General features: G+C 31.8%; 5 protein-coding genes and 1 non-coding gene across 7 annotated transcripts; 2 read left to right on the top strand and 4 right to left on the bottom strand.

Annotated features, from left to right (window-relative positions):
* Window positions 1-1,827: 1,827 nt before the first annotated feature.
* LOC100260842 (uncharacterized) lies at window positions 1,828-5,178 on the bottom strand. Its single transcript, XR_009467899.1, has 3 exons — window positions 4,293-5,178; window positions 3,115-3,414; window positions 1,828-2,270 (listed from the first exon to the last, which is right to left on the bottom strand). It is a non-coding gene; the product is annotated as an uncharacterized LOC100260842 (transcript).
* Window positions 5,179-21,611: 16,433 nt separating this feature from the next.
* LOC100253897 (vesicle-associated protein 1-3) lies at window positions 21,612-32,124 on the top strand. Of its 2 annotated transcripts, none has more exons than XM_002280229.4 (8): window positions 21,612-21,807; window positions 22,404-22,474; window positions 22,608-22,689; window positions 23,117-23,232; window positions 23,326-23,487; window positions 23,613-23,654; window positions 29,890-29,967; window positions 31,666-32,124. In XM_002280229.4, the coding sequence occupies exons 1-8, from the start codon at window positions 21,756-21,758 to the stop codon at window positions 31,780-31,782; spliced, it is 720 nt and encodes a 239-aa protein (XP_002280265.1). In that variant the 5' UTR covers window positions 21,612-21,755; the 3' UTR covers window positions 31,783-32,124. The 2 variants fall into 2 exon arrangements, with proteins under 2 accessions (XP_002280265.1, XP_019081251.1); XM_019225706.2 differs by having other exon boundaries at window positions 21,613-21,807; window positions 31,411-31,705.
* Window positions 32,125-41,927: 9,803 nt separating this feature from the next.
* Window positions 41,928-42,495, top strand: LOC100259034 (putative lipid-binding protein At4g00165). The gene has a single exon (XM_003633873.4). It carries the CDS (start codon window positions 41,939-41,941, stop codon window positions 42,401-42,403), a length of 465 nt encoding a protein of 154 aa, XP_003633921.2. The 5' UTR covers window positions 41,928-41,938; the 3' UTR covers window positions 42,404-42,495.
* Window positions 42,496-43,305: 810 nt separating this feature from the next.
* LOC100248878 (L-lactate dehydrogenase B) lies at window positions 43,306-44,832 on the bottom strand. The gene is made up of 2 exons (XM_002274126.5): window positions 44,209-44,832; window positions 43,306-43,980 (listed from the first exon to the last, which is right to left on the bottom strand). Exons 1-2 carry the CDS (start codon window positions 44,824-44,826, stop codon window positions 43,519-43,521), a joined length of 1,080 nt encoding a protein of 359 aa, XP_002274162.3. The 5' UTR covers window positions 44,827-44,832; the 3' UTR covers window positions 43,306-43,518.
* A 1,651-nt stretch (window positions 44,833-46,483) lies between these two features.
* LOC100253972 (spindle and kinetochore-associated protein 1 homolog) lies at window positions 46,484-51,207 on the bottom strand. Its single transcript, XM_010663353.2, has 9 exons — window positions 51,014-51,207; window positions 50,794-50,918; window positions 50,423-50,535; window positions 50,257-50,335; window positions 49,052-49,119; window positions 47,964-48,069; window positions 47,850-47,879; window positions 47,357-47,470; window positions 46,484-46,742 (listed from the first exon to the last, which is right to left on the bottom strand). The coding sequence occupies exons 1-9, from the start codon at window positions 51,108-51,110 to the stop codon at window positions 46,665-46,667; spliced, it is 810 nt and encodes a 269-aa protein (XP_010661655.1). The 5' UTR covers window positions 51,111-51,207; the 3' UTR covers window positions 46,484-46,664.
* Window positions 51,208-54,732: 3,525 nt separating this feature from the next.
* LOC104881873 (root meristem growth factor 10) lies at window positions 54,733-55,774 on the bottom strand. The gene is made up of 2 exons (XM_010663352.3): window positions 55,382-55,774; window positions 54,733-55,268 (listed from the first exon to the last, which is right to left on the bottom strand). The coding sequence occupies exons 1-2, from the start codon at window positions 55,496-55,498 to the stop codon at window positions 54,966-54,968; spliced, it is 420 nt and encodes a 139-aa protein (XP_010661654.1). The 5' UTR covers window positions 55,499-55,774; the 3' UTR covers window positions 54,733-54,965.
* Window positions 55,775-56,384: the final 610 nt, after the last annotated feature.

Genomic DNA, 56,384 nt, shown 5'->3' on the forward strand with positions numbered 1-56,384 from the left:
TATTTATTTATTTCCTTTTATTTTTGAAAATAAAGAAAAAAGAATAAAAAATTTATTTAACCATAAAAAATATGAATATAAGATCAGTTGGAAAATTCTAAAATTATTTATTTATTTCATTTTATTTTTGGAATTAAAGAAATAAGAAATAAAAAATTTATTTAATCATAAAAAATATTGACATAAGATATATTAAAAAATAGAAATAACCCCAAATTTATTTACTTATTTCATTTTATTTATTAAATTAGAAATTAATTTATTTTAATAGATTAAAATGTGCACAATTGATTTATTACTTTGTTAATTATGGATATATTAAAATTTTCTATAAAAAATAAATAAAGAAAATAAAATTAAAAAGAGTAATAAATATATATAATTTAGTTATTTAATTATTTTTTATGTAAAAGATAGTCCCACAAAAAACACATAATTGATTAATTTCTTTGTTTAATCGTAAACATACTATATTTTTTTTTATTATTAAAATAACTAATGAATGAAATTTAGTTCTTTTTATTATTTTCATATAAAAAATAGTACTAAACAAGGTTTTCAATTTTTATTTTTTAAAATAGTTTTCATTTTTTAATTAAATGTTTTTTCAAAAAGAAAATATAAAAAATATAAATCATATTACTATTTTTTAGAAAGTATTTTTTAAAATAGCTTTCGAACATAATTTTTCTTTATTTATAATTTAAAATAGAAAATAATGTTGATTTTCAATTATTTATAAATTTTTTTTAAAAATAATGAAAAATCCAAATTATTAAAATAGAATTATTATGGTTGCATGAATAATGGTGCAATAAAGACAAAAGAAAAGTTTATATGAAAGGTCATTGGGTATTTTAGTCCATCACTATTTTATCTCCTTAAAAGGTAATGTATAGAAATTTGAAGGATATATTGGTGTTTTAATATCTCATATCCTTTCCATCAATTATGAAAGTTATATGAACCAAATGTTTATTTTTGTGCCCAGTTGGACCGAAAACACAATTCTCCCAACTAAATTAGTTTTCCACTCTCCCTCTCCCCCTTCCCCTCCCCCTCCCCCTCCCTCACCCTCTTGTTGCAATCACACACTTTACTCACCTGAAACAAGGACAGGTGTTTCCCATTTTTTGATTTCTCTGCCATGGATCGATCTGATCGGCTTCGTGCCGCATAGCCATTGGTCCGTTGTCCTGTCTCTATATGATAAAGTTTTGCACCACATGACAGTGTTCTCAGCACAGTCTGCATTACAAGCATACAAGAGGTGTTATGAAGAAACAACATTTCCATATTCCTAAGCATAGACTACAGAGCTTTACATTAATGTCAAACAAACACAATGGGACCACTGCACTGCATGCATGCTAACCTTCAAAATCTCCAACAACAACTTAATCTAGCTGCAGATTCAGACAGTAACATAATCCCAACGTCATATTGTTTTTCCTTTTTTCAACTTTTTCCACGTTTTAAACTAGATTTGGGGTGTTTGTCTGAAAGACTGTAAGTTTATCTCATGCAGTAGGTTGAGGCTTCTGTGCAAAAACATCAGAATGCTGTGAAGGGCCCTCTAGGTAAATAACTCAATCCAATGCAGCAGGCTTATATACAACTATCTGGGGATCTCTTGCACAAATTATTTCACCAGTAGGTTATATCCAGGCCAACATGATTAAAATCCATCATGTAGTTTACGCCTCGATATACGGGTTTGGCCTTTGCTTTGCCCCTATGGGAGCTTCAACCTGAACTATCTGTCCTTTCTTGATCAGTTTCTTGTACAGAAGTAGACGTAAGATTGGGAAAGTTGAAAACTGTGGAAAACATAAAGGCATGCTTCATTGAAATGAAGATACAGATTCACACATTAGGGGACTACCGAAAACTTATAAGGAACAAGAAGTAAATGATGTAAATAATCAGGATATCTATTTCAAGCTTAGCTCCAATGCATGCATGACGTTAGAAGACCTAAGAATGTCGGTAATAAAGCAGATTCTATGATGACAAAAGAGAAAAGATCCTCACAGACAGGTTTCGAAGTTGTCACTCCCATACTTATCTTCTTGATCGAGCATCTGGACAACCTCTGCCACGCCCGCAGCAGTCTCCTTTTGAATGCTTTCCTCAGCTGGCAGATCAAACTTCCTCCTCCTCCTCACCGAACCCATTTTCCTAGGAAGCTGAGGATCGGTCACATCAAGCATTGCCTCTAGATCATTTACCATGGACCCCCTTGCAGCTCGAACCATAAGGTCAATTCCCTATATATATATATATGTGTGTGTATACACATTACAAGCATCAGCAATCAGAATAAACTGTAAATCCAATGTTCAGGAGTCAATATGGCTATCATGCAAACTTCTAGCAGACGCCTAGTAAAGCAAGAAAACCATGCATGGTATTGCACGATTCTATCAATACAAAATAATCCAAATGAAATGCTACATTATAATACTAGTAGCAGCTAGATCAGATCATGAGGCAGTCCAGGAAAACCCACAACTTTTGCAAGAGGGGATTTTCACTTCTTCAATACTGAGTTGGGGGAATTCAGTACTTAACCTTCTCTGCAACCCTATTTTGATCAGATATTCACATGGTATAAAACATTTGAGAATGCTGTAGGAAAGTGTTTGGCAAACCAAGTAGTTGAAACTCATTATCACCCATGAAAAGGTGGATCCCAATCCCTTCATTTGTGCTGACACTGAGGAAAAGTGGTGGGTAGGAACCAGTACTTACTGGGCGGTTCCACTGGAATCGAGCCAACTTAGGAAAAGAATAGCTGTCACTGGTTGATATGATTCACCACTTCAGAAGCATAATCATTAGTGGAGTCTTTATACGCCTGACTCAAAAAACATAGTCCTTTGAATGAATAATAACGGTTATTAATGGACAATTTCTACTCCTAAAACCCTAAATTTTGAAGCATGGAAGCCATGCAGTGTACATAAAATAAAGCACCCATCAAAATGAAACAGCAAAAAAGATCACCAAAAGTTGAATTAATTCTAGAATGAGCAGATCAGCTGTAATAATTCATGGAAAGTATAGAAAGAACTGCAGTATTATCCGGGCCTAATGAAAGAGACTATACACCTCTATGGCATCAACAGTGAGAAGGAGGACAATGATCCTCTCGGAGAACATCTGACGCTGCTCTGCATCATGGGCAATGCATCGGCGGTATATATAAGAAGTTGTTAAACAATGCCCTGAGCTCCTTCAACTTGTTCTTTGCCAATGCCAGCTCCCGCATGGCTTGAAGAGATTGTGATCGAGGTACCCAATAAATTTTGAAGTTCATCTGTACCATCAGTGCTGCATCTTGAGGTGACAACACTTTTCTCTTTGCCTTTACACCTTGGCAATGGCTCCACCTTTCTTGCCAGAAGAAGCCTTTTCCCCAATACACATGATAGCAACATAAAAAATTTAAAAATAAAAAAATAAAAAATAAAACAAATAAACAAACAAAGATTCAGCTCATGAGAAGGGATTTTTATATTTATACCATTTTTTAAAAGACAATATTTGTAAAAAAAAAAAAAAAAATGGGTATGAAAATAATTTAGGATTTATAGTAGTTGAAAAAAAAATTTAAAATTAATTAATTTAAAGTTTTCTCTTTAAAAGATAATTTCAAAATTTAATATTTAAACTAATGTTCAACTTTCTTTTTAATTCCTCATGAAGTATTGCAAATTAGGAAATGCCTTTTTTAATCGCCATATTTTAAAAATTATTTTTTTCATAAAATCCTTATGGGAATTCTATTTGGACCAAAGTTTTCTCTAAATAAATCTTATAATTTTTTTTTCTTTAAAATAATATACATTTTTATATCCTACAACATCGGATCCCATTTAATAAAAGATATATATTTTATGATACTAATTATAATGGGATATGATATCGTTTTATATGACATCTCGTGCAAAAAGATATCATAAAATATTATATTCTATGGTATATATATTATATTACGTTTATGTTTGTGTGGTAAAAATAAAAATGAAAATTATATCTTCATATGGCATCTTACTATTTATTATTAAAAAGATATAAAATCACTCTCATATTTAACATTATTTGAAACTTATTCTATACTTTATAATTTAGTATTTCATTAATATACACTTCATGTGTTCTATTTTTAAACTAATTCTTATTTCTATGCTATAATTTGTGGAGTTTGGGAAGTAAAAGTGAAGAATCAAGGTTAAAACGACGTCGTCTGGCCTTATAATCATACCAAGTAATATAAGATTGCCAACCTGTCTAACAGACGTAGCTGCACGATGATCGCCCGCGTGTTTAATCTCTGCCGTACACCTGGCAGATGCACATACACTCTTCTTAGAACCTTTCCCTGCACTGCGGCAGCTGATTTTGGACCTTTAATCTCAACCGTCCATATATCGTCACTGTGCTTCCCTTTAATCTCAGGCGTCAACTTACCACACTTTGCTCCGTTAATTTCCGCCGTCCATTTATACTTGCGGTCAACAGCATCCTTCCTCGTACTCCTGATCTCCGCCGTCCACCTGTGCTTCCTGTCTCCCTCCTCGAAACTCGCCTTCACGACCCCGGTCAAAACCCTAGCTCGAAATCCGAAACCTTATCGCACAGGGTCCGAACACACAATCCCGAACCGGTCCTGTGCTTGATCCTCCTGTAACACGACGAAGATGGGTTTTTTTGGATTGGAATCAGGTCTGTAACTGTATGGAACACAGCAAAAGGCAAAGCACGAAGATCAAAGAGGCCATGTTTAGGGTTGAAGAAAGGGAGAGGAAGAGAGAGAAGGGATTCTTCTGGGAAGACGGAGAAATCAAGGGTTTCAATGGAGCAGGTGAAGGGAGATAGTGGTTGTGGTTCGAAAATGTCCATTCTTCTTCTGAACATGGTCGTGGTGGTGGAGGGTGGCAAGGTTAAATTCGGAATTTGGTTCAGGTAACAAGGATGGGATGCCAGGGATGGGCGTGGATCTCCATTCGCCGCGTACTGGGATGATTCTTTGAAAAGACGGCTCGGAGATTGCTGTAATTACAATAACACCAGGTTCAGCCCAATTGGAAATGTAATTCTTTTTGTTCGATTTATTGGGAAAAAAATACCAGAAATTAGATCAATTAAATCTTTTCCTTTCTTGTTTGGCGGTTACGACTCTTAGCATTCTAAAAGGGAAAGTAATTGACAAATCATAAGAATTCAATCCAAATTTTCAAAATGGAAGAATGGTTATTTTTCTCATTAAACCAAGTAATATTAAGAGTGAATCTTAAGAAAGAATCATATATTAAGAGGGAATTTTGTTTAGTAGAAGTTACTATTTCATGATATAAAGTAGTTTCATATGTTAATATATGGTATTATCATCATGGTCTTCCACATTCTCAACATACAATATGCATATAAATTTTTCTTAAATAAAAAAAATTGTGAACAAAATAGTAAATTTGATTGATTTATGAATTTGGGGGACAATCCCTAATTTGATGCCTAATTTTTCTTTGAAAACATAAAAATACCCTCTAAGCATTTTTAATTCTTGATTTTGGATTAAAAACATTTTCTTAATAAACACTATATTTCTTCAATTAAAGTCTTGAAATCTTTTTACGAAGTCTTTAAGAAATTTTCAAGTTTTCAAATCTTCGAATTCTCTCAAGAATAGGAAGGGGAAGGGGAAGTGGAAGAGGAGGAACTTGTTGGTTTAATTGGCCACAAACTGTGCCAAGAATAAAAATATCGGTTTTAATGGATATTTCGATAGCCTGATTTTATAAATATATCAATAAATATTTTAACACAAAATATTGATCAAATGAAAATTGATAAAAACTAACTTATGAAAATATTGAAAAAATTCTAAAAAATAATATAAGTAATAATAGACATTTTAAAGATATATATTATTACGGGCTTTTATATCAATAAAGCACATGTGGTTTAGTGTTAGAGGTGAAACATATTTTGCCCAAGGTTTGTGGTTCAAACCTCTTTAACTTATATCTTTAAATTATTTTTATCCTTAGCCTTAAAAATGCAATCCCAATCCCACGTTGGAAATGGGAGAGAGATCATGTTTTTGTAGATGAATAAGCAACAAATGATAAGATGCTAATGAAGTGGAAAGTTAAGTGTTTATTTTCTGTTAGAAAGTATAAAATAATCGTTAGCTCCCAACATTAGGCTCATTATTCAACTCATTTATAGTTTTTATATTCAAAAGGGAATGAGATAAGGATGAAGGAGAGTTGGTAGGGATTTCACACGAGTTTGGTGCAGATTGAGGTGCCCAAGCTAGGAAGGGTACCCAAATCGATGTGTGAACTAAAGATTAATTAATTAAGAAAAAACATCTAATAATGGGTGAATTGAGTTTTTAAAAATATTTTCAAAAATTGTTTTTAATTAATATCTAAAGAACAATTGATATAAAAAGATGAGAATAAGAGAGATTGCAAACATTGATTTTATGGTGGTTCGACCAATTCCACCTATGTCCACTCTTTTTAAGCTTCTTTCGAGTGAGGGTTTCACTAGTATGACACTTCAACCAAACTCCCAAGTCTTTATAATTGGATTTTTCGACTTCAATAAGCACTACAATCAACCCTTCAGGTTTATTTTGCAACTTGAAGACTAAACACTCAACTTTATTTAAAGAATGAAGATTTAAAATACTCAACCTAACACAATTAATGAACAAATACAAAGAAAGTTAGGATGGATATAAGGGTGCACTAGAAATGAATTGCACATGAGAGTTTAATGCACCAAAGAAATAATGAGAGCTCTGAAAATGAGAAAGAGGTAGGTATGAAGTTTAATGCAAGTGTTTTCCTTATCAACAAATGAATAAGAGCTTCTTATTTATATGTTGTCAACCTCAGGTATTAAAAAATGCACCTATAGGCCCTTCTTGATCAATGTCTGATTGATTGGTTGACTAGTAATTAGACATTTAATGCTTGGTTGGTGACATTAAAGGTTCGATTGGACCCCGACCAGGAAGGAAGAGGTATTCCTCAACCAAAAAAGGTTTTCATCTATAGAAAGAACAACCCTTTTAGATGAGAGAGAAAATCTTTGCACCTCTTTGAATGGTTCTTAATAGGGAAAAGGCAATTGGTTCACCGACTCATCCTCTCTCTCTTTCTTTCTCTCTCTTACTCTATCATTTCCTATTTCTTTGACACCCATTTTCTTTTCTTCCCATTCTTCTCTCATCCCTTACCTATACCACATGCTCTCATGGCTTTCATCGCACGACACCACCATTTTCATGTCCACTACCACCGATTTTCTTCATATGAGTTTCAAAATGAGTAAGTTTGATTTATTTATTTTTATTTGTTTATTATTATTATTATTATTATTGTTTCTTGATCTCCATAGAGCATTTTTTTTTTTATTTGGATTGTTGATGAGTTTGGGCCTAATTGCATTCATTTGATTTGTATTTATTCGAGCTTACTTATACATATTTGTTATTAGTTTTTTATTATTGATTTTGAGGTTGAGTTGCATGATTTGAACCTATCAAATTGGAGATATAATTTTGCTGGACTTGGGCTATTTAATTTTAATTTCATCTTTGGGCTTATTGGATTTAGGTTGTATATTGTTACTTGGGCTTATATTTCTACTTCGGGCCTTTTGTTGTACATGAGCCCACTTTAGGCACTTTTTGTCTTAGATTGGATGGGCTTCATGTGGAAAGCTAGATGAAGACCAAGCTTAAAGGCTTATAAAAGGAGCAGAACCCTTATACTTCTACGGTTAGGCAGTGGTGGTGGACGACATTGCTGGGGGAGACGGTTTAGTTTATCTCATAATTTGTTTTCTTTTTTTTCATAAAATAAACTGTCTAATTTTTTTTTCAAAAAATTGTTTTTAAAATAAAACCATATATAATATTTTTTTTATTAAATAAAAATTATCCACAAAATTGATTTTTAATAAAATTGTTTTAAAAATGGATTTTTAAATAAAAATGGTAAAAAAAAATAAAAATAAATTGTGTAATGCCTTCCTTTCTAAAGGAAATAGAAAACTTTTTTAAAAATAAAGTTATAAAATCATCTCTGGCTCACAAACTGTAAAAAAAATATTTTCTTCAATAAAATAAAATTGAAAAATATAAAATATTTTCTAATATTTATTTTAAATAAATCTGAAACCCTTTTTTAACAATAGATTTGAAATATTTTTTTTTATTGAATTGAGATAATTTGCAAAATTTTAATAAAATTAAAAATTCTTTCCTTAAACCAAGCAAGAATAAATTTTTTTATATATAAAATTGAATAAAAAATCATTTTCGGTAAACAAAAAAAAAAGGAATTTAAGTTTCTTTTGTAAATAATTTTGAAATGTTCTTTCCCATAAAAATCCTTTTTCTTAATAAAATTGGATTGAATTTTTTTTGTAAATAAAAGTTGTAAAGAAATCATTTTCTTAATAAGATTGAATTAGAATCTTATTTTTGTAATTAAACTAGTGAAAACTGCTTTCTTGGTAAAACCACTTTTCCTAAATAGAAATTTAGTTGATAAATTTTTTGAATAAAATTGTAGAATATGGTTTTCAATAAAAATAATAAAAATCAATTTCTCTCTAATAAAATCAAATTGGATATTCATTTGTAAATAAATTTGCAATTTTTTTTTAAAAAAAAAATAATGTGTAAAAGTTCTTTTTGATTTGAAATATTTTTTATTTGAAAATAAATTTGTAAAATTTCATTCTAAATAAAAAAATAAAAAGTTTTCATTTGTAAATAAAATCAAATTGTCATAATTTCCTTCATTCGTTTAAAAGATACCATAGGTAGACTTAAATGTTACGACTTAGCACCTTACCTTCTTGATACATAACTTGACTCCTGAATCCATTTTTGATTTACAAACTTGTATTTTTTTTCCTAAATAAAGATTCACATAAGTTTTTTTTCTTATTTTGTTTTCTCTTTTAAAAATAAACTAAAATAAGAAAAGACTATAATTTTTCAAAATAAATCAATTTCCCATTAATTGAAAAAAATACACATCCACGATAGGGTTTAGCCTATAAAGGTGGGATTGAAAAGAAGGCTTGCCACCTTGATTTTACCTATTCAAAAAGTTCACACAAGAATTCTTTTCAACTTCATGCTCTAGGTATGCCTCAAAGTAAATCAATTTCTCGTGTAGTTCGCCAAATGAAATGGAAATTTCACAACCATGGTTAGTAGAAGCAAGGTCTTTGAACTCATCACCAAAACCATTAATAATTTTAAGTGAGAGATCTTCGTGATTTATTGGGGTATTAATCATTTTTAATTCATTTGCTTCATTAGTTTTTATTATTTTTTATGGATATAGGCATGTTTCATCGATGAAGCCCATGAGATCATCGCCAATGAGAAGTGTGTGAAATTGAAAGCTCCATGAGAACTAATTGTTGGTGGTAAGTTTTAGAAGAATCTAAGCAGTAACATTTATAAATATAAGAAGTTGATTCTTTTCAAAGAGATTTAGGATGAGAGATTAAGAGAAGGTAGTAGTTATAGGAATTTTTGAATTAGTCACTAAAGAATTCATTGAAGTTTGATTAGGTTCTAATACCATGAAAGAATGACACATACCGCTAGATAGAAGGATAATATTAAAAATAACTACTTACAAAAATTTTCTTTTTACATCACATATATACATTACAAGATAACTAAGAGAATCAATAATCATGCAAACAAAATAACCGAAGTCCTAAACTTAAAGAAGAATAAAATAGTTTACTAGATTTGACAACTAATGATCCTTATTACATTAAAGAAGAGAATTCCTTGATTGAGATTGAGCATATTATTTATAGGGTTGTAAGTTTAACAAAACTTTCCTATAAATATAAATGACAATAATTATTATGTTTGGCATTGATGGAATTCCTTAGAGTAAGATAAAATCATTTTGCTTTTCTAATTTTTCTATGTTCAGATTTTTACCAATAGTGAAGATAGACTTGCTCAACCCAAGACTCTATTGTACCAAAATACTTAGCCTTTTTACATAGTAACTCTCGTAAAGAAAAACTAGAGAAATAGTCACTACAACTTTTGTAGTATTCCAGGTATTGTCCTCAAAGACTGACTTATGAAAATTGTCAAAACTATAATAAATGAATTGTTTTTGTTTAAATCCTAAAGTGAAAAGCAATATGTGAATAATGCGAAACTAAGTAAAAGAAATTAAATTAATAAAAAAATGAATATTGATTTTAAATTCAATTGATTCAAGTTTGGGGTTTTCCACAATCCAACCTAGGGTATAAAAATTAGAGAAAACAAAGGTCTTTTAAGTAATATAATCTTAGGGTTTTGGGATCTTTGGCTGCTCGCGATCAAGTTGAGTTCCATAACTCAAAATTACATCCGAAACCTAATTTTTCCTTTTTAAAACAGATTCCTAAAACCATCAAATGAATGTGATTGATTACTAATTTAATATTTGACTTTTTAACCCTTCCTACTCCTTAAAGCTTTGTTTAGGGGCAAATAATGGTAGGGAAGAAGAGGATAACTAATGATCAAGAATTACCAAAAATCACTAGTATCAGGTAATAACCTACCGTATCATTCCCTAAACGAACTCACAAGGATATGATAAAAAAAATGATAAATTGTCAACCAACCAATAATTAATCTCATTGTTATAATAATTTACCCATTATCTCTACAGGTTTCCTAGCCCTTAGGTTTTCATGCTTCAAGTCCCAAGTTGGCTTTTAGCCTCTCATGGGGGTGATGTCACATTCACAATCCATAATAGGGTAAAAATCCATAATTTGAATCAAAAGAAACTAAAAACAATATATTTAATAAAGAAGAAAAAGAAAACAAACCAAAGTTCTCGTTTTCTTCCACCTTCCATGTCAAAAACTCCGGAAAAAGATCCAAGATCCTTAAAACCTAGAATTGAGAGAGTTTATATAATATCATCAATTATCTAACATGTGGCACACTCTCATTGGCCACTTATTACAAAATAATTTCCTAGAAATGATTAAAAAAATAATAAAATGGTGATTTCTAGTCGTGTGGGGTCCACTTAGGGTAGATGAAGTGTCCCAGATGCAATTCCCGAGGTAGAGGAGGCGAAACATCAAAGTGGCAGTGAGTGAATTCAAAATTGGTGTCATTTCAAAGTGGATTTCGAATTCATAAGTTGAATAGATGCAATTCCCGAGGTAGAGGAGGCGAAACATCAAAGTGGTAGTGGGTGAATTTGAAATTGGTGTCATTTCGAAGTGGATTTCAAATTCATAAGTTGAATTTCGAAATCATAAGTTGAATTTCGAAATCATTTTGAAATGACCCTCCAACTTGGTGCAGTTGTCTTCAAATGGCCATAACTTTTTCATTTCAGCTCTAATTTGCACACTGTTTGAAGCATTGGACTTCTGACTTCCCAAGCTTCAAAATGATATATAGTATTTATACAATGGACTCCAGAAAGTGCTCTATATTTGTCCTCAAAGTCAGAGTATATAATACCATCAGTTTTTTGAGTTCTAAATTTCCATGCAGCTGAATCTTGCTTCATGCCTCATTTCCCATGTTTTATTGCCTTCTTTCTTTCTCCATAATGGTCATTTCTCATATTCCAAACTCATGATATCCTCGTCTTGCTTTTCCTTATGGTCCATGAGTCTTGACTCACTTATTTCCTCATTTAACAATTTCTTGATCTTTCAAAATCTAAAGTGATTCAATTTGCACCATTTTCTTCCCTTGAACCTGAGATAAGTCTCCAAAGTACAAATTAAACTCATGGCTATGGCCTTAGCATTGATTTAGGTCAAGTTGGGTGATTTGAATGTCCTTTGGTGCACAAATCATATCAAATATGTGCCATTAGAGCACATATTTTGGCTCCAATCACCTACATTTCCGATCTTTTTGTATCTTCACCTTAAACATTAAGTAATTTTGCTCTTTTAGGTGTCTCTAATTTTTCTTCATATCTACGCCTTGAACTATGAGCCTTCTTATTCTATGAGATGTTTCTTCCTCATCCTCATATATCTGTCCTATACATATAATTTTCACAAGCCCATATATCTCTTGTAACTTTTTCCTCTCATGATCTTGAGTATTTATAGTGATATTTTTATTAGCTTTCTTTATAATTATAATTATGTGGACTTAGGAAATATTTTATATAATATTTCTTCGACAAAAATAAATATATTCCAATCAGGAATTTGAGATGTCTTCCAACAACATCCAAAAATAAATATCTTTTATTAGAAGATGATCTGTTAGAAAAATTCAAAGCTATATAACAAGTATTATATTGAACTTTAAATGTGAATGCTTAATATACATATTACAAAATATGAACTCTTGAATAAAAATATAAAAAAAGGATTTAATTAAAAAATTAAAATATAAATAAATTAGACATAGGGGCAAATAAATGAGTTCCAAACAAAGATGTAAATAAGATCATTTTTCATATGTACAAAATTTTCATTGATCATCACTTTTGATGTATGGTATAAAAAAAAATCAGTAAGTGTTAGGTATGCAACATTAATATAAGTAATTTCTAGGTATGCAATAATTTCAATGGTGTTCATGGGCAACTCATGCTTTAAATTTCAATGAAAATTGACATTGATATATACCCTCTACCACCCACCCACATACATGCATGACTACACCTACCACAATTACCACACAAATCAACATCATCATCAACCTATAACAACCTCTCACATTAATAATTGTAATGTTTTTTTTTTTTTTTGTTCTATTGCAAATATCAATTATATTTTATGTTGAAGTACATGTGTATCAAAAGTGTTGATACACATTTCATGGAATTTATAACATTGACAACAATTTCAAATTAGCTTGTTGGTCAAAACCAAAATGGGAATATTGAGTTCAAAATTTTTGAAATACCATATTGGCTAAAATTGAAATGAGAATTTTGAGTTTAAAATTTTAAAATGACATACTAATTAAAACAAAATAAGCATCTTGGCTTCAAAATTTCTTAAATGAAATTGAACAACAATATTTTCAAATTTGCAAAATTGAAATGGCTTCCCTCACTTGGAAAAAATTGAAGTAAGGGATTAGTTGCTTTTTTTGTCTTTTGTCAATTTGGTTTGAGATGTGTTGACTTTGGAATTTCGAAATAATGCATTGGTTTCTTTGTGTAATTCCTTTTGGTCTCCATTTATTTTTTATTTTGTCTTTTTTGGCTCTTTATCATTTGCACTTAAAATTCTAAGGTCTTGTTTCACAATTATTTTTTATTCTATAAAATTTGGAGAAAAAAAAAACTAATTTAACTAATAGAAAACTATTTTCTACAAAAAAATAAAATGTTTTCAAATAATATATTTTAATTTCTTTTCACTTGTTTTTCCAAGAGTTGTTCTAAAAATTAATTATATAAATATAGAAAATGATTAAAAATAAAGTACTAGATATAAAATTCTTTTTAAAACATATTTAAAAACATTAAAAACAGGTTAAAAAAACATTTTAGGTTCCTAAAGAATAATTTTCAAAAATGGTTCTAAAAAAGGGGTTTTCAAAACTATTTTTAAAAATCATTTTTTAAAACAATTACCAAATAGGACCTAGGTGTCTCATTGGAAGTAGACTTTTTGAAATATTTAATGTAGTAGACAAAACGAAAAATGCATGTAACGAGAGATTTCACAAACTAATGTTGAATCTATATATATATAGAGAGAGAGATTAAGAGAACAACTTATGCCAAGGGTTTAGGATCAAAGTTAGTCTAATCGAATTGAATCTCAAGACTAATAATTCACATACCAAATTTGAATTTTTATAGTAAAAAATAGATTTTTTAAACTAATTAGATTTATTAGTTAATTAAGTTTTTCAATTAATAAAATCACAACCCATATCTATCTTAAAGATTTGGTCATTGATTCATTTAACATTAAATCAAACTAAGTTAATTAGTGATCAAGGTACTCTCAAGCATCACTGGTATTTGGATAAGCATCAAACTATATAAAAGATCACTACCTCCTTATTGAAACACAAAAACATAAATAAGCTAATCAAGGACTTTACCATATTATTGCTACCCCTTATTTGAAATCTTTACCTTTTTGCTACATCCTCTAGATCCAATCAAATCAGCCAAATATGATGGAAGATTTTTACTCACAACCCATGCTTGGTTGCCAAGAAAATAAAGAAAAATAAAACTTTATTAAGAAACTAAGGAAAACAAAGTATGTAGTATATTGATGAAAAAATTGATTTCCTTAATTGTAATGATAAGAGTTTATAGAAGATTCATAACCCTTAAAAATTACATGTGACAAAATCTTATTGACCACTTATTATAAAATAATAATTAATATCTTGAAAATATGAAGACAATATCTTATTTAAAAAAATGTTCAAATAAAAAAAAAAACTTAAAATTGTTGATTTCACAATCACATTGCTTAATTTGGAAATTTCAAAATTACAAACTTGTTGAAATTAAAATGGAAGTACTAAGTTCAAAATTTTCAAAATGGCACATAATTGAAAATGAAATGAAAGTGCTAAGTTCAAAAATTTTGAAATAGCACAATGGTTAAATCAAAATAGGAGTGCTAAGTTCAAAAATTTTGAATTGAAAATGAAATAAATTAATAGTAGTTCTAAAACTGCAAAATTAAAATGGCTTCCCTCACTTCAAAAGTTTCAAAATGAAACCAAATGGAGTTTTATCTCAAAGTTTCAAATCTAAAATAGTTTCTCTCACTCTGAAATCTTTGAAGTGAGGCATTGACTGCTTTCTTTATGTATTATTTACTTTGTTTTCAAAGTGAGTTATTAGTTGTTCTACATGTCTTCTTTACTTCATTTTTTAAGGTTTTGAGTTTGAAATATTGAATTCATGCAGTAATTTTGTTACTCAACTTCTTTTGGTCATTTGACTCCGTCCCATCAATTTTAGTTATGGTTTTTTTTCCCATTCCTTTTTTAAACTTGCAAATCATTTCCATCAACCTTATGAAATCTTTGCTTTCTTGGAAATCATTTAAATCATATTTTTTATTCTCTTTTTGTTGTATTCTTCACTAGTTTCACACATTAGTCTTCAAATATGAACTTAACATACATTTAAATTAAAATGATCTTATTAGCACACTAAACGCATTTAAAATCCTTGTTTTAAATATAAAAAAACCTCAATTCTAAGTTGTTAGAAAAATTAGGGTTAATCCAACTTATGGTAATCACCCTAGAAGGGGGGGGGGGGGGGGGGGGGAATAGGGTGATGGTTTTTTTTTCGCAAATTTAAACTATGTGAATGAAGAGACAATTATATGCAAGTATATAATAAGTAATATAAATACAATTGCATATAAATTAAAAGAGTAGGGGAGAGAGAATGCAAACACAAGAGTTTATAGTGGTTCGGCGCAACCCGGCCTACATCCACTCTCCTCTAGCTTCAATTATGAGCTTGAGGTTTCACTAATTCAAGGCTTCCAAACCAAGTCTTCAAGCAATACAATTGGATTGTGGTTCCAATTCACCTTCTTGGACTTTTGGGTCCAAGCACCCTTTACACTTCTCAAGAAATACCACACTCTTGAACAACCCCTCAAGTGATACCCCTCACTTGAGAAACTTCCTTTCAAAGGTTTACAAATAAAATGATCTCTCAAAAATCATAGCACAATAACTTTAAGCTCAAATGATATAAGAAAAACTAGGATTGAATGGTGCACTAAAAAATACTCTTCCAAGGCTCAAATATAATCAAGAAAGATTTGAGAAGGTTAAGCTTTTTAAACAATGAAGTTTGGTTATAGAAGAGAAAAAACCAAACTAGCCGTTTGAGGGTTCGACCGATTGAGCTAGGGGTCGACCGGTTGACTAGTCGTTAGCATTAAATGCTTGGCAAGTGACCGTTGGCCTTAACCGGACCTTGACCGGTCCTCGACCGAGAAGAGAATTACCTTGACCGGGAAGAGAAGGCTAGTAGGAGAGAGAGAAACTTTTTGGCCTCCCTCGACCGGTACTCGACCGGACGAGCACAACCGGTTGAACCGGCTGAGCCATTTTTTTGGTTCAACACCCAACCTTTTTCAACTTAAAACCTTTTAAAATAAGTTTGAAATATATTTAACATAAGGTTTTAGTTGAAAACATAAAATCATCCAATTCTTAAGATATTTAAAACAATATTACTCTATGATGATTTTGGTGCATAAATAAAGAATGAAATGCATGAAAGTCCTAATGCACCAACAACCTTATAAAGAGATCTTATGAAGCTTGGGTCTTGAAAAACTCTTCTCTTTGAGGTGGTCTTCTTCTTCATGATTTTTCCTTGGCTTGATTTGACTTTGTGATTGCCACTTTGGAAATCATCTTACCTAATCACACTTGAAATATGATCATTAGTTTTAAACCTTATTTTGTTATCATCAAAATTAAGATTAACCAAACCTTGGTTTCACATAAGTGTTTCACTAAAACAAAAACCAATACACAACAAGTTAAATCCAATGTGACCTATCATAGTAAGTCATTTATCTAAAATAAGTTGTGTAATAGAGAGCTACCTAACAAGACTTAAGTTTGCCACACAATCAAAGTAGTATATGCATTTATCAATTTGTTGATTCAAACAAGGCTAAAGACACCTAGACCTTGTTAATTCAAACACTAGACTAGGTTTTTGTGCAATCCCCTTAATAAATAAAAAAAAGAAATGCTCTAAGTGCTAGAAACTAAAATATACCTTGAACACTTAGTAGAGTACAAATGGCAGCAAAAATGGGTTAAAGCATACTCCAACCCTAAATTTAAGGACTTACAATAACACGATTAGGGGCGGCGTTTTTATTTCTCTAGTGTCTTTAGTTGGTGGGTTCCATTATCAGAGCCAAGAGAAAGCGTTGGGAAGGAGGGGGCAAAAGAAGAAAAAAAGTAATAAATAGGGGAATAAGAGTTATAAAGGGTAAAGTGAGGAATTATATATGAAATTGTGAAGGCTCCCTAGTTAAGCAACAATTTCTAACATATGGCAGAGTGGAAGAAAGATGGTCTTGGCAAGAAGGAAGAAAAAAAAATGAAGGAATTAAGAGGTTTTACATGAGGATACACATAGTAGAGTGTTAAAAAAATTAGGCTAATTCAACTTAAAGTAATCACCCTAGAGGGGAAGGGAGGTGAATATGGTGATGGTCTCTTTTTGCAAATTTAAATCATATGAATGCAAAAGACAATTATATGCAAATATATAATAAAACAATATAAAAACAATTGCATATAAATTAAAAGAGTAGAGAAAAGAGAATGCAAACACAAGATTTTTATAGTGGTTTAGTACAACCGACTTACATCCACTTTCCTCTAACTTTAATCTCAAGTTTGATGTTCCATTATTTCAAGGCTTCCAAACCAAGCTTTCAAATAATACAATTGGATTATGGTTCCAATCCATCATCTTAGACTTTTGGCTCCAAACATCCTTTACAATCCTCAAAAGATACCCCATTCTTGAACAACCCCTCAAGTGATACCTTATACTTGAGAATCCCTAAGTGATACTTCACATTTAGACTTTTCTTCTCAAAAATTTACAAATGAGGATAAAAAATATTCTCACAAAATCATAGTACAAAACTTTAGGCTCAAATGATACAAGAAAAACTAGGATTGAAATGTGCACTAATGATATACAAGTTTTAGAATAATTGTGCACTCAAAAATACTCTCACAAGACTCAAATATATTCAACAAAGGTTTAGGAAGGTTAAACTCATAAAACAATGAAAATTGAAACCTTTTTTATAGAGGAAAAATGTCAAACTAGTCATTGGGGGACAGACCAGTCGAGCGGGGGTCTATCCCTTGATTGGACCTCGACCGGTTGAATAAGCATTCTGGAAGAGAGAGATTATTTTTCCACTTTTCGACTAGTTGAGGTGATTTGGTTGACCAGTTTCTCATCCTGTTCAATCGGATGAGCCATTTTTGGCTCAACAACCATAATTTTCAACTTAAAACTTTTTAAACAAGTTTGGAAAACATTTGACACAAGGTTTTAGTTGAAAACATGAAATCATCCAATTTTAAAGGATTTAAAACAAAATTACTTTTGGATGATTTTCGTGCATAAATTAATAATGTAATGTATGAAAGACCTAGTGCACCAACAACCTTACAAAGAGATCCTATGAATCTTAAGTCTTGAAAGATAATTTTCTTTGAGGTTTTCTTCTTCTTATTGATTTCTTTTTTACTTGATTTTGTCTTTGTGATTGCCTTTTTGGAAATCATCTTGCCTAATCACACTTGAAATATAATCATTAGTTCCAAACCTTGTTTTGTTATCATCAAAACCGAAATTAACCAAACCTTGGTTTTACATAAAGTATGTCAATCGTCCTTGTTAAATATGCAATCAAGACATGATTGATAGGTGTGAAACTCTTAACAATGTCATATAATGCCACATTTTGCACATAATGCAAATTCTAAAAAGCAAGTCATTGTATTTTCCTATTTAACCCATTTTCTGTTCCATAAGATTTTCATAAATGGCTCAAGTGAGAAATGAGGTATTTGAAGGAACCTAACTCTAGTTCGATTCTTAGACCTAACCCTATCCGTCATGGGCTTAGTTAGATTCTTCACCCCGAAATCCCTAATGTCATAGCCAACTCAACTGTAACTATATTCCCCTTATGACCTATGTTTGTGTTGAATGTTCCTTAATACTAGGAAGTATTCTCTAGGCAGGTAATGACCCTCTTATTCCCAAGTAAGAGGTAAGCTAGCCCAACCCTAATCTAAGCAAAAAGGCATGGAGAAGTACAAAACCTTCTTAATATTCCCTAATCGTTTAGTGTCTACTACCTAGTATGGAGTAGCTAGCCAACAATAGTTAAACACCTAGTCTCTTACTTAACCCTAACTTATCCCTACCTAATCATGGTAGTTGAGATAGTATAAAAATGGCCACCCACTTTTAAAGAAGCTTCCAATTTTATTGTCATACACTGAGAGTTATGGTTGTTAACCAAGCTTTCATAAACTTTATGCGGGAAATAATTATTTTTGAAAACAATTTTGGATACATAAAACAAATAAATGGAAGTACTAAAATAATGATCATATTCTTACCTTGATCCATGAAGTGAGATTGAGTCACCTTGTGAATTGTATTGTCAAGGTCTTCAACTCACTACTCTCATATAGTGGATGAGTCACTTGTGTGGTGTATGTTGTTAAAAAATAAACAAAAAAAAATAAAAAGACATAAGAATGAGAGTGTGGGTTGGAACCTCAATTTATAATAAGTTGTACATTTCTTAGTCTTCCCATCAAAGACTATATGGGAGTTATACTCATTATTTACACCCATTATGTACAAATTAATGGGTAATGGTGGGTTATGAACTTGAATGCATCCATGTAATTGCATAGGTTATACCTTTCCATTTTCCTCCATTACTCATAAACATAATGTACAAATAAATTTCATAAAGATGGGGTTACAAAAATTGTAACACCACATTCATATGAGTTAAATTTTCTAACTCCCCATTTGTAATTTGAGTCTTCCATACATAAGACTCTTGGATGCTCAATCAATTGATTCACCTACCTATCAATTGATACCTTTAAATAATATTCATATAAATATAATTATATATGACCACACATTATAGGAAAAAAAGCTAACAATAGTCACCATCGGCCTCTTTATTCTATTTCATTTCCTAAAGCTAAACCCGATACCATTACAATGCTTTCCCTTTTACACTTTCATTCATTCCTACATATATTTGATCATTAGATGGGAAGATTGGATGAATCTCTCGACCTTCTTATATTACAAGTCATTGTATAGTTTAACAAGAAGTTAATTTGCCACACCAACAACTTCCTTAATGAGTTGTTAGTGACTTTAAAGAATTATCTCTTTTGAAAAGCTAGCTATGGTCTTTAATTTATTTTAAAAGTCACTAATTACTATTGTTGGCAGATCGGAGGGTTGGCCGTGTCCATCAACTCCCCTTGTGTTCGCCGTGGGCGCTTGGGTGAATGCATTATAAGGCTAAGGTATGCGTCTTTCCTAACAGCAATTGCTTTTAGGAGAGTTGGTAACGCCTGAGGTCCTACAACTATTTTTTAAAAATATTCATTATCATTCATCATTGTAAATTTTTTAATCATAACTAATGTAAAGTTATTTGTTCATTTGTAATTACCAGTAACTCTTGAAAGCATGGATGAAATAAGGTTTGCTCGAGTCTTATTTTATCCCGAGCAACATATTATGTTAATTAATAAATAGGTGACATGTTTATTAAAAATATACAATAACAATCAAATAGAAATACTAATTTTTTATCGAATAAATATATTTTTATTTTCTAAAATTTTAATTTTGTGAAAAATATAATGATATAATAAGAAAACGATGAAAGTAGAAGTCAACAAAATAGAGTATAAAAAGAATTATTAAATTTAAACTAGACTTAGGGGTGTTTGATAAAACTTATTACTTAATGACTTAATCTAACTTTAAGTTAAATTATACTTAAGTTGTTAACTTAAAATTTATTACTTAATTTTTACTTTAAGTATTAAGGTAATTTGATAAAATTAATTTTAAATCATTAATGACATACTTATCCTCATAAATTATAACTAAGATAAATGAGATCAAGTAACATTAGAGGTTGTGACGTAGTAAAAGATATTATGAAGGTAAATAGGATAAATACCGTTGAAAAAGTAAAATAAAGATATGAACTTAAAAATAAGTTAATTGATCTTACTTATTACTTAAAGTTATTTTTGACATTAAGTTATATAATTAATTTATTTTATCAAATATATATAATTTACTTAATGACTTAAATTAAGTTGTTAAACCACTTTAAGTTACTAAGTTAATTTACTAAATACTCACTTAAATAAGATATTTTTTCTTTTATTTATTTATTTATTTTATTGATTTTATAAATATTTTTATAAAATTAAAAATATTTATATATAATATAATATAATTAAAAATTTAAAATATTTTTGCACGTGATATTTTCATTAAAATTTCTTAATACCCTTTTCAAATTATTGGTCATCCAAAGGCTCATGGTTGGCAATTGTACCAATTGCAGATGTATTAATTGCAGAGGAGGCAACTCCACTTGCCCAGCCAGCTCCATATGCCACAATAAATACCTCTGCCAACTTCTTTCTAATTTACCATTCTATCCTTCGAATATTATCTCTCTTAACATCAACATTATGAAATGAAAGTATATAAGAAGGTTCTTTTCGTCATTGAAGTTCCCCTAGTCCATCCCAGATCGGTCTAAGCGGAACAAACGAGAAATTTAATGAGCCACTCTACAACGACACCAAGTGAGCTGTGAACTTGACAGCCCACTTCTCTGCCGTTGGATTTCATGCTCGGTCCACCCAGCTCTGACAATCGTGTCGATCTACGGTGGACATAAGGACAGCTGTGATAAGGCACGTGAGAGTATATGTTTCCAAGTTTTAAAAACATTTAGCACTGTTTTTCGCTACAACTGTTTCCAGTTTTCTTTATTTTCTGAAAACATTTTTCTTCAGACGAACCCTAAGTGGGTTTTTCCGAAATCAAATTTCGACGAAATATTTTATTTAATTTTACAGTGAAATCTGTTGAATCAGAGTCATGACCACCGGAGATCTCCTCAATATTCATCCTACGGAGCTCAAATTTCCATGTAAGTCCCCTTCTGTTGACCTGATTTCGTGTTTTGTTGGAGAAAAACTGAGCTAAAGGAAACAAAAATTTTCAGTCTTTTGTTTTATGTTGGTTTGATTTTTATTTTTTTTTTATGTTGGCCACGGTTGAGTTAGGGTTTTTGTTGTCTGGGGTTCATGGAAAACCCATGTTTTGAAATTTTGTTTTCTTTTATTTTCCTGATTCTTTTCTCAGCAACCAAATGGAGCATTACTTCTTTTAGCACTTCAATTATGGTTAGAGACTAGACGGATAACTTTTCTTTACTTTTTTTTTTTTTTTTTTCCGGTAACAAACTATGAAAATTTAAGATTAGAAATGTAATTTCTTTTATTGCCTATGTTTTCTCAGCTACCAGTTTCCTAAGTCTCTGTCAACCCTATGTTTGTTGCTGAGAAAATGTTGGGAAAAGCAAGGAAAATTAAAATCTTGGTGAAGTACATGTTGTTGATCCATCGAGTTAATATCCTTCTGGTCATTATTTGGCATTAGTTTCTGCTATGTTGATTTTCTTTATTGGAAATTTTAGTGTGTGTTTTTGATTCTGTGATGGGTATTTGGCATGTGATTGTAAAGTTGAATTGAAGAAGCAGAGTTCATGTTCCCTGCAATTGACCAACAAGACTGATCAATATGTGGCCTTCAAGGTAGCTTTTATTTTATTTAATTTTTTTTGTTTTTAAAATGGAGGTTTTGGGGTGGTTGTGCTACATGTTAATCTGATTTATATATGGTTAACTTTCAATATTATGGTGCTGATATTAATATTGTGATTCAAAGGTTAAAACAACAAACCCAAAGAAATATTGTGTTCGACCCAACACCGGTGTTGTCTTGCCAGGAGCCACATGCAATGTTACGGGTAAGCTCTCGATCTTTTCTTATTGTTCTAAGGGGAGGGAGTAGTTTTTTGTTTTTCTCTTTTTGTTCTTTGCTTTCTGGGCCCTTGCATACCACCTATGTAGTTTGGTGTGCCCTTTTGCTAGGCACTGTTAATAGATTTCTTTGCTTGCCTATCAAACAAGGAATTATTTTCTTATTGTAAACATTAGTCATTCTTCACTGTAATTCTTGTTGTTTTTACCTTTATTTTTTTAAAATAGATCTTGAGTTGCATTTGATGGTTATTTTGAATCTTCTTTTTTCAGCTATTAATCCATGTAAATTTTTTTAAAAAAAATTTAAATCCTTGTTGATGTGCTGTATGAATTTCATCTCTTTAGCAATTGTTTCATTTATTTTTATTTAATTTTGATTAACATACTTTCACTATGAATTGGCCTTGGCAGTTACAATGCAAGCCCAGAAAGAAGCACCGCCAGATATGCAATGCAAGGACAAGTTCCTCCTTCAGAGTGTTGTGGCCCCCACAGCTGCAACTGCCAAGGACATAACCACAGAAATGGTGAGATGATCTAATTCCTGCGCTTTCTTTCAGTAGGATTTTGTTTTGGATTTTTTTTCTTGGACTTAGACATCATGTGAATTGGTTTTGTAGTTTAATAAGGTGGATGGGAAGGTTGTTGAGGAGTTCAAATTGAGGGTGGTTTATATTCCTGCTAATCCTCCCTCACCTGTCCCTGAAGGATCTGAAGAAGGATCTTCTCCCCGGGCATCTGTGCATGAGAATGGGAACCAAAACACTTCATTGTTTTGTACTGTAGGTGCTTCTTCTGGCTGTTTTGATTACTTGTCCCCCGTTGGTGGAAAATATATCACGAATTTGGTTTTAACATTGTTCCATACTAAAAAAATTATATTCGTTTTGGGCAATATAAATTTCAGGTAAAAGGATCTCCAGAGGAGGCTAAAGAGGAAGCTTTGGAGGTAAGTTCCTTAGTGCCCCTATTTTTCTGAAAAATTTGCAACTCTGCACATGAAGTCAGATTCCATCATACTAGTTGTGATTAAAATATCATTTTCTAGGAAATTAGTCTAATATTCCTCCATTTTTAATCTGTTTGTGAATGGGGGTCCTTGAATTTCAAATGTATGGTTGAAGGTCCTTTTTTCCTCTCGTACTTAATTTTAAGTTTTATGATCTCTCTCTCTCTCTCTCTCTCTCTCTCTATATATATATATATATATATATATATATATATATATATATATCTACTGGGCTATGAGGTTAATGTTGCAGGCTTGTACTGATTGTAGGAAAGCCTACAGTAGTTTGAATTTTTTCAATGTCACGAATTGAATAGTGTTAAATCTTTTCTGCTTATTCACTGAGTAGTCGATAGGGGTCTAAAGGGTTGGTTAAGGAAGATGAAGCTGTATTTGAACTCATGAAAGCACAATCTGCATGTTAAAACTGAGGAGCTTCACTAAATATTTACAAAATTCAGTTAATTAAAGTTCATTGAGGCCGAAATTCTCTTTCTACTTGTCTTCTTTTGACTATCATCACCTAGTTGGTATGATCTTCTGAATTCTTGGATACTAGCTGCTTTGGGGCGATTAAGTTCCTTGTGTTGTTTATTAGTTAACATTCATGCTATTTCCAAACAAAATTTATTGAATTAGTATTTAGAAAGTGGCACATGTTTGAGTTAGCATGTGAATGTCTTGTCAAGACCAGTTTTGGTCTAGACTCTTTGTGTTGGTCTTTTGTAGAGACCAGTTTGGAGTGCTATCTTAGGTTGTTTTGATATTGCCATTAAATTAAAAGAGGGTTGGTTGTGAATGAGGTTATTGTTAAGAATTTGGCAATAAAAAGTTAATGATCATTTGTTTATACATTGGAGAAGACTTACTTAGGAATTTCTCAATAAAGCTTTTGTGAATCAATAAATAAATTTACTCAAGTTTTTGTGCTTTTTGTAGTATTAGTAGGTATTTCTATGTAAAGTAGAAACTTAGTGTTTGTTTGAGGGGAAAGTTTCTATCCTTAGGTTAAAATTTTCTGTATATCAGAAAGTTGGAGTCTCCATTTAATCAAAGGAATTCTTTTAGTGTCTTTGTGTTTTTCCTATTTTTATTTTTATTTTATTTACTGTGGAAGTTGACATAGGTAGTCAACGCTGAGGTGCACTGTCAGGATGATGATTTAGTGTTGCAGTATTGAAGCAGTGCATAAAAAATGTGGTGTCAAGATTATGAGGATGCTTTTCTTGAGGGCAGAGTGGGGTGAGTGAGGGGAGAGTATGGGTTGGCTTTCAAGCCTCTAACTTTCATGATTTAAAGAGTCATGAAGAGATCTATAAATAGTTTTTCATGTCTCTATGACCTGGTTTGAAGGATCATGAAGAGCTCTTGATTATTTTACTATTCAGCTTTAAATTAGTTTTATTTTAAAATATTCTTTGAAGCTCCTATATAAAATTTCAATTTACTCTTTCTTCAATCATTTTGATATAGTTTCCTCAAAAGGTTTAACAAACACTCTATGATAATTTTAGCATTTTTTAATAGGAATAATATGAGTGTTTCCCACAGGCTTCTGAAAATCTTCTCTTATCTTTGATGTAAAGTGTTTTGATGACAAGATGAATGTCTGTCACTTAAAACAGGATATTTATCTTTGTGCAAATTATCCAAAAGATTCCTAGATGTTCAATAAATATATGATGCCCTCAAAGAACCAATGCAACGGTATGGCCAACTTAGTCAATGAGACAAGACTTAGTCTGTGTTCTAGCCGCGAAGCTAAGACCATTGAGGTGTGTAGTGTTGTAGAATCGAAATGGAGTCCTCAGATACTTTAGGACTCCCAAACCTTACAAAAACTTTGGTAGACCATAAGCAAACTTTGTTAGCAACATTTCAAAATAGTGCCTAATTTTCCCCCACTTCAATATCTTTGCAGTGCCAAATTTGCATTGGGGACTTACCTGGCTACATATTATTTTCCATCTTGCCTTGTGTCATTAGGCTATCACCATTTGTTGTTTGGTTGTGGCTACATATTACTTGGCCATTGTCCTTTTGTTCTTGATTTTATGAATTAGTGAATTATTTGGCCATGAGTTAGTGACTAGGAGAGTAAGGCATTGACAGGGAAATTAATATATATTGGAGGGTTTGGTGGCTTGGGTCCAATAGAGGCCTAAAGTGAAAAGGAGAAGGTTGTAGATGTGGGCCGAGATTCAGTTAGCCCAGTATGCTCACTTTTAAATCAGATTGCTTAGCCCAAAGTTGAGCTCGGTTGGGTAGGGCCCAACCATTGGGGGTTAGGGTTTGATACCTTCCTTTGGTTGTTTGAGTTGGGCCTCAACAGGCTTAGATGGGTTAAAAGGCCTGATGCCCATGGAAGACTTGAAAAGGGGTGTCGCCTAAGTTGGAGTGGATCACCTTTGTGAAGTCAATGAGGATGATTTTCAAAACCATGTTTCCTTTTCAAACCCATGCAATTTTGTAAGTAGGATGGTTTTCAATGAACAACTTCAACTTATAATGGCCTCCTTTGACTAGTTATGGTAGTCTTCTCATTCTTTTTAGTTGTTTGATCGCTTTGAACACCTTGGACAACAACTATATTCTTATGTAACATAGTATCAAAGTGCACAACTATCGGTTTTCTTGAACCTTGGTGTAACAACTTCTTTCTCATCATTAAGGTATATTCTCAAGCATCTTCTAAGTTGAATAAATGAACTACCCTTATGTTGTCTCTAATTGATGCATTTAAGCCTGGAAGGTAACAAGATGTCATTTATTCATTAATCTTGTTTAAACCAAGCTGAATTGAGAGGTTATCAAACTCACAAGTATGTTCTGCAATTAGCATACTTCTTTGTTTAAATGGGTGGAGCTAATCATACAACTCTATGACATAACCCACCCATAATCTATAACATAACCTGCCCATAAGAATTGCTTCTGCATATCTGCTTTCTTGTAATCCCATGTGCTTCTTTTTTAGTTTGCTTGTTTGGCATGTTGCTTTTCAACTCTCTTCCACTGTTAAGGTGCAATGCCCTTCAACTTATGCTTTACGAACACCATTTTCTTTATTCAGCCATAGGCTTCTTCTCAAGGTGGTTCCCCAAACTTGCTTCCCAACCCAAATCATAATGTTCATCATGTATCTTTTGGAAATAATTAGCAACTTCAATTTTGATTCTTTCCCTGTTCCAATCAAGGTCATGAACTAATTTATCTTCCAGCCCACTTTGCTCTATTTTATTTCTTTGTCTAACATCATTAAAGGTTTTCTTCTACTTCAGAAGGTTCATCCTTGTGACTACCTTTCAGTATATCCAAGGAGTTGAGGCTGCCTTTGGAACTCTCCATGTGGGCTTCCATCAATTTGCTCTACTGCAGTATTTGCACAATCTGTGACAAATCCTCAATCATTTGCCTCATCTTTTCTGTTTGTTGGGCTTGGTTTCTGCTTTCATCATGACCTCTACCATTCAAACCATAGTATTGATTTTTTGGGCTCTGATATCAATTTAATGCAGTGAAAAAAAATGACAAAGATGTGATAAAGAAAGAATAAAGAACTACTCTTAGAATAAATTCACGAGTGTGTTTCTAAATAATTCTTTTTGTTGAATGAATAATGAATTATTAATTGTCTACAATCTTAGCTAATTGTAGAGTTAATCATAATTCTAAATATAATAGGAAAACGATTATAATCATAATTGAATTGTTCCTTGTAAGAAAAATTGAAATAGAAACCTAAATAAGGTATAAAACTAATAAAAGCCTAATCAGTGTGGAAACCTAAATATATGGAAATCTAATCTACATGAATTCCTAATTGCTAAACAATTTTATTTTATTACATCGAGGTGGTTTGACCTTGGTATAAATATAAGGACTCAAGAAAGAGAATCTTACACTGCCCTAGGCTCTATTTGATGTCCAAAAAAAAATGTTGAGGAATAAAATTTTCAACTGCAGTTCCAATTGCTGTAGACCTTCTAAGATTCTTCGAACACATTCCTTTCATAAATTCTAATAACAGATGATCCATTTTCCACTCTTTTCTTGTATATAAAAAGTATTTTATTAATTTATTTTATGATGTCGTGGATTATGCTGTTGATCTGGAAAGCTGAACTGGACCCTCTTATGCAGGTGTGAAAACATTAGTGCATACTCAACAAGGACTAATCATTATAAAAGTGATCATGTGCTAATTTTTTTTGGTGGGGAAGAACATGGAATAACATATTAGTGTAGTTCCCCCAAGTCTAAATGCTTCCCAGTTGGTAATCATGTAATATTATGTGATCTTTCTATTAAAAAAATCTTGAGCTTCTTCTTAGAGGAGACGATCAGTATAAATATCAAATTAGTATTGAGAAATTTAGGTTACAATCACATATCGATAAAAGAGAGAAGAATAGAGGAGAAGGGGTAGAAGTGTATACATGAATATTCATTTGTTTCCATCCATTATTTCAAAATTATTTAATTATGAAAAAATTGGCAAGAAGTGAATGAACAACTAATTGTTTACTTATTTACCTTGTTATTGGAGTTACCTTCAGTACCTTTGCATGAAGTGGCAACATTTTGCATTCAGAATAGCAATTTGATGTTGGACTGCCTAAGAAGTTAGCATTGCGACAGGCATTGGGTTGTTTAAAGACACAAGTGTGTTAGATTCTCTATCCCTTTATATATATATATTTTCTTCTATGGGAAGAAACTGTTGTCAGTTTTGGAAGATAGTTCTTAATGCAAGACCCAAAAAATGCCAGCAGTATAAAAGTTTTTTCTTTGTTGTATAATGAGATAAGAGATTAAAGGAGCAAAAGAAAATGAAAGAAAAGGGAGTCCTTGACAATCACACCAAGGCTCCTAGGCATATATTCTAAAACTTTTATTAAAATTCTACTTCTCTGCTTTGAAAGACTACATAGGTAGGTATAGGCTTTTTCTCTTAATAGGACAATGGAAGAGATATATAGGAAATGAATATTGTTCAGAAACAAAAAGAGGAACTTAGCGAATGTGAACCACCACCTAAGTAAGAAATTTAGCGAATGACTGAACCTAAACTAACTATGGTAAGTCCTAAGAGGAACTTAGAATCATCATTGGTATCCCAAATTAAGGCTTGGGCATTGATACCTGCTTTTCCCCTTCAAAGAAAATTTCCAGCAATGTTCCCCATCAGTTGCTTTATGCCTGTTTTGGTTGGAGTGAAATAGAAGCTGCTTTGAAGGAATGGAACAATTGGATGTGATGTTGACAAATCTCTTTACAAAAATGTTGTTCTCTTGGTTAAAATGTTGATATAAACTATAACTTCGCCTCCATGCTTGGACTTCTTCAATTTTTTGGGGAGGAGTTTAGTTGATTAAGTATTGTGCCTTTTGCACATTTTATGTACTCCTCATGTTCATGGATTGGGCCCCTTTTTTGTTGGGCATTCTTGAATGTAGGTTTCTTTATTTGCCTATAAAAAAAGAAAGAAAAAAATTCCTTTCTGCCAAATACCTGGTCATTTTGAGTCTGTCTTTCCGTCTGCTTGCATTTCCATACAAGTTACTTTTGTGAGTGGATCCTTTCTTCCCTTTCTAATCCTTCCTAGTTACTTTGATTCTATAACTTGATGCAAATGATATGACTGGACAATTTAGTGCAGCAACCATTAGGATGTATGGAAATATTGTCACAAAAAGTTTTAGTTTAGATCTAATTGATGTAGGAAAATATGCCTACAAAGTGGTGCTTGACTAGTCTGTGGCTTGTTTTCTCCTTAAATTAAGGGATGGACTTTGATCACTATGGTGGCATGAAAGCTTCAGTTCTTGCAGCAATTTCATCCAAGATTTTCTTTAGGGTGGGTTACCTATTTGGTGCAGCAAGTGGACATGTGCACATGTCCATATTGGTGTATGTTTGATTTTGAAATTCTAGCACTTGGAAGTTGGATGACAATGTCGTGTCTTGTAAATTGTAATTACCAAAAAAGTTAAACGAGTATAAATGCAATCAAGTAACCAATTCCACAGTTGGTAATTGTGTAGTTCTTCACCAAAGTGGAAAATATTTTAATGAACTGCCAACTTGAGCAGTTAATAGTTCTACACCTAAACAGTAATTTATTCTCTTAACTACATAGCATATAGTAATTTTCTAATAAATTCTTATTCAGGCATGGTCAATGGTTACCAAGTTGACTGAGGAGAGGGCTTCTGCCCTTCAACAAAATCAGAAGCTTCGTCAGGAGTTGGTATGTTCAAAAGTGCTTATTGACTGATTATGATTTTTCATTGTTTGAACTTGTTCATTTTGCTGCTGTGTGTATTTTTTTTTGCTCTATTGTATATTTCTGTGAATTTTAGCTATAATTTTTAGTTCCAAATTCCAATACATACACACCCACACACACTTATATATGTTGTTCATATGTATTTGTTTATGTGTCACCTTCAAAGTTTCAGCTTCCTATGTTTGTCATCATTTCCTCCACCCACCAAAAAAAAAAAAGAAAGAAAAAAAGTGTAAAAGTAAATAGTAAGCAAAACTTTTTATTCCTCATAATTGTCAATATCAACATATCAATCAAATCATTCAATTGACAATTCCTCAATATTTATTATAAGAACAAATTTACTTAATTTTCAACATATCATGTGTGCCTTTGGCGAGAGTATATTTTTCATGTAGGATTAATTACCTCTTTATTTTCCTTTTATGATCAAATTTTGACCTTAAAAGTACATTTCAATGATTAATACAATAATTCTTTAAGAATTTTCTTTTCTGTAAAATTTGATTTTACTTAGAAACTATGCAAAATAGTTAAAGGTGTATGTATTGTTGTATTGCATATTGTATTATATATCATATATGTATTATAAGATACACTGAAGATATACACTAGTGATATGCATCGAATTATATAAAAAAATGTATTTATCGTTCTCGTGTATTTTAAGTTTTTAACAACCATGACCTAAAGGAATTTTAACTGATCTTGTCTTAGACAATGGTCATAAACTTGGTTGCACTTCTTTTTGGTTTGGTACCTAGTCAAAACTGAGCCAATCTGAGACAGTTCTCACTTTTGACTTGTTGAGTATCAGAAGTGAATGATCCCAGCTTATGTAGCTTTGTGGTTGGCTTGGATAGTTCCAGTCATAACCTCATTTTTTTGCATGGAAAATTTTGAATGTAGGAGGAAGGAAAGATTTTTCATATGTCCTCTGTTAGTGAGTGTTCTGCAAACAGCTTGAGCCAAAGCTCTAAGATCACCATTTGTTTTTTCTTGTTTGTAAATCTTGTTAGTGCTTTGTCGTTTCACTTTTCTTTTTCAGATAGAGAAGTTCTTTTAATTCAAGGGGGGAGGGAGAAAGAATATTCTAGTATAAGAATTTTTACTACTGATGTTATAAACATAACACTTCCAATTTGCATAGCAATTTAATAGATTTAATAGAAATTCTGTAAGATTTTATAGAATAAGTAACATTAAATGTTAAGAATAAGATTTTAGCTGTTGTATATTTGACATTGAATCCAACCTACAAATAAGAAGTAACATTAAAATGAAGGAAAAAACAGATAGAGCTGCCTTCTGCTGTTCAAGTAATGTCATGATCTACTTCCCCTGGTGGACAATATAATTAAAGCTTCAAATTGGCTGCTAACCTGCACCCTTCATTTTCTCCAGTTGGGATGAAAGCATTGGAACACCATACTGGTAGTCTGGCAATCTGTCTGATGCCAAAATGAAAGGAAATTGGTTCTAAGTAAAAAGTTCTATTTTACTGGTTTCCATACAAGATTGAAGTAGATGATGGGCACAACATCACATTAACATGCCTGTTGATCCCCTACATCCTTTCTAGTGAATATCGATGGTGATTTGTTTGTTTCTGTTCACTTTGGATGTAACCTGTCACAATGACATTTTTCTGTCGAACAGGAGCTGGTGAGAAAAGAAATCAGCAAAAGTCGAGCTGGTGGTATCTCCTTATTTTTTGTCGTTGTGCTGGTTGGTCTCATTGGTATCCTGCTCGGCTATTTTGTTAAGAGGACCTAAAAGCTATCAGGGTCAAAAAAGCGATCTACAAAATGTTGCTTGGATGATGCTAGTATCAATGGTTATGGTCTGCCAAATTTTTCAGTACTTTTTTTTTTTGGGAACATTCACTCTCTAGTGTAAAAAAAAACTGTTGGTAGTCCATTATGTATTATTGACATTGGAATGATTGATTTCTGAGTTTGAATAGGGCCTTTCTCGGGTTAGAGTCACTATATTTGCAGTGATTGTGGTGTTGATGCACTGAAGCTCATGTGAAAGAAACATGTTGCCTAGGGCTGGATTGGTTTGAACTCGAAGTATTCCCTCCCTAACGTATGGAATGGACTGGTTAAGAATCAACTTCTCTCTCCCTTGATCGCTCTATATGTTTAGGTTAAATTTTCATTTCCTACCCTCTATTTTCTTATACCTTTTCCAGTGTAAATTCTTGCATAATAATCTTCCAGTGGAAGAATATATATATATATATATATATATATATATATATATATATATATATATATATATATATATATATATATATATATATATATATATATATATTCCGGGAGAAATGCCTGGCTTGCCCGTGGAGATTGTAGCTTTGAGTCTGGTTGTCAGGGAGAAAGAGCTCACTTTTTTGGATGGGTTAACCTGACCGATCTATTTTGTACTTAATCGGACAGGTTTGGATAATTATTTTCAATATTCAAGTTAGGTTTGAGTTAACTTTTTTTAACTCGAACATAATTTGGATTGGGTGGAAGCTAAAATTCATGTTAAAATTCAAACGTTTTTATAATGGATATTTTTTTTTTTAATATCAAATTATATTATATTATATTATATATTTTTTTATGTTTTTAAAAAAATATATAAATTTATGTTTATTCTTGAAATTATAATTTATTTAATATTTAAATTTTAATATAAATATATTAAAAATAGTCTTCTAAAAAATCTAATAAATGAATTTTAAATTATATAAATCAAATAATTTAAACTTAATCCCATCAACTTAAATCTAATTTAAATAATCTAAATTTAATTTGAGGTTTAAAAAATAAGGTAAGATTCGACTTGGGTTGCATATTGGATTGGGCGATCAACCCTTGCTGCCTACTTTTAATCAAATAACCCTTTAACATTTTATGCGCCCTTTAACATTTTATGCGCCGAAAAATAGAAATGGTAAAAGTTCATGTTGGATGACATTTTTATTGGGAGAAAGTAATTTCAGAAAAAAAAAAAAAAAAAAAAACCCTGAAAATAAACTTCCTTTTCCCCTCAATTCAGTGGGTGTGGGAGGAGATGAGATTCAACACCAAAACATGAAAAACAAAAATCACCCTTTTCAATTACTCAATATCACTTTCGATGAGAATTACAAGAGATCCTCAGAAATCGTCGTAAATTGAGAAAACCCTAGAAAATGAAGAAGACACCCGAACGGAAGTCTAATCGGAAACGTCGTCGTCTCGATTCTTTTTGGGCTTGCGATAATTCTCCTCGATGTGCTTAGCCATGACAAGGCCAGTATTAGCGAGTTTCCTGACATTGGGAACGTTGTAGTTCTGAGCGATATACACTCCACAGACGGTTCCCACCATGAACATGAAACTGCTTCTGATTATACCCATTTTTTTATCTTGATCTTGATCTGATCCACCGACACAGAGGGCTTTGCGAGATGGAGACGGAAATGGGTTTAAGAGTTCAGAGCTTGATGCAGCTTTAAATGGACGCCCTCAGCGTTAACCCCTTCTCCAAGGCAAAGAGTCAACCGCTCCTCATCACTTGATTGGCTTATTCCTATTCCAAAAGCTTCATTTAAAAGCACTTCCTTGTTTTCTTTTTTAAAGAAAATTATTTTTTAGGAAACTTATTAGTTTTTTCAATGGCTGGACATCTTTTCCAATTTTTATTTTTTTTTTACCTTTAAGGATAATATGAAAAAAGAAAAAAAAAATTAAAATTATCTATGGACCAGCGGGTATATGAACTATTATACTAATTATAATCTATTAGGAAGGATGATATGTATATTAAGAGTTAATTTTGTAGTGATTTTTTAAAATATTTTTAATATTTATAATATTTAGAAAAATTATCATTCAAACATTAAAAATATTAGAAACGTTTTTTAAAATTATTATCAAACACATTCTATATTGTTTGTTTTTTTAGCTTTTTACTTAAAATAATTTATTTTCAAAATTTAGGTTATTTACTTTTTTTATTTTTTCATAATTTATTATATATTTTTTATTAAATAGAAAAAACTAAAATATGTAGTTTTTTTTAAATAAAAAAAAATAACATATTGATTTTTCTTTACTTTTTATTTTTTAATACTTAATAGAAATAAAATACTATAAAAACAAATAACTTAATATTTAACATTATTAAGTATTAAGGTTATATTTAAATTAAGTAAAAAAACAAACATCACTAGGTTCAAAATCCTACAAGATTAAATTTTTAAGAAAATTGGTGTTCAACGTAATATTAAATGATATTTATCATTTTCTTTTATTAAAAGGAATTAACTGATAGTTTATGGATTTTTTTCCCCCTTCAAAATAATTAAAATTTAAATTTGATTATATTTTTTTTGTTCACAAAAAACAAATTTGTATATACAAATTTATGTGTTTATGCCAAAATTTCAAGAAGGAAAAAATTAAATAAATTGAAATTTATACTTGTTTGAAGAAGTATAACTCTTATAAATTTTTTTCGGTAATATTTGGTTCTCAAAAAATACTCAGATAAAAAAAATCTTAAGAAAAATTATTTTACAATATTTAATAGCATCATGGAAAATGATTAAATATAGTTAAAATTAATTAAAAACTTATATATTTTAAAATTATTTAATTTTAATATTAAAAAGTTAAAATAAGTAAAATAAATTTGAAATAACTTATAAAAATAATTTATTAATTTTAAATCTTTTTTTATTTTTATTTTTTTGTATTTCATTTTTAATTTTCCTTTCCTTACATGTTCTTTCAAACTTTTCGAACCAAACATAACCTTATTTGCAAAGGGAAAAAACAACTTTAAATTTTAAACAATATTTTTTAGCAACTTATTTAGGTTTGAGATAAATCAAGATTAGAAGTATTCTCTTAGACTTTCAAGTGGTCTCTCTCAGATTCCGAGTGTTGTGAAATATCCCATAACGTTTAACTTCCATATCTTGATACTTTTAATCCCTTTAAAATATTATTTATCAATTAAAAATAAAAATAATAAATACAAATAATTGTTTTTTATATATAAAATCAATTTAATTTAATTTTTTATTTTTTATTTTTAATATAGATAAAATAATAATAATACAATACCTTTCAATAAAATAAATTATAAAAAATTATAATATTTTAATTATTTATAACATATAATTATTTTAATGTGACTAAATCTTTTTAAAAATGATTTTCTTAAAAAAATTTAAAATTTTTCAACAAAAAGTTAAATGGGGCTAGGTAGGCACGACTTTGCAAATTTCTATGAAAATATTTTTAAAATAATTAAAAATTAAGGTTATTTAATTAAAAGAGTTATTGAAAGCCCTCATTCGAAAATCTAATCTTCTATTTTTTTTTTCTCTTTTTAATAAAAATGTCCTTGAAACAACAATTAAAAATATTTATGTAAAAAAAACGTGACCCTTCAAATAAAAACGTTTCGAGGAAAAATATAGAAATGGTTAGATTTACAAAATTGAGAATTATTTCATAGTTTTTATTACTCGATTATGGATTTTAATTATTGAAGAACTTACCCATATTAATCTATAAAAGACAAACGTTGCTCTGCAAATTCAGGATGATGTTCTCAAATTCAAAAGAAGAACAATAGAAAATGTTAGAAAAATCTAAGAGAAAGGAAGAAAAGAAAAAAAAAAGAAGAAGAGAAAAGTGGAGACGAGACCATCCCAATACCATAAAATTAAGGGATAATTGTGTTTCGGATCTAGTTGGATCAAAAAATTAAGTCTTGATTCATATAAGTTCAATATTTAAGCCCTAGACTTAGACGAAGTGGAAGTGTGAAAATTGAGAAGAAGAATATGAATTTTTTATCTTTCCAAAAATGAACTTGACTATGAAATAAATAAAAAAGTAAAAAAAGTTAATTTAAATTTTATTTCTTTTGCAAACCTCAATAAAATTTAATATAATTTAGTGATTTGAAAAAAAAATACATTATTTTCCAAAAAAATAAAAATAAATTATTATTATTTAAAAGTCAAACATCTTGAAAAATATATATATTTAAAATTATGTACATAAAAAATAATTGAAAATATATCAAATTTATTTTTTAAATGATATTTTTATAATATTTTTTAAAAAAATTCTAAAAATAATTATTAAAAAAAAATTTAAGATAATAACATTTCTCAAATATTATGATAGAAAATAGTTTTGAAACCTATATTGATCTCTTTATATTTTATATCCTCCGGTATCAATTATGCAATTTTTATGACAAAAAACAATTGTCCCTCGAATTAAAACACAAATACATACACATGTGATAGCAATTTGTGTCTGGTGTCACCGACCTTCTGCAATTACTCTCACAGAACGACGTCGTCTGTCTTAGCCTTGGAATTCCCATAGTTTTGGTCCATGTGCTGAGCCCTGGCGCATTCAATGTGGATCCGTTTCTCAGTTCTGCAGTTTTTAGCAGCATGAGCCCCCCTTTGATTTTGATGAATGAATGTGAGAGAAAATGAGAATGGGTCGGTTTGGAGCTTTTACTGAGGGACAGTGCCCAACATTTCTTGGGAGTTGGGTCACGTTCCAACTAATTTTTGAGATTTAATTGTTAAAAAAATACAATAATTTTATTTTTTAAATATGATATTTCAAAATATATATTTAAATTTACCATACTTTAAAAGAATCCAATCGAAAATTATAGATAATTTTTAACTAATAATATAAAATATATCATATTTCAGTAAATATTTCAAAATATATATATATATAATCCTTTAAATATGGATGTTTTATAAATAAATTTATGACTTAAAAATAATAAAAATAATAAGGATAAATATTAGTTAAAATTAGTGAGGGTAAATGTATCACTTTGATAATTTAAAATAAATTTTAAATTAACTTTATTAAACAACCTTAATACTTAAAATAAAAAATAAGTAATTAATTTTAAGTTAATCATTTAAGGTTAATTTAACTTAAAATTAATTTAAATCATTAAAAAATAAATATTAAGTTTTATCAAACATCCCATTTGAAAAAAAAAAATTGATGATTCCTTTCTATTTCTTTTTTATTTTTCATCGGTATCCTTTTCCATGTTAAAATATATTTTTATAAAATTTATTAGCAAAATGAAAAAAAAATATATTAATATCACAATCTATTAACATTGTCATTACTATAGAGAAAATATATTCGTGATTTATTTAGTAACAAATCTAAAGAAAATAAATTTTAAAAAATAATATTATACGATAAAAATAGATTCATATAAGATTTACTAAGTAGCTTCTAACAATCACTAACCATTTAGATAAGAAAAATATCTATTTAAAATAAAATTGATTTGCTTTTCATAATAATTAATTGGATAAGAATGAAAAGAAAAAAGGAAAAAAAACATGAGAGTGATTAGAATGCTTCTGATTAAGGGTCCCCAACGGGCCGGGCCGGGCCCTTGATATATCTAAGGCCTGTGACCCGGTCCGTGGGCCCTCAGTTGGGCGAGCTTGGCGGGCTGGGCTGGCGGGCCGGGGTAAAAATTAAAATAATTTTTAATTTTGAGGAGCTAGCCACCAACTGAGCTGACCCTCTTTTGTGTAACTATTTTGCATTAGTTATATATATATATTAGAAATGTTGTATGATTTTTGAAAAAAAATAAAAGTGAGTTGGCTGTTCAACGGTCACATGACCGTTGGACATGCCACTCATAATTCAATTTTAAATATATGACCGTTGAACGGTCTTGAAATTTAAAAAAAAAAAAAAAAATCCTAATATTTAAATCCCTATAAATATTAAATACCCTCAATTTTTTTCTATTCTCTTAACTCTTAAGCTCTCTCCCATTCCACAATATTTCCGATTATTGCATTTTGTTTCAAATTATTCAATATTATTGGTGGTGAAAAACAAGTATTGGTGGTTCAAAGAGTTCAAATTTGAAGGAATTTCTGTTTCGATTCTCCAATTTAGTAACATACTTCACATTTTCTTTTATTTATTTGTTACATTTTAATTTTACATTTATTATTTTTAGCATAATATTTTATCAATAATTATAATTATGTCAAGTGGTTCTTGTTCTTCATCTAATGCATGTGATAGCAAAAAATTTACTTCAAATATATGGAATTTTTTTGATAGAATAGAAATAAATTTAGAAAATAATAAAAAAGAAATAAAAGAAAAATGTAAAATTTGTAACAAACTTCTTAGTGGTGGCTCAAATGCAGGTACAAGTCATTTAAAAAGGCATCATGAAAATTGTAAAACTAAAAATAATGTAGATATTAGAAATTATATGCAATTAGGTAAATATGAAAGTGGAAATTTAAAAACATTTTCTTATGATGAATCTTATTGTCGTGAAGAAATGATTGGTTATATAATAAGAGCAGAACAACATTTCAATTTCACTAATTCGCCATCACCGCCAAGAGATAATGATTAAAATATTTTACTAAATGTATGTCATATTTTTATTTTTATTTTTATGGTTGAAAAGTACAAATGATTGACAAATAAGTAGGTGCCAACCTAGTTGGGATGTATTTATTTTGTAGTAATGTAAACTTTTCCCACATTTTCAAATGTAATGTATACATTCAATGAATAAAATAGTTAACAATAAATATTTTTATTAATGTAACATTTTCCATTTCTTGAATTTTTTATATATATATATATATTTTTTAAAGTGGCGGGCCTACGGGCCGACCTGTATGGCCGGGCCGGGCCTAATTTGGGGCCCATGGCCTGGCCCATCCAGAAATGGGCTCGGGCCGGGCTGCGGGCTTTTTGGAGACCCTTACTTCTGATAATAACTTAGACCATATGCCCCAAACATCATTAGTTGTCCATACATCGGTAAGGGATGTATGGATTTTCAGGAAAAGAGGTGTCATGCTGGTCCTCATCAAGCCGCTCGGATCCCTAAAGTGAATAGAAAATTGGATCTATATTGGATCTTACTTAAATCGCTCTGTTCATCCTCTTCGGAGGAAGGTACAAAGGGATATAAATATACAAAATCAAGGTACAAAGGGACACAAAGATACAAAGGGATGCCTTTAAAGTACAAAGTAATGAGACTTTTGATAAATTGCTTTTGGAGTACAAGAAAATGCGAATTTGGATAGATTGTTTATGGGGTACTAATAATTTTGTCCTTGGAGCGAAATTGGAGGACAAGAGAGCAAAATGGATAAAGAAAGGTATGGTTTGTGAATGTATTGGAGTGGAATGACTCAAATTAAGAAAAATTAATAAATGTAAGTATCAATCATCTACACTTACTCTAAATATCATGAATGATCTTTTTAATATAGTACCATAGTTATTTTTTTAAATTCCTTCCCATGTTTATCATTTTAATTTTGTATCTTAATAATTTTTTTATATAAATTTATTTACGTGGAAAAACAAATATATTTTAATTACATCTTTATAAAATATTTTTTCTAAATTTATTTATTGATTTTGGATTAAAGAAAAAAACTACCCACTTTTTCAAAGTGTTTATCTTATTAAAATATTAATAGATTTATATGTTTTTATGAAATTAAAAAATTTTAAAAAAATAAAAATCCAATCTACCACCTCACTTCAAGCTTATCAGAAATAACAAGTTTTGGATTTGTACAGAAAAAAAAAAAAAACAAAAAAAAAATAGAATCCAAGAAAAATCTGTCCTATTTTCTACCACAACCAATTAAAAAGAGGATTTTTATTTTTTTTTAATCTAATAACTTCCACATTTTAATCTATAAAAGCCTCTAACACTCTTCTAAGTTCAGATTACAGGAGACAATCACAGACAAACCCAATACTAAACAACCCCATAACAATTTGTGTCTACTATCACTGACTTTCTGCAACTACTCTTCCAGAACGATGTCGTCTGTCTTGGCCTTGGATTTCCGATAGATTTGCTCCATGTGCTTAGCCCTGGCACATCCTGTGTGGGTCAGTTTCTTCATGTCTGGAACTGTGTAGTTTCGAGCAACATAAGCCCCCCAAAGGGACCCCAGTACGAAGATGAAACCACCTTTGATTATGCCCATTTTGATTTTGAGAATGGTATGGGAGTTGGGTCTTGAGAGACTTCAGTTTGGAGCCTCTTAATAAGGGCCAGTGCTAACATTCATGGATCTATCTTGTTGCCCAAGATTTCTTTCTTGGGGGTCAGGTAAGGTTAGTAACAACCCCTCCTCCACGGGTCAACCACGTCTTCCTCAAGTAATTCAATGAAATTTAATTGTTTTATTAGACACAATCAATTATCTGTCCCAATCTGGACTAGTATATTCTATGCTTAGAATATTATATTGGGCACAGGGGGATGATTTGGTTGGACCACCTCAAACTTCCCATGACAAAAAAGAAAAAAAATGAAGGCAGGAAAAACTGTCAGAAAGGCAATGGGCAAGGAGAAGAAAGTGAAATGAAATAACATTCTCTGTTTCATTACTTCTCCTTCTTTTTGTCGGAGTTGGGTTTGGATGTCCGAATGGCTTACGCAACCTGACTTGACAAATAAAACTGGGAAGTTTTTAAGAGTTTTAAAACTGCCCAAAAACTATTATATAATATATAAATAAAAAAATAAAACTTTTTTTTTTCACTCCCCCTGATAAGATCTCATGGGGTTTCATTTTGTTCGAAGTTGGGTTTAGGTGTCCAAATAGGTAGACCCAACCTGACCCAATAAATAAAAGTGAGGACAGTTGGTTGACATAAATGAAATAATCCTCATGTTTGTGAATTTAATATTTTTTATGTTTTTGTTTAAAAAGCAACCCATTTTTTATATAAATGTCTTTAATTATTTTAAATATTTACATGTAGGTTTTAAATCATAAGAAAAAAATAATGATATTTTAGTCAAAATATGACAAAAAAAAATGAAGAATTAGATTTCTCAAGTTAGTTTTTAATGTCCTTTTTAATCAAATAACCCATAAAAAAAATAAAAATATTCTTTTCTCTTCCTAAGAAGACATCCCTATTTCTGATTTTCTATGTTTTTGGTCTCTCTCTAAAAACCATATTTCTAGAAAAATAAAAAATAAAGTCTTCTCTTTATTTATTTGTTTATTTTTTACTATTTTCTCCGTCACAACCATGGTTAAGACACTTGTATTGTAGATGTAGAGTGATTCTCATATTCGTAATTTGACGACATAAAATAGGAAAATTAGTCATTTATTTATTTTTTACTATTTTCCCATCACAACCATGGTTAAGACACTTGTATTGTAGATGTAAAGTGATTCTCATATTCGTAATTTCACAATATAAAATAGAAAAATTAGTCCGAATGGAAATTTTTGGGCATATCATAAGATAACCACAAATCCTTAATTTCCGCCACATTTCTTCCATGAAAAAATGAAATGAAACTCTCTTTTACTGCATTCGAATTTTGTACGACAACCAATTAAAAAGAGGAACTAGCATTTTCCCCTTTGTTTTTTCGACTTGTGTGTGGTCAAATACAACAATGATCTATAACACCAGTGTGATGAAAAAGCTGGGATTCAATAAAGGTTAGTTCTTGGTTCCTACCTTAGCTACATCCTCCACCCAAACTATGGTCCCCTAGAGAAGTGGAAATCATCAAGAAGAAACAAAGCAATTCCCTGGGGCCTCAGTGCTCTTGGATTTTTCTTCTGCCATGGAATCTTTTGAGATATTGCAGAAAAATTTAGAGCTGCTATCATCCACTACATTTTTACGTGGGCCATTGGAATCAATTTTCTTCCATTGATGCCAATCACACATTGTTAAAAATCCAGCTTCAACACCATCCATGGCCTAATACTAGCCACTGCTCTCACATGGATGTTACTTTCAATCTCATATACATACAAACTAAGCTGTTTGAGCACATATTTTTCTCTATATAAACCCTTTCAGTACTGCTCATGGTTTGCTGCATGAAAAGAGAAATGGCTTCCTGGGGTTCTAAGGTAGCAGCTCTTCTCATTCTCCTGAACATCTTCTTCTTCTCTTGTGTCTCATGTAATGGGGTTCCATGCCCCCCCAGTACGCCTCCAGCTCCCACTGTCCCAAAGTCTCCTCCGAAGAAACCAGCTCCCACTGTCCCAACGCCTCCTCCGAAGAAATCAGCTAAGTGCCCAAAAGATACCCTTAAGTTTGGGGCGTGTGCCAACTGGCTAGGATTGGTGGGGGAGGTTGTTGGGACTCCACCTAGCAGCAAATGTTGTGCACTGGTGGCGGGTCTGGCTGATCTTGAAGCTGCATTGTGCTTTTGCACTGCAATTAAGGCCAATGTGTTGGGGGCTATCAAGGTTGAAGTGCCTGTGGCCCTGACTTTGCTTGTGAATGCATGTGGGAAGAAGGTTCCTGAAGGCTTTGTATGTGCATAGTTTCACTGTCATGGGGTGTACAAGTCCTTGGGATTGCGGTTTTATGTACTAAATGATCTTTATTAAATAAAGCAAAGTTTGTTTCATATAAAGCTAATTAGTGAATAATAGAACAAGGCATAAATACATCTAACCTCCATTAATTTGAAAATTCATCATACCTCGCTTATTTTAGTTTGAAAATTCATTAGATATTCCCGTTATTTTGAGTGAGAGAGGTAAATCAATAGAAATGAAATATACTTAACCAAATTAAACCTCTTGTTTTGCTGATATAGAGGAACTCTCCTCGGTGGCATTGTTCAATTCATGTAATGATATTTTTCAAATCACGACTTTAAAACATGTTTATATGATTAAAATGAGTCTTTGGAAATATAGCATCAAGAACTTTTTTCTCAATCCGATGTAAGATATCAAAACTAATGTTTCTACAATCTTCAACAAAACAACATGCCCTACTTCACCCTAATGATTGATTCATTCTTCTTTAGCTTCTTGATTAGAATGATTAAAAAATCCTTATATTGTGTCGGTCATTCTGTGATTTAGCACCACTGCGGAGAAACCATACATCCCTTTCTCTGCTGTATCATTAATCCTCTTAGTTATAGTGATTAATGATGGTTTTGACGGAACATGCCTTCTAGGAAGCGGTGGCTCTGCTATCTGCTTACCACTGAGATAAACTCAAGTTGCAAAACCATGAAAGCCACAAAAATATACAGCTAGGCAATAAATCCATTAATTGTTCTTTTGATGCTGGCAAAGACTGTGATGTGAGGCACAATTGTGTGGAAAAGATCATTCTTCTCTTGCAAGGCTATCCACATCGATGCCCTCAGCACAAAGGGCACCCTATTGCAATACCAGACGTATCCATAAAGTCAGACATGCAAACAAACAAAAATGTAATTTCTCATTTACTTCGAACGATAAGAAAACTTGGGTGAAGATGTATCTGCAGCTAGGATCATTATACACTGAACCTTTTTCTATGTTAATCTATATTTGACAATAGGAATGTTTTTATTTTAGTCTTCGCATCTGCCTAAAAATCACACACTCTCATTTTGGACAGCCAAACTCAATTTCCAACAAAATGGTTGTTGTGGTTAGGAAATATCTAAGTTCGTGACATTAAGCTGGCTTTGAACTTGTGCAATGATCTCAGCTGAGTCCCGGAGTCGCTGAGCTTCCTCATCGGTTAGATGAACGTTAGCCACACCAAGAACCCCGCTCCTTCCAAGCTGCACAGGCAGGCTCAAGAACACCTCATCACCATCAATGCCATAGAAGCCCTTAGCAAGAATGGACACAGGATGGATTCGCCTCTGGTCCCTTAGTATGGTTCTAGCCAGGCTGGCCACCGAGTAACCTATCGCCCATGACGTACACGCCTTCAGACTAATCACTTCATATGCGCTATTGATAACTTCTTTGTGTATATTCTCCAGGGTCTCCTTACTGAAGGTGATCTGTTGATTCTCTAAGAAACCCAGTATTGGAACTCCTCCCACACTTATGCTCGACCACAGCGCCACCGAGCTGTCACCGTGCTCCCCAACAATGAACGCCTGCAAGAAATGGTAAAGTATAGGACTTATTTCCTGATTGGCTGCCAAGAAATCGGTGAGAAAGGAGGAGAAAATTGGAATGCTGACCACAAAAACTAGGTGTTGAATAGTAGCCATAAGACTAACCTTTTTTTCAAAGTCTCACCATCAATTTTTTTCATGTTTATATATATATAATATGAATAATTATGTTATTAAATATTAGAAAAAATAATTAAAACATCTTACCTGAACATCTTGAGCGCTAACATCAAGATGATCTGCTATTAAAAATCGAAACCTCGATGAATCAAGATTAGTCCCCGATCCAATCACCCGATTAGATGGAAAGCCGGACAACTTCCATGCAACATACGTTAGTACGTCCACCGGGTTCGTTACTATAAGTAGTATGGAATCAGGTGAGGAGTGTGCAAGTTGAGGTATGATGCAAGAAAACAATTTCACATTACGTTGAACTAGGTTTAGTCTAGACTCTCCAGAACCTTGTCGCACCCCAGCTGTGACTATGCAGAGATCGGAACCGGCGGTGACCGAGTAATCAACCGACGCAAGAATCTTGGTACGCGGCAAAAATGCGGCGGCGTGCTGGAGATCGAGCATCTCGCCACGTAATTTATCGGGGTTGACGTCGACCAGCGCAAGTTCGTCTATAAGGCCCTGGGTCAGTATGGTTTGGGCAATGGCCATGCCAACATTTCCGACACCGATGACTGAAATCTTGGTGTGGCGTTTGGTGGGGGAGGGTGGCGCCGCCTGTTGGATGGGCTTGAAGAAGGATTGGGCTATGTCTAGGCCCAGTGGGCCGAGGGAGGATGCTGAAGAGCTCTTCTCCATGCTAGTCATGAGGGAAATGGTAATGATAGTTTTTGTATGGTTGGAGATTTGGAGTGGGGGCTTTATAGGGGAAGTCGGGATGACGGTTGGGAGTGGTTAGTTGTAACCAAACAACCCCTTTCTTGGGACTCAATCCACCACGAAGCTTGGGAATTCTAAGTCCTTACTTTGAAAATGGCTTGCACTCCTTTTCTTCATGTCCAGTCTATAGGCGACAAGTTTACATTTTCTGATTAAGGATTAAAAATATTTTTACCATATTACACTCAATTAAACATGATTAGTTCTTAATTTTGTGAAGACCCACATGAATGCACCTAAATTTATTGCTATTCAATTCAATATTTTGATTGTTTTATCAGTTTCTTACTTACTTTCAAGAGGGAAACCATTGGCATGGTTGAGAATCGCACCAGTGCCCCTAGAATTGAAGTGTTGGCTTTGTTGGGGATTGGGAATCATGGAGAATATACAACTACTTTTTCCATTGAAATTAGAAGGCACATGCTTTGACCTAATTCGAAGGGAGCTGTATTCCTTTTCTTTTTCCTCAGACAATTCCACATCTTTTACAGCTTCTAGGCTCTTGACTTTTCCTTTGTGTAGCTTAGAATTCAAGGCAATAAGTGAAGTTGAATTCCCATTTTGGCCTATTCATCTGTTTAATTACCATAATTAGTTTTGCTCTCCTAAAATAGTTTTGAAAAACATGTTTTTGAAAACAAAAATAAAATGCATGCAAAGTTTAATATATTTCCCACTAAAAAACTTGTTTGATGAGATATATAATTTGTAAGATTATAAAATAGCAATGGGACAAATTTGTTCGAGTATTTGTCACATTCTATAAGACGATTTTAGAATAAAGATAGAAGCAAACTCTCAAATCATCCCATAAGGCTAATGGTAGCACAAGCTATGCTCATTAATAAGGTGCATTAACAGTAGGGCAAGCCAAGTTCATTGGCAAGGTGCATATAAGAGAAACTTGTAATAACAATAGTTTTTTTTCACTAGTAGTAGAATATTTCATAAAATCATACCATAAATAATTATAAAATTGTTGTATTTTTTGGATTTTAAGTAGAACTCATTTTTTCAAAAGACGAGTTTAATGTAAAAGTGAATTTGTTTTTTGAAAAGACAAATTCAACATAAATAAGACAAGCTTTTTTTATTTATTTCTATAAGGAAAATCCCCATAACAACTTCCTAAGTGATCTTCTTCCTCTCAATCCAATCAAAATGTGCTTGGTAACACCTCATTAGATCTCAAAGCAAATCACATGGTAACATGTGATTATATTTTTTTTTGGGTATATCCACCAACAAAATCATCTCATCGTCTGGTATTTCAAATTGGTTTTCATTAAAAAATATCGGTCATGATTTGAAAGGCTGAAATTTACTCTCCGAGGTTGTCTAGACACCACCCTTCCAATGCTCCATAAAAGTGAATATATGGTGTTTAAGGCACCATCCTTTGCTCAACACCAGGAGATTATTAAAAATAAAATGATAATTTTAATCTTCATGCATTTTTCTAACTACTGTTACAACTAAAAATGATGATTATTCTGAAATGATTCTAGGAGATGGTATGAATCATGATTTCCTGAGTCTACCTGACGCTTGCAATTCTTTCCTGGTCACCAGCCATACAAGCAAGAATTTGGGACACATACATCAACCTCATTTTTTTCTTTTCATGTCTAATAAATCGAACTCATTCCAGTTAATTTAAAGTACAAAAGGTATTTCTGTTCTGCTGGTACTGGAAACATTCCAGCCATGTATTGTATATGAAGTACCTTGGGTTTGCTAATCCAAATGTAAATCAGGTCCTTTCATTGAGGCTTTGAAAGAATGATCACACGGTGATGCCCGATCCGGATCTCGCTTATGCGACCCAGGTGACGAAGAACCTGCCAAAGCACCATATGCTGTAAAGATTCATCCCTTTACTTCACTGACTAATAAATGACATTTATTTTTTTATGTAAAATGAAGGGGGAAAAAAAGAAGAAGAAGAAAAAGGATAGTATCTGTTTGTTGGAAGAAACATCTCATCACTATGATTGTGTAATGTTGTTATGTAGTAATGAAGTTTATATATATATATATATATAACATAAAAGAGAAATTACATATTTTTTCAAAATAGAAAATATTGGAATATAATATAATGTTTATTTTAAACATTAAAAAATAATATATATTTACAAACTAAATATAAATATAACATAATATATCACATTGGATATACTATCTTAGGATATCATGTATATTAGATTTAATATCCAAGGATATTATATATCATTAGAAATCATATCCTCACATATGTATTTCCTATTCTATCATATCCCGTCAACCAAAAACCTAACCTTAATGCTGGTAAAAGAGCCTATGACAATATGGCTAGAAATTTTACTCCAGGTACTCAATGGAAAGACTATGTTCTAGTTTTACATCAATTCAGGTTATATTATAACTTTCTCCCTTTCCCCAGATCTTGTATCTAGCAAATAAGAACACTCACTGTTAGTATTGCTCTTCCAGTGTTGTCCAGCTTTAGCGCAGGTCCTTTGATGTCAGTTTCAAGAAAAAAATGTTTGCCCTTTACTCCTCCTGTCATTGCAATATCTCTTATTTCCTGCAAAGTTTCATGGTAATACTGAAAATTAGTTGCACAAGTCAACATTGTTTTATATGTTCAGGAAGCTGAAGACTAGTCGAAGCTCCCTATTAACAAGCTGATGTCTTGAAATTGGTGAAACAAGTATAACACCTTGGATCCTAATACACACACATAGATAGATAGATAGATAGATAGATAGAGAGAAAGAGAGAGAGCTTGGATCCTAATGCTAGAAAGATTGTACTTCTTTCAGCACATCTCAGATGCTCAGAGATAAGGATTGTACTGCTGGATCCCAAATCATAGCAATCTTAGCAATAGGCATTCATCCTCCAGTTGAACAAGTACTTAAAAGGGAATTTCAGATGGTGAAGCCAGGACTAGGTTCACTTACCAAGGCCCTTTCCCATACATTTTCCGCCAACTTCATGAAGAAAAATGAAAGTAGTTAGAACAAGTGAAGATTAAGTGCAATCAAATAGGATAAAAAGGCATATGAATGGAGGACCTTCTTTTTTGGGGCTGCAATGAGCTGAGCATTTGCTTCGGCATATGTTGCCATGTCATTTATAGCTGCATTTACCTTCTCTAGTGTAAGCCTTCCCCTCATGTATCTGCAGGCAGGGAGACAGAACTAGAAATTGAATAAAAGACACACATACTCAGGAAAAGGAAGGGAACAATAAAATCCTATGCTGATACAGTCAAAGGTATTTGGATGATTTTGCATTAGGTTGTCTAGAGTCTAAGCTAGTAATTGGTTATTTGTGCCTCAATTAGAATTCTTTTAAAAGTCTATTTTCCTTTCTTTCTTTTTTTGGAACTTCAATTCTAGTAGTTTCCATTCTATAAGAATATTTATTTGAGTTATTTTTAAAAAATTTATAACCTTCTTTGATGAAAATTTCTTACTACAAAAGTTCCTATGACTTTTAAACTTTCTAATTACTCCTATTATTTGGAAATTTTACAAGTTTTAGGGGAGAGAGTGTATCATAGATTAACATACAGATAGAGTTTCCTTTTTATTTTTATGGTTTCTTGGAATTTATAAGGTTTTCTTAGAGCCTACAACAAAGCTAATTGATGTGAAATGAAAATATAATGATAAATGATAATGATGTCTGAATCACTTTGTGATGAGACTCTTATATTTCTTTTCTTCAAGAGAGACTCCTAGAAAGGTTTAGAGTAATTTCAAGGTGCTTCCATGTCTTCTTTTCTCTTCTAAGTCACCTTAGTGAGATTCTAAGGTTCGTCAGTGATTTAGTCCGTCTTTTTGCATGTTCTTTTCCTCTTTATTTTTCCACTTCTACAACCTCAATTTCTCTTTCAATTGCTAAAAGAGTGAGCCCTTGCTCCATCCTCATTTGATTGTAGATAACCATGCTAGGAGGGTTGTCCAAAATCAAAGATTCCAAAACTATACCCACCCTCCCACTATCCCAAACATAAGAAAAGGTTGGAGAAGATATGAATGCAGTAAGAAGCATACAAATAACCCATTGGAGATGCGTAAGGACATTTGCAGTTGGGATTCTTGATCAACCCAAGAAAAGAAATATGTTATCCAGTAAAGAAGAACCATGTACTTACGATGACAGAGAATCCAGCTCATCAATAGTAATAAACCACAGTGGTGGAGGGGCTCGGCCCTTTTTCTCCTGGATGAACAATCAAAAAGAATAAGTGACTAAGATAGTTTTGACATTCCAAAATCAGCTATATGTATTTAAAAAACATTTGCTTCTCTCTATGTTTTTTCCCCCAATTCATGCCATCATTTTCCAGCTTTATGGAGTTTTCCTCATTAAGCTATACAACAATGTTTAACTTCAACATGTATAACACAAGTTTTCTTCCATATTTCCACAGCCTAAGGCAACACTTAAACTAATATACTTCAATCCATCTTGGAGTGGTATTGTTATATCCAACAGCTCACTTCCTTGATGAATGATCTAGATGCAGTCACTTTAATACTTGCATATACCTTTTCCTTCAGTACTTCATCTCTCAATGGCACATTAGTTGATATTTTCCCCCAAGAACTATTTAGATTTTCCTATGCAATGCTTCACTCCTAATTCCTTCCTCCTTTTCATCACTGTAAATACTGAACCTCACTTATGATTTGAAATTTTTTTAGCTTTCAGTGGTTATATGAACTTGTTTGCTTCCATCAAAGCATGGCCAAATGTTTCAATTTACATACACATGCAGATTTGGTATCTCATATGCATATAAACAAGAGTGTCAATCCCTAAATGTCAACCTCCTTAAAAAAAGGTAGAAGAACATGTTCCACCTATTTATTATCCAGTTCATTATTTGTTACCCCTGCTTTTGTTTGGTGTCATCCCTAGTAAGGGATACAACATCATTTCAGTCAGCCCCCGTTATGCAGTAAAATTAGGATATGAGTTAAAACTCAGATCATAATATAGCACATTGGCTTAATGTTAAATCATCCATAATCTGAAGCCTCAGTGGAATTTAAGATACGCCCATTTTGAAAAGGATCTGAAGCATATAAAACTCATCCTATGAGACGTTCAAATTTTAATGTATGCTAGGTTGGAGAGTTGGCCACATTGTGGGACTCTATATCTCAGCCCTGGTGTCATAACAAGGTTTCTTAACTTAATTTCTTATTACAGAACGAAAAGTAACCTTTTATCTACAGAGTTCTCAGAGAAGCAACTCCTTGGAAATTACAGCTGTGCCAACTTGAATTTGAGTTGAGGATGTTTCACAATCCCATTCTAAAACAAAAACAAGGAAAAGATGAGGATCATCACCTTGGGCGGCGCTGCAGGCTCCTCCTCGTGTTTTTCAGAACCAAAATTTGTACATTGTTTAGAGGTTTCTGACATCAAACTGGAATTCAAAAGAAAATATCAGATCTGGAAGTCTAAAGAGAGTAGATGAAACTGTATTAAAATTGCAAAATTATTATATATATACCTTTTACTTGACTCTAGATTTGAGGGCGCCACTCTATCAGGAAAATTTGAGGGGACATAAGAATACATACTCTGCAATTTCTTCTGCTGCCGCAAGGAGGCATCAATGAGTTTCTGCAATTCAATCCAAATCAACACCAACATCAAGCTTTGGCAGCAAAAATGATCACAATTTTCTGAAATTTTCTCGAAAAATGAAAGTAAAAATGAACATCTTCAAAAAGTTGTCTTCTCAAGGTCGAATTTTCATTTCTCAAATAACTTCAAAACTAACAACGAGAGTACTAATGTTAGCTACAATTCGTCTTTCTTTTCTTGCATTTTCTGATCAAGCAAACAAGGCCTAATTCCAGAAATAGAACGGAAAACTACTTTGGCTTTGGGAATAGCTTCGATCTCGTCTCGCAAGCGGTCCTTGATAGCCTGCACCTGAAGCTCCATCGCCTTCAATGATGCATCGACCGCCGTCAGATCAGTAATGCTACTGGCGGGATACACTGCCAAACGGAAAAATGGACGGTTCTCATCTGCCGAAAATTGGATATGTATGAAAAGCAAAACACAGTGGAATCTAGGGTTTTCTGTCACTCACTGTTTCGGCCGATGACGAGTTCTTGAAGCTCCGTAATGCGAGTGTTGAATGAAGATATTATAGAATCGAGTGAAGTACCAGCTTCCTTCACATCCATCTCTCTTCTTCTGCTTGATCTGTGATTCTCAGTTCTCACCACCGTGAATCTGTCTCTCAAAATTTCGAATCCAACAGATTGTTTTGGCGGGAAGTTTTGAAAGAACTCAAGTCGGTTGGTTAAAAGACTGGGCCGAACCTAAATATGGCCCTCTTCGTCTTGGGTTGGGCCTGGGCTGGTGTGCCAAGTAGGTCCATTGTAGTAGGTTGGATTTAAGATTTTAGTATGGTATTTTAAAAATAATAATAATAATAGAAAATTAATTAAGTATTTCTATCAAGATTTAATAACATGGATGTATTGGGAAATTATAATTAGGGCAAAAGAGGTCAAGTAATAGTGAAAGTTGTGGAGATTGTGAAAGTAATTAAGACAAATGAAAATAAAAAGGTAAAATAAATATATGAACTTAAAAATAAATTAATTTATTTTTACTTATTACTTAAAGTTGTTATTTTTTACTTTAAGTCATATTATGAAATTATTTTATCAAACATATTTAATTTACTTAATAATCTAAATTAAGTTATTAAATTGGTTTACCAAACACCTACTAAATGATTTAATTGAAAAATTATTAAGAATTCTTAATCACCAACTTCCTGACCCGTTGAGGGAAAAGCTAGATCGAACCTTAATTAACCTTTGCTTTGCCCAAGAGTATTTGAGCGTACCCATATTTTCAACCCTTGTATTAATATTTAATATCAACTTGTAATTATATAAAGTATGCTCTTAGCTTAAAAATTAAGAACAATTTTTTCCAGACTCCAGAGTATGATCACAATAGCATGTAGAAATGAGAAATCAAAATTTTAATAAGAGTGAGATTTAATTTCTATACAAATCAAATTTTTATTTCTATTCCATTTTTAAAAACAATTCAAACATCTCAACAAATTCAAATGAAATTTATTACGAGGAAAAATATGTTAATCTAATGATTTAAAATATGTTTTAAATTAATTTAATCAAACAATCCCAATACATAAAGTAATAAGTTTCAAGTTAACAACTTAAAAATAATTTAACTTAAAATTAACTTAAGTTATTAAGTAAAAAGTATTAAATTTTACTAAATACCTTTTTATTATAAAATCTTAAATAAAGTTAATTACAGAAACAAAATCTAACTAGGCCGCCTAATGGAGATTAGGGGCATGTGGTTTCATGGGGAAATGCCACATTTGTGGAGTGGTGGCCTTCATTAGGGATCCGGATCCAGGATGTTTGTTTTCATGATGGTGCATAACTTTTTTCTTAATCTTATTTATTGGGATTTTAAAATTAAAGTTATGCATGTGTTTGTGTATTTCATGTGCTCCGGGGACACCCTTGGAATGCTTCCATTTTGTGTCTCTGGCTAGGCTTGGGACCTGCTCCTAACCAACTTTTGAGTCGACCGTACATTCATCTCATCAATGTACTTCAATTTTAAAAAATAAAATAAAATAATTGCTTTTATTAAAATACTAATCAAGACCTCGGAAGTGATCATATGGCAACCATTTATATGAATTAATTATAGCACTTTTTTACTCTTTCTATTAAACTACTAATTTAACCCCACAAGTTTGAGGTATTAGAGAATAGTAAATCAATGATATAGAAGCTACTAAGATCAATTGTTTGGATCCACTATTGAGAGGTCAATTTTTTTTATTTTTTTTTATCTTCATAAGAATTTTTATCATTAGTTTGTTCGATTTTATTCAAAAACGTTATAACTTAAAAAAATAACTTATTGTGAAAGTTATAATTTATTTATTTTTTAGTTATAGGAGAAGTTTTTTTATATTTAGAGGGTCTTCGTTCTTTTAATTTTGTTCGAAGTGATTAATTTTCAAATTTTAAGTTGTTTATTTTTTTACTTTTTTAATGACTTATTATAAATTATTGGTCGAATGAAAAAAGTCAAAATATTTGACTTTTTCCAAATAGAAAAAGTAATATACGGTTTTTCTTTTTTCTTTTTAATATTTAATATAAATAAAATATTATAAAAACAAATAAACTAATACTTAATACTATTAAGTCCTAACTTAAAATTAGAATTAAGTAAAAAAAACAAATACCATCTTACTAAAACTTTACTATATGTAAAAAAAAAATGATTTTGGCTTTAATTTTAATTTTTAATTGAAATAAAAAATAAAAAATTATGTCAAATGAAGCCTAAGCCCTGCTACCTTGGCCTTGTGAGCATTTGCCTTAGATTGGCATGTACAGCTCAATAAATGAAGGAAATAAAAGAAAGTTTTCATAAGGTGTGAACACATGACCTAAAAGCTTCTAACATGATACCTGAGTTTTCAAAGCCATATTTTCTGATGATATGAAAGAGTTTGGTTGCAATTAAAATTGTAGGGTTGAATACATTGCACCAAGACTGCCAATTGCCCCGTCAATATCTACCCATCTTGGACCATTCTTTGCTAGGAAGCTTCCCAAGATATGTCACCAGTGTTAGACTCTTCAAAACACTTCTTGTAATGTATACATATCCTTCATTTATTGCATATCATAGAAACCATCAAAACATAGATTGGAATAACCAGATGGTCTCCTCATTCTAACCACTAACGTATAGGATTAAGATTAAGACTAGTGGTGTTTGTTTTTTTAGTTTTTTGTTGAAAGCAATTTGTTTTCAAAATTTAGGTTATTTGTTTTTCTATTTTTTCATGACTTATTATAAATTTTTTACTAAATAAAAAGAGTCAAAATATACAACTTTTTCTAAATAGAAAAAATAATAGATTGATTTTTTTTACTTTTTAATACTTAATATAAATAAAATACTAGAAAAATAAACAACTTAATATTTAACACTATTAAACATTAAGGTTTTATTTGAAATTAAGTAAAAAAATAAATACCATATTTTATAATATTTTATTTTTATTAAGTATTAAAAAGTAAAAAAAACTAATATGTTATTTTTTCTATTTAGAAAAATTTATATATTTTGATTTTTTCTATTTTATAATAAGTCATAAAAATTTAGAAAAACAAACACAACGTAAGACGTACATAAGTGATACGAAGATTAAAAATTGTAAGTATAAAAAATAGAATGGCAATAATACGAGAAGGGTATGAATAGGATAGCTAGTTGCAGAAGATATGATGTATCTTTCTCTCAAAACACACACATAGAGGAGAAGAAGATTAATTGCTTGAGACCAACATACCAAAGACCATGTGCGAGGGAAGCTTCAAACATCAACCGAAAGTGCAGAGACTAACTGATAACTGTCACCTCATTTAAGAAGAACCAACTACCACTCTTCAAACGAACTACATGCCCACCCCCCCTCAATATCTTCTCTTTTATTTCTTTCATTCACAACCTCTGAACGCACTCTGTACTCTGTAGTCTCATCCCCAACAAATGGAGGAGAACAATTCAAGGGATATGAATTCAAGAAACCACGCATGCATCATCACCATACATGCATGCATGCATGTATATATAAATATATATGCCATGGCTATGGTGCAACTAGCTGCATGTAGCAAACCCACATGAAAAAGATGGTATTAACCTCTCATTTTCTGCAGTCCTTCCCTATCAGCAAACATTGATTTACCCATTAATGAGAAGATGACGAAGAAGAAGTTGATTAATAATGGAGAAAGTCGATATATTTCTCACTCAAAAACATTATCTGATGTACAGTAACTAGGACATAAAAAGGCTTGGAAACACATAAAATCCAACAGCCCATATATGTTATGGAGTTATAACTAAGGTGTAAGTTTTGTCGCATGTGGTAGCAGCAGAAAATACTTGGTAACTTGAGCCCTTGGAGCTTGAGGCTCAACTGCAGCTCTTTATACTTGGTTAATTGTTCAGTTGTGAGAAGGAGGGTGAATCTTTGGTGGTGCGTAGTCCAAGTTGAAACCCGGGTGTTTATCGCTGTTTTTCGTGCGAGGCACAGTCCAAGAAAATGATCCCAGAGACCCTTTTTGAACAACATGATCTGAAATTTGTCCTGCGTCCTTGATCTTTTGAGTGGCTTCATGAATTGCACTCTCCTCAATCTTGTTGCCATCCCCCATGGCCGCCTCGAGTTTGTTTGAAAAGGAAGCCTTCTGGTCATCTGCTGTAACTGAAATCTTATCTGGATTGATCACCTTCTCACCACCATTATTCTGCATGCCCAAGTATGGAAGATTATTTATTCAAGTACTGCTCACTAATAAATCCTATATATCAAATAAAATTCAAGAAGTGATGATCAAAATGGAAAAGTTCATACACCAACCTTGTTGGAGAGAAGGAACTTCTTTTCTGCACCAAGAAGCCGAGCGCTACATGCATTATCATTCAAAGAAATGCACAGAAAGAAAAGAAGAAAACAAGATACGATGGACATGTTCATAACCAAAATTAAACTGCAAAGGGAAAAAGGCAATTGTGTGTTGTTTCAGAGAGAACCGGTAGAGGGTATGGTAGTTATAATATAGGTAGTAGTTGCTGTGTTGTTGGCTGTGGCTGTGGTGGGTATTTGTAGGAGAAAGAAACAATACGCATTAAATGCAGATTTCTCAACAGAGTTAAGAGGTTCTCTTGCAGAACATGGCGGTGTTTGGATGAGGAGGAGTAAGAAAGGAAAAGAAGATATGGGTGGCCTCCCTTTTGTCTCTTTCTCTTCACATTTCCATCAGTTGGGACCCAAGACAGAGACTCCCACAAGGGAAAGAGAAGCTTAACACTCAGCCTTCAATGGTAAATATATGGAGTCTAGATGATGATGATCATGAGGAATATACACAATTTCCCATTGAAATAAGTCAATAACCCACCGAGAAAACGCAAGAAAATAAAATAGAATTAATTCTATGAGAAGTAAAACAACAAAGAAAGTCCAGAAAACTAGAGCATGCCTAATACTGATTCGTTTATACCGAGGAAGTAGTCCATTTTTTGTCTGTGTTAGGAGTTTCTGTGTGGGACATGGCTTGTGGTTCCTCGTTTCTTTGCTCTTGCCCAGTTGTCCTGATGCCCCCCTTCTCACCTTGAAAAACTTACTGAGATTATTCTATGAGAAAATACACTAGTTGGAAAAAGCAGGACACCTTTTTAGGAAGATGGAGGACCAAATATCCTTGACAATGGAGTAATATCTGACATGGACAGACTACAAAGATAGACAAGGATGAACAGCTTGATTTTTATATTTGGAAACTAATGGAGCATTAGTGTTTGTGTGAGACATGCTTGTGGAACAGTGGATGGTTGTAGTGTTTGGTTAATAATATGACTTG

Source organism: Vitis vinifera, chromosome 15 (genome assembly GCF_030704535.1).
Source record: "Vitis vinifera cultivar Pinot Noir 40024 chromosome 15, ASM3070453v1".
NCBI classification, from domain to species: domain Eukaryota; kingdom Viridiplantae; phylum Streptophyta; class Magnoliopsida; order Vitales; family Vitaceae; genus Vitis; species Vitis vinifera.

Bases quoted from the DNA above. Each gene is read 5' to 3' on its own strand.
- LOC100253897 (XM_002280229.4), top strand. From the start codon at position 21,756: ATGACCACCGGAGATCTCCTCAATATTCATCCTACGGAGCTCAAATTT. The intron at 23,655-29,889 runs GTAAGTTCCTTA...ATTCTTATTCAG, and splicing joins CTAAAGAGGAAGCTTTGGAG to GCATGGTCAATGGTTACCAA. The intron at 29,968-31,665 runs GTATGTTCAAAA...TCTGTCGAACAG, and splicing joins AGAAGCTTCGTCAGGAGTTG to GAGCTGGTGAGAAAAGAAAT.
- LOC100259034 (XM_003633873.4), top strand. From the start codon at position 41,939: ATGGTTTGCTGCATGAAAAGAGAAATGGCTTCCTGGGGTTCTAAGGTA.
- LOC100248878 (XM_002274126.5), bottom strand. From the start codon at position 44,826: ATGACTAGCATGGAGAAGAGCTCTTCAGCATCCTCCCTCGGCCCACTG. The intron at 43,981-44,208 runs GTAAGATGTTTT...CATTTCTTGCAG, and splicing joins TTAGCGCTCAAGATGTTCAG to GCGTTCATTGTTGGGGAGCA.
- LOC100253972 (XM_010663353.2), bottom strand. From the start codon at position 51,110: ATGGATGTGAAGGAAGCTGGTACTTCACTCGATTCTATAATATCTTCA. The intron at 47,880-47,963 runs GTCCTCCATTCA...TTCTTCATGAAG, and splicing joins TTGCAGCCCCAAAAAAGAAG to TTGGCGGAAAATGTATGGGA. The intron at 47,471-47,849 runs GTAAGTGAACCT...GAAACTTTGCAG, and splicing joins ATGTATGGGAAAGGGCCTTG to GAAATAAGAGATATTGCAAT.
- LOC104881873 (XM_010663352.3), bottom strand. From the start codon at position 55,498: ATGAACATGTCCATCGTATCTTGTTTTCTTCTTTTCTTTCTGTGCATT. The intron at 55,269-55,381 runs GTTGGTGTATGA...TTGGGCATGCAG, and splicing joins AGTTCCTTCTCTCCAACAAG to AATAATGGTGGTGAGAAGGT.